Source organism: Amblyomma mixtum, chromosome 9 (assembly GCF_055824585.1).
Source record: "Amblyomma mixtum isolate Tamu chromosome 9, ASM5582458v1, whole genome shotgun sequence".
Lineage (NCBI taxonomy): Eukaryota > Metazoa > Arthropoda > Arachnida > Ixodida > Ixodidae > Amblyomma > Amblyomma mixtum.
In genome coordinates, this window is record NC_143020.1 from 2350921 (window position 1) to 2423009 (window position 72089).

At 46.5% G+C, this 72089-nt stretch overlaps 1 protein-coding gene across 1 annotated transcript; it reads left to right on the top strand.

The window, feature by feature from the left end:
- Positions 1-14828: 14828 nt before the first annotated feature.
- On the top strand, positions 14829-34277 carry LOC149328069 (uncharacterized). Its single transcript, XM_089561390.1, has 2 exons — positions 14829-15440; positions 34199-34277. Exons 1-2 carry the CDS (start codon positions 14938-14940, stop codon positions 34275-34277), a joined length of 582 nt encoding a protein of 193 aa, XP_089417516.1. The 5' UTR covers positions 14829-14937.
- Positions 34278-72089: the final 37812 nt, after the last annotated feature.

Below are 72089 nucleotides of genomic sequence, written 5' to 3' on the forward strand. Positions count from 1 at the left end.
CCAAAGAAGGAAAACAGCCTGGATAGTTATCTGCCAGCCTATGATTGTTTGTGGCTGACGCTTGACAGCAAACTTCCACGTTTTAATCCAGTGAAGTTGATCTGGAAAGCAGTGAACAAGTTCGTCATCACCTCTTTTAATCGCATAGCGATATCTTTGCGCTATTGTTTTAGGAGTTGAGCTGTTCAGTGCATCAAACAGTTTACCCATTCTTTTGCAAAACTTCGCTGTAGCCATTGCTGCTGCGGGCAGCTCCCCTGCATATATTAAAGCCATAATGGCCACACTCACTGAAGCACTCAGTACTTGTGCTGCTCTGCTTACTTTCATATTAGAAAACGATTTTTGAAAAATGTGCCGCTCGGTCAGCTTTGGGGCTAAACGCAAGCGCAACTCGTGGGACAAATTGCAGAGGCGCTCAATGTAAGCCCAGTCCACAACCTCTTCCCCAATTAGCAACTTGTGAGCTTGCATATTATTACGAGTAGTTTTAATGAGATGGGGCAAGTCAAAAGTAAAATATATCCGCTCACCCCTTCTTTCAAAGAAAGGCCTGTCAACAGACACGTCCAGCTGATAACACAAGCTGATGTTTGACGCCCCTTGGTCGCAAACAAGTGCTTTCATTGTCAGTTTCGCTATTTCTTTAAAGGGTCAGTCTACTCACCGAGATGAGTGTATAAATAATGGCATATTCTGGTAGTTGGCACCCTATAACATCAATACCGAGGGGTCTGCGCCCGGTTTAGGCAGGAATTTATATTTTATTTCGGCGTTAATAGTCGCGTAAAGAAGCATGGTGGCGACCCCAAACGTTAATTTTGTTCAAGAAAGTGGTAGTCTTTTTTTTTGTAGAAGCATAAGTGAATATACTACGTACCATTTGTATGCCCCAATGTCAGAGAAACGCACGTTTTGGTCTAGTAAACTGTAGAAGGCGTGCCGCTCGCTTTTTCTGTAAATCACATGAATATTTATAGTTACACGTACGCAAAACGCAGGCACATTCCCAATTTTAGTTCAGCGTATGGTAACAGAGACGCAAAAATAAACTCAGCCTATAGTGGCGCCATCTGGTCGTCAGGACGGGAACCATTGCTGTAAACAAACCGACTCTCCACTTAAGCCTAAAAGCGGCAGAATCGTCACTCTAATTATTAAAATAAAGCAAATTTATCTCTTACATGTTTTCTTATAGGCGAGATGAGACGAAGCGAAAGACAGGCGCCCCATTTATGGCCAGTGAACGCACTGAAAAAGGCAGCAACAACGAGAATTCAGTCCGAAGCGAGAGGTCCGGCTTCGACGGGCGCCGCCATGTTTGTCGCCGCGCGGCAGAAATCCAGATGGTTGCCGGATGAGACTACCATCTCATACAGATGTGTTCCCACATTAATAAATTCTATTTTAAAATGTTCTACCGCACTCCTTGGCACCACAGCTGGTTAAACGGTAATTTGAGTAAAGAGCTATCGGTTGCCGCAAAGAAAATATGGTCGATAAAATTCAGTAGACTGACCCTTTAAGTTTATGCATAAGAGACATGAGCAATTTACCCATAATAGGTGCTGGTGTTGACAATTGTAAATGCTATTGGCTGAACTAACCTCTTGGAGATTCCATCCATCAGAACAACCAAAGCCGTGTCTGCAATGGTCGATGTCCACAGATTACCATCATCCACAAAGCCATGAATAACATCCTGACTGGAATCGTAGCACAAGTTTTTTTTCTGTACTATTTCATCGAAGATCAAAGTGCATGCTTGATCTCTTTTATCCCAAGTCTCACTTGTCGCTGAAAGCTACTCAATGACCCCAGGAATCACACTTGGTTTCACGTTGACGTTAGCCAACCATCGTCTTCGAATGCTGGGTTGGCAAGGTGAAAATGGGTGCTAAAAATCTATACGCCCGTGGTCCACAAAAGTTTAGGTGCAACGCAAACTTCTTTAGCCACAAAGGAAATCGTTTGCCTTTGCCCCTTGGCTATGAACGCACGTGTGCAGTTAGAAGTTTGAACGCTTCGTCAGTGACAAATGGTCGGATGACACCTAGTGCCCTCGAAATATTTGGCGGCAAGCTGTGTTGTGTGCGCAACCTTGCGATGGTCTTGCGGCAGCTCTTCACCTTCGCCGGCAGCCTCCTTATAGTTGCTGTGGCCCTGGATTTGGAATACTGCAGCCAATTTGTGTATGCTGAGCCCATTGCAGGATCGCTGCCAAGAACTGTAATGGAAGAAAAAGAGATAGCCATAAAGTCAGTCTTGGCACAATGCTTTTTAATGGTTCCGTCACAGTAAACATTGCTTGCAGTAATTAGTGCAACGTATTGCATTACGGTTATTTTTCTATGCGCATAATGCACTCTGCGCGATTCATTCATACAACCCATGTGACTGTCCCGAATATAACTTGTCCCAGAGTAAGATTCCTGCATGTGAAGTAAACGCTTCGAGTGCCACATTATGCATTCAATGCTATTGTTAACACCCCTAGTTTCCTGTGAATGCACAAGAAGACGTCCACTTAAGCATTTGCCGCATATTTGTGTAAAGAGCCGCCTTTTCTTTTTGGATGATGCTGTTACCGACATCAGTAGGAACACGTCAGACAAATGACTTTTACCTTATCTGGATGAATACAATGATGGGAGCTTGACGGTTGAGGAGATAATTAAATTAATTGCATAATAAAAGGCATTGCTTCAGACGCATGTACCAAAACAGTGAGGGCAAACCTCCGACACTTTAATGCATGCAGCTCCCCACACAGCACCAGCAGCAGTCGCTACTGTTTCCAGACACCGAGTGCTTTGCTGTTCTTTGCTTCACTAAATCCTGCCTGCGTCTTCTCTTTCTGACCAAAAGGTGCTATGGGTATAAACTTTTTCTATGTACACAGCCGCCTTCCTTCCACTTGCGCACCAAGTCGCAAGCTCACTGAAAACATGGCCTCTCTTACCAGCTTATGAGGCTAATGGCAAAGGTTAGTTTGCCTACGGTGAATAGGTGGGGAAAAAAATGAAACTAATAGTTCTCATTATTACATGAGGGGCACTGAAGCGCATTTTGACGTTTTCTGCAGAATACTGCGGCTTTTTTGTTCTTACCGCATGAAATTTAAGATTTTCTACAGTGGAAAGTTATGTTTCTGAGGTCTAAAGGGAACACAAGAGCCGAAGACAACGTCATGGAATACACAAATTTGCATTGGCGCATGCAATTCAGGTAGTAACAGTGGTGCTGAGGCAAGCACACATTCCTCTCTGTTCTTGTTTGCCATGCCTCTGTAAGGCATTTCCTGTCATCTCTTGTCAATTGCAGTTAGTGTCCTCCATATTGCAGTTTCACTGAGTGATAGCTGTACTCAGCGTGCCAACCAGCTTGCGGGTCACGGGACCTTGTCCGGCGCATGCCAATTACCTACAGCCTAGGCAAGGTCAAACTCTGCTTAGTGACAGGTCAACCATGTTAGTACAGAATATTGATGACTTGTCGAAACTACGAAATAGTCGTCTAGCCTAATTTCAGCATGGGAAACACGATGGCGACAACCAAACTTTACCCAGGCCACCTGAAATATAAACTTTATACATAACAAATATACTATAAAATTTATTCGAACTGCATATACGAAACATTAAGGAGCATGTGCAAGTACAGAAGTGAGGAACTATGTTTATGTTTACAACAGTTCACAAATCTATCGAGTGAGCTGTACCAGCACTTAAACCACAACATGGAAACTTTACCATCAGCGGAAAAACGATGAACAGACCGACGTTCCGTGTGATGCAACAAGACACGCTAAACGTTTATGTTCAAAAGTCACACAATATCAACGCTTCCCTAACGAATATTAAACTGTCTGTTCTTACAATGGGCAAAAATGATACAGTGTACACTATCCGAAGAATATGCTGCATGTGCTTCTGAACACTACTACTCAAAATGCTACTAAGCAGCTTTAAAGGAACAAGCACTAACCAACGCAGCTGCTTTCTTGAGGGCTTGCACCGCTTTCAGCCAAGTCAGGAAAGCGGCTCCTGCTTGGGGGAAGAAAACGCCAACATTGAACTTCATATGTCATCGTGAAAAAATGTACCAATTTTTGATTAACCCACCCCTTATGTAATACCCCGAAAGGGGCCTTTAAGGTAAATAAATGAAAAAAAAAGGTCTGCTACGTCCGTTGTGGTATGGCCATGGTCCACGAGCAGATGCAGCGCTGCAGGCAATGGCAGAAAACATGAGCAAATGTCTCATTTGTACTGCTTTGTCTCAAAGCGAATCAGGCTACGAGAGACATGCTGGTGAATGACTCCGGAAATTTGGACCACCCGTGTGCATTCATGCGTGCTGACATCACACAGTACACAGGGCCTCAAGCATTTTGCTTGCATCGAAATCTGAATGGGATCGAACCCACTCCTTTCAGATCACCAGCCAGGCACCACCAGCCCTGAGCCACCACGGCAACTAATCAATGTTCAGAATGAGTACGGCAGTCATATGAGCGCACATCTGTGAATGCAGTGCCTCTAGCTTGAAAGCTTGAAAAACAGTGTGGAAAGGCTCAGCAGAAGAGTGAAATTATTGACCATAAAGCAAAATAAAAACTCTCAAGCCAAGTGAAGTGAACTGCAGCATAAGGAAAGATACGAACTAGGCACGTATACATTATCTGCTGTATAGTACGTCAGCTTAATTCTTGATTACCTGCTACAATATTTACTTCAGAAATATATATGCTGTGACCAGCTTGCCTTGCAAACCTGGACACAGAAGGCACAGCCAATTTAGTGAGTCGCGTGTGCCCGGGATCCATAAAGTCCTTTGCTGTGAAGTGGTCAGTGCACATCCGGTACCTGGTGTACACTAAACTGGGCGGTTTTTCCAAAAGGTCACTTCTTCCACTGTATGACACCCATGCTGTCGACCTGCGTACGTGTTTAAGGCACTCCATTACTTCATTGCTGAAACTCTGCTTTGCTTTTTATGGGGTTTAACGTCCCAAAACAACTGAGGCTATGAGGGACGCCGTAGCGGAAGTCTCCGGGTAATTTAAAGCACCTTGGGTTCTTTAACTTCACTGACATCGCACAGTACACGGGCCTGTAGCATTTCGTCTCCATTTAAATGTGACCGCCATGACCGGGATTGAACCCACGTGTTTCGGGTCAGTAGCCGAGCACCATAACCACTGAGCCACCGCGCTGGCGTCATTGTTGAATGTATAAGCATGAAGTGCTTCACTAGCATCCAAACAAGTCGCCGCAAGTGTTCTTCATAACAGACCATAAGACATTTGGGGAAATGGTACATTTCCCGATTCTAGAAAAGCGCGTCACGGTCATTTATTTTACGCTTATAAACACATTCACAGTTACATCGCTGTGGAAGTAGACGATTGTCTGTATATTAAACTATGACAAATGGCAAGCTGAAAACCCAAAGCACGACAGACCTGCTGTCCCGCGGGGTGCGGAAGAAGATGGTTCCTGGCCTCCTGCTCAAGGTGCTCCTGTTGCGGCACCACGGCGCTCAGCAGGTGTTGCCGACGGGTGGCATCACCTGAAAAATTCGCAAGTATGGCCATTCACAGTCTCCTTATATCCCAGGTGAATATTTCTTGTTAGGAATCTGCTGGTTTGTGTTGGTTTTAGTTGGCCCCAATAGAAACCTTGCTGGTTTTGTGCTGATCCTGTTGGTCCCAACAGCAACACTTGCTGGTTTCAGTTGATCCCGACTGGGAATCTGCTGGTTTTCTGCTGGTCATGTTGGTCCCAACAGCAACACTTGGTTTCAGTTGGTCCCAACTGGGAATCTGCTGGTTTTGTGCTGGGCTAGTTGGTCCCAACCGCAACACTTGCTGGTTTCAGTTGGTCCCAAATGGCAATCTGCTGGTTTGGTGCTCGGCCAGTTGGTACCAACACTTGTTGGTTTCTTTCCGGACCAACTGGGAATTCGATGGTTTCAGCTGGTCGCATAAGCATTACTGCATTTAGACTAACTCATCCCAGCAACATTTTGTAATGAGCCAAATGATACAAGCTTTTATATAACTGGCATGAAGCTAGCTAACCCTGTGGAACATGTGCCCAGTTACACTTACAATTTTTGCTATTGGCTTGCATGCATTCCCAAGCAACCACAGATATCCGTCGGACGTACGAGCTAGATCCGAACGTCCTTTGCCGAGATCGGACGTCCATCGGACCTACGAACACAATCCGATTTCGGATATCCATATTCGTACATCCGCCGGACGTACGGACAGTATCCGCTTTTGTATATCCGCATTAGAGACAAGGTGTACGTCCGAGGGATGTACGGTGGAGTATATTCTCAGGATATGAGTATAGAGTTTTTTTTCTAATTTTTTTCACACAGCAAATTCGCGCCGTTCGAGTATGTATACTGTACAGTTCGCTTTTTTAACCTAAAAAATTTTATTCGCGAAGGAAATTTTGTCAGTTTTATTGGTTAGTGTGCGCGAAATTGCGTTAATATCTGCATATCTGTTTTGGAGAAATTAATTCCATGAGCTGCAGGGTTTGACTTGAGGACTTTTGTAAATTAGCGCAATTGCCTAGTCATATACTTGCAGTGCAAGGGCCACTGCTGATCTACATTTATTTAATGGTAGGAACCAGTGCTGCACAATTTTACAGCAAATCAATTACTAATTTACATCTAGAAAAGATAAAAATCAGTAGCGGCATCGTGTCCGCCGTGGTCAAACGCGATTGAAACCACTTGTAAATTCAAAACTCCCGCCGAACTCCGCAATCATCATCATCATCATCATCATAAATGCAACTTGTAGTCAGCCCAATCCAATCCATCAGCCGGAGAGTGCAGCGGCGTAATCGAAATAGGTCGCGAAGCCGGAGCTCGAATGCGGTCCAGAACCAAGTGCTAGCGACAAAAAATAAGGGGTGGAACTAAAGCGCCAAAATGAAATGAGTGGACAAACACGACTAGAAGAGCAAAATAATTAGGACATATTTTGTGTTTCAAAAGCATTCAAAAACAATTGCAGTGATTCCTTTTTAAAATGTTTTAGTTGTGTGCATTTTGTTAGAAAGTATAGCGCTTCCTTTGTAAAAATTTTATGACAGCGTTCGCTCAGAGCAGCGGCAATGGCAGAGGGACGATGCCAAGGTTGACGGTGCTCTTATGTCATACTCTTGTCATATCTTTTGACCATTTTGCTTGCTTTTGTTTGAAACTCGATTCTGCTAGCCCTACTTTTTCCTCGCTGCTTGTTGCTCGAGTTCTTGGTGTGTATCGTTCGTGTACAGTTTCCGCTTTTCCCTTTTGCCAGCGCTTCAGTTTATTTTCGTTCCGTTGAGTGCGGTTCTGTCGCTTTTGCCCCAAAAGGGCATCGGCTGTGGCCATGTCGCCCCCGTACGCAAAAAAGTTTGGTTTTGTTTTTGTTTTGTGGGGTTTAACGTCCCAAAGCGACTAAGGCTATGAGAGACGCCGTAGTGAAGGGCTCCGGAAATTTCGACCACCTGGGGTTCTTTAACGTGCGCTGACATCGCACAGCACACGGGCCTCTAGAATTTCTTCTCCAAAGAACGCCGCGGCCGGGATCGAACCCGCGTCTTTTGGGCCAGCAGCCGAGCACCATAGCCACTGAGCCACCGCGGCGGCTCGTACGCAAAAAAGAGGTGTGCGGTTGCACGATGTGCGAGCGATAACCTGTCCGGCGGCGTCACATTTCAGCGCTTCAGCGCGACACCTGCGACATTCAGAGCGACACCTGAGGTGAGGACGAAAGAAAAAGGCACAACGAGAACTGACTGCCTAAAAATAGCGTTGGTGGTCGGCACTCGTCGTGTCTTCTTTCTTCGTTCTCGTGTCGGGTGTCGCGCTGAAGCTTCGCGGCGTTCAGCAGTTTATTTTTCCCACCAAGCAGCACGTGACGCTGACGTCACGAATATGACGTCACTAAAACACGTGACTGACGTCGCGTTGTTGTTTTAATCATGACGTCACTTTTCAGTTGTCCACGCATTTCAAAGACGGCGCTGGCTGCGCACCACAAGCCACCATGTTTTGAACGTATGGGCTTCTATGCAGCCTACGCTACCATAGTACATCTACCTTGGCGTAATGGCGGCGTTGTCAGTTTGCTGCGAAGCGTGGTGCCCTTTTTGAGCTCTGTTACTAGAATGTGTGGCTTTTTTTAGTCTCCGGACGAAAGTGGTGTGTAACTTGAACAATTCGAAGGATGCAGCAAGCGCCTGAAGCCCTCCTGGAACGCTGGAATATCGTACTACACCGACTTCGAATGAAAGAAGGCCTTGTGTGATTGCCTACGGCATGGTCTACGGAGGTAAGTACAGTACACTGCTTGGGAATTACTTTTATGACAATGGAGCAGGATCTGTAACATTCTCTCGCGGGAGAGTTGGAGTCATGTTATGGTTATACTGTGGTGTGGGCTACAGATAGGTTTAGCCTTGTGCTACGTCTCTTTCCTCTTTGTGCTGTTGTGGTCTTCATTAACGTGAATAGCATTGACAAAGTTGCCGAACATTCTTGAAGTTATCATGATCTCTTGCAACCTGGCGCCGGCATAATCTTTTTGTCAGCAGTCCTGACACTGGTTTTTGCTTGAGTCTAGGGAAAGGAGGGCAGAACTTCTCTGAAATTAGAGACTGCATGTAACAGGTGGATTGTAAAACGGGTGCCATCATGCAAAATGCTCGGTTTCCTAGCTCTTGGGTTCTTGCAAGCATAGAATACCTTCTGGTGTCAAGCATGATGACTATGTCGGTGCATCTTTCACCTCTGTGGTATTTTGGGCTTCATTAACGTGAATAATAACAATGTTGCCAAGCATTTTTGAATTTATCATGGTCTACTTAGATTTGGTGTGGGCTTGAGTACTAACCTTTTTCTTTTCATTTTTTCCAGAAAGCTGTTCGCTTCCGCTTTATCATGAAAGTAGGAAGATGGGTGTGCGCTCGAAGTTTTACGTCTTATTGAGGAGTTACGCACTTAACAGTAACTCAGGCCTGTGCTGATGTACAATCACAATAAAATATTCTCGCTGTACTTTCAGTTGCTTTTTCATTTTATTGTCCCGCGGACACGAAGAAAGTATGCATGTGCCATATATGCAAACATCCGAGAAAGATCCGGGAACGGACGTCCGAAATCGATGCCCGTTGGCCAGACAAACATGTCCGTTTGGACGCCTATAGGACGGCCGACGGACGTCCACCGGCTGTTCGCGCACGTCCGTCGGCCGTCCGGAACATCCGAAACGGACGGCCAACGGCCGGCTGATGGCTATCTCTGGTTGCTTGAACCATCCTGTAGGCTACGAGTTCTGAGCACTAGAACTACCGCTTCAAGCATTTCAAATAGCAACGCTTTTAACACATTGCACCCTTTCCCCTTACATGGCCAAACTAATATCTGTGTAGCTTTTTTCAACAGTTTTTAAAAATTTTACAGCCACTCTCAACCACTGGAGCCAGGAAAAGGGCGTGGATGTGCAACCAGTGGCAAAAAACATCAATCGAATATTGGCTGAGAAGATACAAGGCGATGTAAAATCAGCACAGAAATGTGGGCAAAGAGGCCACGAAGTATGAAGTGATCGCAATCATGAAAAACCACAAACGACGCAAGATGGAGGGAGGCAACAGCACCGGGCAGTCCTGTGTTGTTGCCGCGCTCCATCTTGTGCCTTTTACGGTTTTTTATGATTACAATATGCATTGCCGACTGGCCTACATGCAGCCTTACCCTCCACAGTCAAGACGTTGGTTGGTTTATGGGGTTTAACGTCCCAAAGTGACTAAGGCTATGAGAGACGCCGTAGTGGAGTGCTCCGGAAATTTCAACTACCTGGGGTTCTTTTACGTGCACTGACATCGCACAATACACGCCGCGGCGAGGAGCGAACCCGCGTCTTTCGGGCCAGAAGCCGAGCACTATAGCCACTGAGCCACCGCGGCGGCCACACAGAGTCAAGAAGTGATGAACCATGAGGCAAATAAACAGTCAAATCTGAAGAGTACCTATTCCTGCCCTGTCCTGCTCCTGAGGAACACGGAATGCATAAATATGCCTCAAAGCAGCAAGTGGCATTCAGTGAGCTGTGTTTGCTTGGCAAAATTCAAAATGGTCAGAGCTAACAAGTGTTTTTGGGACAGCCTATATTCCTCGAACTCTGCACAAAAAAAAAACTAGCACAGTGAATGAACAAAAATACCTGAGGCACAACACTGTCTTTGGAATTTTTGTACTGATCTTGTTTTTCATGCAGATTTGGAAATATATGAGCTGGTTCCATTGCCTGCTGCTGTGCCCAGCAGCAGCTGGTCCCCACTGCTCTTGGGACCAACTGTTCCTGGACCCAACTGTTCCTGGACCCAACTGTTCCTGGACCCAACTGTTCCTGGACCCAACTGTTCCTGGACCCAACTGTTCCTGGACCCAACTGTTCCTGGACCCAACTGTTCCTGGACCCAACTGTTCCTGGACCCAACTGTTCCTGGACCCAACTGTTCCTGGACCCAACTGTTCCTGGACCCAACTGTTCCTGGACCCAACTGTTCCTGGACCCAACTGTTCCTGGACCCAACTGTTCCTGGACCCAACTGTTCCTGGACCCAACTGTTCCTGGACCCAACTGTTCCTGGACCCAACTGTTCCTGGACCCAACTGTTGCTGGTCCCAGTTCTATTGGTTCCAAATGTGTTGGGATTCTGCTAAAAACCAGCAGTGTTGGGTCCAGCAGACTCCCAACCAGAAATTTTCACCCTGGATTGTAACTCTGTAAACAGTGAAAAAGTGCGAAAGTGGCGAGGGAATGAAATTACGTGCGGAGTCAACATGTTTTTGGGAACCTCGCGTGCTGAACACCGTTGCGCAAAGTACAATACACATACCCTACTACACGGCAGATACCAATCAACTTTTGTCAAGCATTTCTACATACCCAGACATTTTTTTTTACCTTCTAAAACCTAGTTGGACAGCAGAGTACGTGTTTTGTTCGAGAAAAATATTTCGTATACGAACGGCCACAACATGGACTACGAACCACAAGTACACAAAGTGTTAGGAGCACTGAGAAATACTCGGGTGAAACGTATGGTTTAAGAAGCATAGAAAATTAAACTATCGGCGCAACAGTTCTTGGTTTTCAAGCTCTTTAGAGTTTAGAAAGGCCGACGCGTTGCCTTTTTTTGCCGGTTTTCAAAAGCGCATTCCTGTGTTGTCAATGCACGGGTGAAATGTGCGTTTCCACGAGCACAGATAACGGAGTCTTTCACACGTATACATACATACGTACAAGAGTCAGGTTTTTGAGCTTTTCTTGTGTTATCTCTTTTTTTTCCACCAGTCTTGAAAACTACAGTCCCGTACTTGCTGCGCGGGAACAATCGTCTTCGCCGTTCGCCCACTTTCTAAAAAGTACATTTTAACCTTACACCGACAAATGGCACCCAAAAGAAGTCACATATTGTCGGGGGGCATACAAAAACGTCACGTCCCGAGAAACTCAGCACGAAACCAAGCAAAACTAACCGCTAGGCACAGCGCGTCGGGCCACAGGCCGTGGGCAGGTTTTTTTTTTTTTTTTCTACGCATTGACCGGCGAAGCTGCATCATGCACCATCATTCCTCCCGCCGCTCCCGCCCACGGTGTAGCATGACACAGCGTGCGCGCGCCCTTCACAACTGCGCCGGCGTACTAAGCTAGAGTGGTTGAAATGCAGCGTAATTTTGCATGAAGTGCTTGAAATGTAGCGTACTTTTGCAAAAACAAAACATTCCTTCCTTTACTTTGTCACAAACTGCAATGCCGTGAACAACAGCCGGCAGGCCACAGAGCGAGCGCGCCGCTTCACGAACTGCACCGGCGGCCGGCGCGGCCGCCTAAATTGCTTGCAATGCAGCGTACTTCCACAAATAAACATTACTCACCTTGCCGCCGTCATAAACAGGGGGAGTTCTGCGTCGAAGGGCAAGAGAGACGAAAAAAATTGCGGCCTGCCAGCACGAACGAATACGCCGCACGCTTTCACGCGCACAAAACTGCCCCCACGATGCTCCGTCGTCTGCTGCTCGGATGAGTCTGCCGCCGCGCCGGCCATCCCCTAAGCGGCAGAGTATCTATTGGAGGAGGAGGATTGCGCGTCATTTCCTGGGGCCAGATTTCGCCGAGTGTCCGCTCTTTACCAATATCTTTCTTTATGACTTACCTTGCAGCTGCTTAAGCGACAGTTCAAGTAGCCACGCAGATCATGTTGTTTGACATACTGACTGCATAGCCAAGGCCAAGGCCAAGCCCAGCCAAGCCTGTGGCCCGTCACGACTTTTACGCTCGTAGTTCCCGTCTCTCTTTCGCTTGCGTGGCCGCGGTTGTCGTCTGCTGCGGCGCCAGCGCGGCGGCGCGGGAGGCGCTGCCGCAATGCATCACGTACACAAAACTTTTCTCAAGTACCTTACTTTCTAATACTTCTTAGTATTTAAAATTCAATGCAAAAGGCGGGAGGGCTGTCAAAAATCTCAGTCTCGCAACCACGGTTTTTCTCCCGCACTTGCAACCGTGCTTGAAACTTGAATACAGTTCACAATATTGACCAAAGGTGGCAAGACATTCAGTAAAACCCGCAGTTTGGTTCACTTACACTGACATTTTTTTAAAACTGGAAAGCTTACAAATAGTTGGCGGAGGCGCTCGAGGCGCTGCACGGACATTTTTGGTTTTGGTTTTACAGGGTCGGCTACTAATTGGCTATGAGGCCGCCGCAGTGGATGGCTCCAGATGTTTTCGAACATCCGGCCGGAGATCATTAAGGTGCATGGACATCGCACAGTACACAGGCGAAAGCTTTAGTATACAAAAAAATTCAAGGTATAAAAGAACAAATTAACGAAAATTTTCTCAATGAAAACTTTAATTACAAAAACAACACAAACGCAAATGCAAAAGTAAAAGCATGACCAATAAAAAAACCTTAACTGAAACCAATTTAATAATTCTGAGCTTCGTGCATGCATGCATGCAGGGCGTTCCCCCTTTCCCCCTTCTGCGTGGACAGCGTAGTGCAATGTGCTCTTAGTGCTTTGTGCCTCCAAGGTTTCCGCAGACAGTGATATGATTTCTCCATTAAAAAAATGACTGTGGCTCAACTTGGTTAAGCCGCGAAATCGCGAAAGCAATACCCCTGGCTACGCCCTCGCTCACATGATAGTCGTGCTGTTGTGATGCTTGTGTGAAACTTGTATACCTTGGTGCTGCTGTGGTGATCACTTGGCTATTCTATGTACAACTAGTAGTGAAACTATAATCGCTGCGCTGTGAGGATATACTTGGTTGCTGGTGATGTTAATGCAGACTGTAGAACTGCTGTTCCTGCACTGGCTACAACGGCATGCTTGGCACTCATGGTAAGTGTCCTGGTAAATCCAATTTGAATGGCGAAAGCCTGAGTGCTGCATTCTGCTACACGATTGTTCACTGCACATTTTGTTGGTACATTAATTAACTGCCAATTAATGACGCTTAAGCTTCGCCTTTAGGAGTGGAACGCGACAGCGTGTTGTAGCGCTGCCATGGAGTCGAAAGAACGCCACCACCTGTTCGGCGCGGTGCGTTGCCCTTCGAACGTAACGCTTTTTGAGGAAAGGAAATGGTCGGTAATTCTCTGTCATCTCGGTGTACACCTGAGCCGCACCGTACAGGAAGGGAGGAAGTGTGAGTGAAAGAAGAAAGAGAGGCCGTAATGAACGAAATGAAAATTGTATTTGAGGAAAGGAAATTACTCATTAACTGTCTCACATATCTCAGTAGACACTAGTCGAAAATTGTATTTGAGGAAAGTTGCGCAGTGACTGTCTCACATATTTCGGTGGACACCCCTCAAATTTCGCGCGCGGTGACGTCACGACAACTTGGGTCAACTGAAACGCGGACAAATACGCCTTGCTCGTCGGTGAATTGGTTTTTGAGGAAAGGAAATGTATCTGTCTCTCAAATCTCGGTGGACACTAAACATCGCCGTAACGGGAAAGGAGGAAGATGGGAGTGAACGAACACACCGTATTCACTAGACGCACCTTTGTTCATTCCAAACCATCGAGCTAGCATGGCGGAGTATACTTCCAGACGCGATAGCAGACGGTCGCAGAATCATGGGCTCCCACGGAGCGGCGATAGCGGCCGTTGGCGGCCGCGGAAACAGGTTCGCCAGCGACGCTGATAAGGACTACGAGATCGTTCTGCCTACCCTGCCCACCGCACGTGTTGTTTTAAACACGGTTTTTCTGCACGGTGACGTGCGTGTGCGACCCTACCGGGTCGAAGACTTCAGGGACGCCTTCGCAAACGTTGGTGCGCTCTCCGACATCGTGGCGTTGGGAGCGTACCAGATAAACCACATGTGGGCGGTGACCTTCAGCAGCGCTGACGCCGCAAAGAAACTGGCCGCCATGAAGGAGCTGGACGTCAAGGGACGCCGCTGCATCGTCTTCGACCCAGAAGACCACCAGGTGAAGCTGCACCTGCACTGGGTGCTACACGGCGTCGCCGACGAGGACATCCGGACAGCTTTCGCGGCGTTCGGCAACGTGACCGAGGTCACCCGGGAGCGTTGGCGCGTCGCCGGCATGAAGGAGGAGGGGTCCACCACGAGGACCGTGCTGCTAAAGATGAAGCCTGGCACGAAGGTGGACGACCTGCCCCACCAGGTTCGTATCGCTGGCGAGTTGGCTCTAGTGGTGGTGCCCGGTCGGCCGATACAGTGCCTGCGCTGAGGCGGCACGGGGCACGTGCGCCGTGATTGCAAGGTGCCCAGGTGCTCGAAGTGCCGACGCTATGGACACTCCGAGGCTGACTGCGTGCGCACCTACGCGTCGGCTACCAGGCGTGTAGCGGCGAGCGACTCCGCAGAGCTCATGGACGTCGTCGAAGCGGAGGAAGCAGCCAGCGGCATCGACGACACGGGCAAAACGGCGGGGTTTGAGCCTGCTGTTTCGAGCAGGAACACATACGCTGCTGGCGCACAGGAGAGCGGGTCGCCAACTACAGACCCATCTTCGACGCCTGTGGAGACGCCCGAAGTTGGAGCAAGCCCGCCAGCGCACGTGGACGCGGAAACAAAGGCGGCCAGTGATTACCACGACGAGAAGGTTCACGCCCGCATGAACACCGGCGTGACTACCCCTGCTAAGCGTCCGCACGCCGAGACCAAGACCGACGGGGAAAAGGCAGCAGAGCCCAGCGTCGAGGAACCGCCTGCAAAGACGCCGCAAGCACTACGGGCCAGTCGGCGGCCGCGGCCAAAGGTTCCGGCTGAGAAGTGTGGCGGCGACAAGGCGCCTCCTGACCAGGAGCACGTGCTCGCGCCGGATGACACCGGCGGCGAGGGCATCGTCTCGCGACATGCTAGGCATGGGAGGTAAGCACCAGGCTTTCGGTCTCTTCTTCCTAAGTTAAAATGGATTCTGCGACTCAGTTTAAAGTCGCCACCCTAAACGTCAGAGGCCTGGCAGGTAAAAAAAAAACAAAGCCAGCTGTACCGACTTGTAACGGAGCAAGATATTGATATACTGGCAGTGCAGGAGACTAAAGTCGACGGTGAGGAAGAGACCGGGAGCATGGTGCGACGTTTCACGTCAAGATATTTTGCTGTTGTTAGCCATGCGGTGGGCACATCGGCTGGTTTTATTCTGTTTGTTAAGAAGTTGCCGGGTACACGGTCATCATTCGTGCTTGTCGGGTCGGTACGTGTCGATAGATTTTTCGCTGTACAACACTGACTGGCGCATTGTTTGCCTGTACGCACCTAATGCGGTTGATGGCCGAGCCGCGTTTTTTGAAAGTGTCGAAGAACGGCTTCGCACGGACAGAGAGCTCATTGTTATGGGCGACTACAACTGTGTCCTTAGTGCGCGCGACAGGTCAAGCGTCCGAAGTTTCCGAGATAAGAGCACTCAAGTGTTGTTACGAATGATTGTTAACTGCAACCTCGAGGATGTGACCGAGTGTCTTGAAGGAGCGCGTGCTGTAAAGTACACACGATTGGAGGGCTCAAGCCACGCACGGCTAGACTGCATTTATGCATCCGCGGATACTGTACCTAAATGCAATAGTTATATAGTACTGCCGGTTTCTTTCTCTGACCACTCTTTGGTTCAATGCTGCATAGGAATCGTTAAGAAGGGGAATGGTTTTTCGTGGGAAATGTGGAAGTTAAACGACAAGCTACTTCAGGACGAATTTTATAACCGAGATGTAAGGGAAGAAATAGCAAAAATAGAACCAAGTAGCAACATGGGAATTTGGCAGCAGTGGCAGCTCACTAAAGAAACTTTAAAATTTAAAGCAATAGAAAGAGCCACCTGTATACGTCATGAGGAAAAAAAACAGGAAATGAAGCTAAAGGCACTGCTTCAGAAGATGATAAAACATGAATGCCGAGCGCCTGGTAAATGGATAGAAGACATAAGAAAAACAAAACAAAAGCTAGAGCTTATCGAAGAAGAACGTTATCGGGGAGCATTGGTGAGGGCAAGGGCAGAAGACATGGCTGCAGGGGAAGCGCCAACGAAACGAGCGCTTGGTTTAGAAAAGGCCCGTGCCGAAAGAAATCACATTAACGAAATAGAATGGGGAGGTGTTTTAAAAACGGACATCGACCACATCAAAGCAGCTTTCTTCGAGCATTACCAGGCGCTCTTCGCATAGATACATCCGGTAGATGCTATCACATTTAAGGAGGCGTTTCTAGCCGAGATGCCGCGTCTGGACGACGAAACTAAAGAAAGATTAGAGCAGGAGATAACTAAAGGGGAAGTTGCGCAAGCAATAGACAGTTTGAACCCAGGTAAGTCGCCTGGACCCGACGGGTTCAGCGCGGTATTCTACAAAGAATTTAAACTTGTAATTTCCCCGATCATGAAGGTTATCTTTAATGAAGCCTTTAAAATAAAAGCACTGCCTCCATCCTATGGTTCGTCCCGTACTGTGCTGATTCCCAAAACGGACGAAATAGACAAATTACGATTGGTAACAGCATACCGACCGATAGCACTCACGAACGTCGAGTACAAAATTTACATGAAGGTTCTGGCGCGAAGGTTGCAGACCGTGATTCATTACTTAGTTGGTCCGCATCAGACCTGCGGGATTAAAGGGCTGTCTATTTTTACAAATATTCACGTTGCGCGCAGTGTCTTAGAATGCTGTTCTAGAATGCTGTGAAGGTGGCAATTCTCCAGATCGATTTAGAAAAGGCATTTGACTGCGTCGCCCACGAACTTTTGTTTGCAGTATTGGGCCATGTTAATGTTGGTTCTGTTATTCGCGAGGGTGGGGCCCTGGCCTACCGGCACTGCACAACGAGATTGATCGTTAACAAGAGTCTGGGGGCCCCCATTAGCGTGCAGCGTTCGGTGCACCAGGGCTGTCCCCTCAGCCCCCTTTTATTTTGTATTTATGTGGAGACCCTTCGTTCAAAGATACTGAAAAACAGAAGAATAAACGGATTCAGTTTGCAAGCAGCTGAAGTTAAGCACTTATCGTACGCTGATGACATTGCAGTGTTTGCCGTGGACGAGGGAGGCATAAGCGAGGCAGTTAAATGTGTACGCGATTTCAGCCAAGCTACGGGAAGCGGGGTTAACTGGTCGAAGTGCCTCGGGCTGTGGCATGGCGGGTGGGCGTCTACGCCTGAACGGTTCGCCAGTGTGCCTTGGACGACGACACCAGATAACCACTTGCGCGTTCCGCTCGATGCGTACCGTGACAGCGAACATTATTGGACAGGGCAGGTCAAAGAGATACGGGAGAGAGCGGATAAGTGGAAAGGGACGACCTTGTCAAATTTCGCCAGAGCCACTGTTTGCAACCTGTTCTTCATCAGCAGGCTCTGGTACGTCATGCAGGTGTTGCACTGTTCACGGTTAGGCATTCAAAAGCTGCACAGAATTTTCGCCGTCTTCATCTGGTCGTCTGACTGGGAGCGCTGCAGCCGGAGCAACCTGTTCAGACGGGTACAGGAAGGTGGGCTGGGACTGGGCCATTTGTTTCTTCGGCAGCTGGTGAATCGTTTCTTGTTTTTTCGGGACACAAGAGACCCGTTTTTGCGCACCGTATGCCAAGTTAGGCTGCGGCGCCTGCTGCCGGAGTACGTAGTCGGAACTGCTGAGGTTTACAGTAGGGTCAGCGGTTTTTATCGGGAAATCGTTGCCAATGTAAGGTTTCTTTCCGCGCGGTTTTCGAATGAATTTCTGTCCACTGTGAAACGAAAGAAACTGTACCGTGCTTTGTGCGCTGTAGTTTTCCCCGTGCCCTTGTACAGGGCCTTGTACAGTGGAGGCCCAGGCAAAGATGTTTTAAAGAGAGTGAAAAAAATGCGAGAGCCGCATGGAACAAATACCTTCTTTTTTAAGCTGCACACCGGAACCGTACCGGTTAAAAAGTTTTTAGAGGGAAAGGAGTTCTTTTTACCCTGGGGATCTCACTACTTGATTTGCAGGAAGCCGGAAACAATAGACCATGTTTTTTTTTACTGTTGGGAAGGGGTTTATTTTTGGGATGTGTTGCAGCCAACCTTAAAGAAAAAAATTCCGCTAGACCCGTACGGCATTCGGTACTTATCTGTTGAATATGAGGATGGGGTGCCTTTCGACTTAATAATGCTGGCAGGCCTCCACTGTATATGGCGCTCCAGAATGGCAGGCTACCATTGTGACCGAGACGAAATACCTGCCAGGATTTACTTTCGCGAAAATATGGACATGTTTCTGGCCACTCAGAGGGGAGCTGCGGACCCTCCGGAGTACATCTCAAAACTAGAGCCGCTCTGTACATTGCCTGAATTTTAATTAGACGAAGCCAGATTCATGCTGGCTGACCACGAGTCGTATGTACATAGCGTTTGTTGTGTTTTGTTGATTGTTTGTTTTGGCCAATTTTCTTTGCAAAATCCTGGCAATAAAGAAAAAAAAAGCCGGCATGGCGGAGTGGTAGCGTGCTCGACTCGCACTCTGGAGACCGGGGTTCGATTGTCAAGCTCGGCAAATTTCTTACTGGGTTTTATTTATTTATCTGGTCTGACTAGAAAGGTTTGACTAATTGGTTAAGTAGGCAATTAATTAAACTCAGTCAAACTTACTTGGAGCATCACTAAACGATCCCTTTAATTGGTTACATGGTTAGTAGCCAAAGTACAATTGGCCCCGTTGAAATTCGCGCACTGTGACGTCACGACCGTTTCGACCAATTGAAAAGCGTAACATTTCTGTCGACAGCTCCTGCTTACAACGATGAGTCATTAAAGGCTTCCGCCTTAAAAGCGCGCTTCGATCGCGGAGGCCACGCCGTGGTGGCACCGCCGCGGCTTGCGACGGCGCGAGCCTGTCGCCCTTCTCTTCGGCGTGACGTCACAAAGCACCTGTTGCGCTCCTAGCGGAGAGCGCAGGCGTTAGGCGCCGGTGGTGGTGGCACCGCCGCGCCACGCCAAAGGCTGAAAGTGCAAGTAGTAAAGCTTTCGCTTCAAGAGATTTTATTTTACATGTAGACATGGAATGACTCATACGATGGCGATCTGCGAAAAGTGCCTCGCAAGACGGTTCAAAAGCGCGTCTCTTGCCCAAACCCGATCAACCGCGAAGAAGGTATCCAAAAGCGTCGGCTTTGTAATCAATCTGTGGTTCCAGTCGGGTTCGGTTATTATCTGGATAATGCGTAGCGCTGAGCTGAGCAGAGATGTAGATATATGTGCGATATTGAGGCGGCATATATCATGCGTTGTGTGGCAAGTTTGGTCGGCCACGAGTAGCCAGACATTGCACATCTCATGCTCGTGGTTCGTGTATGTGCGGAAGATGTACAACATCATGGCATATGCTACATACAATGGATGTCTGCCATGAAGTGACACATACTGGTAACGCTCAGTGGACGTTATATTTAGACATAGACATTTGGATCTATATGGTACGAGGTTTGTGGTTAACTGGGATGTTGAAGTTGGGCGGAAGCTGGGAAAACGCTAGAAGACGGGAAAGCTGGTGACCGCTGCTGCCGGCGGCGCGATGAAAATGCAGACCGCCGCCGCCTGCCTGCAGCATGGAGCCGACGGCCCAAGTGCGAGAAACTCATGCGCCGAGAGAGATGCGGGGTTTACCGTTTCCTTCGGCTGTTCGAATGAAACTGCTGTTTCATCTCACAAAACGATGAGTGCAAGAGCAAAACCTTCTCCCCCCGCAGCTTGTGGCGCTAGGGAGAGAGAAAAGAGAGCGAGGAGTCGATTTTTATTTCTTGTTGAAAACCATTGGTCCCGAAAACGTTATACCCAGTTACCTTTCTGGGACCAAAATGTATAATTCGTCTTTGTTGCTGCTTAAAACTCTCGAAAAAACGTGTCTAGACCTTTAATGGGAGCACTGTCTTTTTCCTTGTGTTTCTATGTCTTGCCTCTATGGTCCAGAAACGTTTGATAAATGCTGTACTGATGCTGGGACATTTCATCCTTTTGGGCGCCCATGGGGAGGTCCGTTGCTTGTTGGGCACGGTTACGAAACCATAGGTTGGCAACGTCTGTGAGGTTAAAGAGTATGTTGCTCAACTTTACAGAATCGTCCCCCCGATTGTAAACGGTGACCCGCTCGTATGAGGCCAGCCAGTCGTCGACGTCGTGGTCGTCTGTACCACTGAATGGAGAAGAGTCGCGCTGGTGTTGCACCCCGGAACAGACGGTGGCTCTGATGGGCGGCGATGGCTGAGTTGGAGCGTCTGGCATTGTGGGTGGGGCGAATAAAGTTCTGCTCCGAAGTTCCAGGTTGAGGACCGGGACGGAGATAGAGGCACCTCCACCAAGTGTAAAGGTGCTTCTTCAAAGCGCAGGTCGGTGGTCGTTGACTGAAGAGCGTCACTAACAGCACACTCCCAGGCATCACTCAGGATCCAGCACTGCACTTAGTCGACCTCTTTGTTCCACCGCAACGCGATCCTTGCATAGGAAAAGTTTAGACCCTCTTGAACCTACTTTAGCAGCCGCTAGCTTTCACAGAATGAACTTCTATGGCTATGCAACTGCTGCAGGGAGAGTGAATGCAGCAAGAAATAATGAATAAAAGTATAATTTGTCATCACCTATATTCCAAACAGAAAAGCTGCAACTCTAAATCAGTTTTACAGGCATTTTGTGATGCTTGAAGACCTGACACGTGTAAGGACCTCACTCTGGCAAAACCAGAAAAGAAAAGAAAAAAAACAGTGTGAGACTAAGGCGAGTAAATCTGGAAAACTTTGCGTTGCCTTGGGCAACAAGGTAAAGAGCACAGCATCTATAGGTAAACACAGGACAGGGTCAACAGGGAAGTAGGAAGTACAGGGTCAACAGGTTCAATCGAGCAGAGAGCTATACAGAAACATTGGGCAGGCAAATTTTCTCAAATGTTTTCACATCATAATAAAAGAATTTCCTCCCCAAAGATTATTCAAGGCCGGTACAATGATCATGAATCAAAGTCCACGCATGATGAATTACAGATGTGCAGAACAGCATTTGGTATCAGAAAACTAAACTAAAACATTCCCACGATACACCCCATACAGCCAAATGTCGCCTGCTCTTAAAAGAGCCTCAAAACGGAATGGCAAATGCCCAAATGCAAGCGAAATGCACACAGCAACAAACATAGTTTCGACATAGTCAGGAATGCTTCGCATATGACGAAGTGAGGTCAGTCACGTCTGACCAACCACAATTAATCATTGCCCACTCTTCAGCAAAACCATAAAAATGCCCATTAACCATTGAACAGCGACAAATAAGATATCATGAATTCGCCACACAATACTGTCAGAACAGATTTCGCAGAGCCCCAAGAGTTCATAAAGCGCCAATTAGTGAACAAAGCAAGAATGTAACCTGGTGCAATCACATTGAATGACATAAGCAAGCATTTGAAAATATCTGCGGCTATACAGCGAAAGAATCAATATTAAGATTGATACGTGAATCACACACGCACCAAAAGACAAATTATTTTAATGCTTGCGAAATTCACCCTGGATGTTCCTGCGTTAAGAGAAAAAAAATCTCTGCCTCTCCCGTAACCGAGAGTAGAGTAAGCATGAAATGTTTACGGGCCTAATGTCATCTCGGTGGACACCCGAACCGCACCGTACAGGAAGGGAGGAACGGCACCACCCGTTCAGCGCGATGCCTTGCCATTTGAACGCAAGGTTTTTTGAGGAAAGGAAATGGCGCAGTAATTCTCTGCCATCTCGGTGGACACCCGGACCACACCGTAATGGAAGGGAGGAACGCCACCACCCGTTCGGCGCGATGCCTTGCCCTTTGAACGCAGCGCTTCTCCCCCGGGCCCCTGTGCGCCTGCGCGGCTTTGCTTCGATGCGCGAAGCCCCTAAGAGATCACGTATGACAACGAAGTGTATCGTGGCATTTATGTGCTTTTTGCACGCGTTATTAGAAATCGGAAATTATAATTCCGTGCATTATCAAACGCACAGCGACTGATATCTTGATAAACATTGAGAAGGCACTGGCAGCAGTTATTTTTTGTGACTCCTTTGGAGACCAGCCAGTGCTTGCATGCCGGTCGCGTAGGAGGGCTTACAGAGTCTCGTTAAATCTCGCTAAGTCTCGTACGGTGCCCGGATGTTCTCGTTTCAGAGCCCGGATGACTGGAATTCAGTGCCCGGATGACAGGATTTCAGTGCCCGGATGATGGCTCTCGGTCTCGGCGTGACGTCACCACAATGCCGACAACGGGGGCTAAAAGCATTTCATGCTTAAAACGAAAGATTATCACATAAATGAGATAATCTAATCGCACACTTATCAGAGCAACCACAAAATATCTAGCTTAATTACATATTATTCTCTTTCGTGGAATCTCGCACATCCTTTCGCAATGATCGTCTCGTCAGTTCCAGAGATCCTGCTTCGATTTCTGAATGTAGGATGCAGTCAGGTTCACCACATTTTGCATCAAAAATAAAGGCGTCATTTTCTGCCGTTTGTATTTTTAACCGAGCATAGTGGTTTCGAACCAATGCCTCTCCTTTATTTGAGGTGAGCACCAGCTGCTTATTTTTTTACAATTCTCTTAGTCACAAATTTATTTGACAAATTGACATGCAACGTCCTACAGGCACCGGCACAGACTTTGTTCCGAAAATATACAAAATTAACTTAATGTTATAACTGCTCTGAAACATATGCCAATTTCATTCATTGTCTTGTGGAATGCAGGACGACCATTCAGTATCCTCCCATCCCCTATCCACCCCTTTTTCGTGAAGTGCCTTGCTTGTCTAAGATAGCTGGAAAGACCACTGGCCCTTGCACGACAGGCATAATCTTTTCTTGGTGCTTGGTTTTGGGTGACCAACTGTCATGATTCTAATAATTTTACTACTCACTGCACACCGCAAAAGTACATAGGCCACAAGCTGCGTTCGACTGCTGTACGTGGTCATGTGTTAAGTTGGTACCACGACAGAAATGGGAATCTAACCAAGAGCTGATTTTAAACTGGTCAACCATCGCACACAAATGGTTTCTGCTCAATGACTATCAAGTCAAAACGAACAAAGAGAACCCAGTGCCTTCTCAGCCTCAGTAACAACTTTTAAGAGACCACTATGCAGCTAACCGTTATTCCCTCCTTCCTTTTCTTTTCGGCAAGCCTGTTGTCATTTCTGTGGAAAGAATTATATTGTTTACGAAACGAGTTCACCAAATGAAATTTTTATTTTTAAGGTTATGCCCATTTTCCTCACTATTAAGATCCCTCTAATTGAAGCAATTACATCAAAACTATTTCCAATCCACTTTGTGATAGACACAATGCACTTAGATCATTGCACATGCAATTTTTCCAGGTTATAAGCATGAAGCAATGGAATCAAGAAAGGATGGCAGGCGTGGAACCTTGTACGCATTGGTTTTTCTGTAATGGCCTGCAAAATAACAGAGAGCAAAGGAGTGTCACTTTGGAATGAACAAAAACTCAAAAGGAATCAGAACATGTGCGCTTTTGTGTAGACGGCAATGCACAAAAAGCACATCTAACAATAATTTCTGTAGCATGTCTTCTCTAGACACAAAATGTGAAAGGATATGGATAGGAAAAAAGAAGAGCAACTTGCAATGTGCTGTTAACTGTGAGTGAAAAAATTTGAAACTGATGTTTTCCACCAGTTAAAATGCAATGTCAGTTGCGGTATCTTTAACAATGCTTGTCATTTCAGCCTAGCTGCTCGGGCTAGTTCTCTTGGCAGATCCAGGTAGATTCTCATGAACATAACTTTGCACATGCAAATAAGTGAAAGTAAGGTTCTGCCCGTGTTCGCAGCAGTACATTGCTTTCGGAGGTTGTTCCTCAGGCACATTTTACCTTGTCCTTGTAATATTGGTCGTCATGTCTGCAAATCGAAACAGAGCACAGTAAACTAAGCAGGAATCTCCAAAACCACAACAGCATTGTTGGTATGCTTTGTATATAGAGCACGTATCATACAGCAGACCCTAGCCTGTTTTAAAAGCATCTGCTTGTGTTTCTGGCTTCATGCACGTGCAATACAGTAGAGCTCACTTATAACTGCCACAGACACACCAAACACTAGCTTGGTATGAACAAGTGCGGTGCCATCGTCAAAGTATGTCTTGAGCAATGGCAATATGTTTCAGATACAACAAGCACCTTTGGCCGCATCACTCGGTTATAGCACACCAGGAGGTGCCATTAATCAACCTGAATATGAAGAGGTCGTGCTTCCAGTAAGCGCGGAGTCGAAGCGCGTCTCAGCCCCCGTGAGACCGCCCGGAAAGAGCATGTCGACCTTGCAAAGAAATAAAAATGCAACTTTGTAACCGTAAGCTGACGGCCTAGAAGGGCCTGTGCGCTCACCGAAAGGGCAGCATCCAAAGTCGAAAAAGAAGCGTGACAAAGAGAAATTGTTGAAAGCGAACCTGCTCCCCATGCCTACAGCCTCCGTGAGGGATGCTCCCGAAGGAAGATAGGCCTGCAATGGGACGTTGCAGGCAACTATTGCAAGCGGACACAGGATAATCGTTTCATCGAGAACTTTTGCCACTTAAGCGAGGCTTGTTTACACTCTTTTTTTCTAATTTTCTCTACCTTTCTCATGATGCGGATAGCAAATGTTTAGAAATAAAATTAAAAAAGAAACAAAGAGCAGTGATTTTAGAAGTTTGAACACCTTGCTGTTCATGTTGGTCACGTGATACGCTTCACCTGCCCAGTCCTCCGGTCCATTTTTTGTGCTGCTACCACACACAGGCAGCGTCAGAGGGCGGACAGTGCAGCTGATACATTCTGTGCCACGCGTGCTACGCTACTTTAGTCGCTGCATGGGCATACGGACTACAGATCAAACTCTTGAAAACACACGTGATCAGATGCATGGAGACCTGTGGCAACGCGTCATTGATGCATTGCTGGCCAGATGTTTCCTCGCAGGACAACATTCCGGCGGAATACAACATAGCGTAGCTCGTGTGCACTGACGAAACTGTTGAACGCAAATTAAAAGTATTCCCCTACCGCTAGTAATCCAATTAATGCGGTCAGTCCGTCACCACATGCCGTGGATGCTTGAACTGTGATCTGTTAATGCGATACCGTTAAGGAGCCAGTGTCGCAGAAAAACCAGCATTGTTATTGGTGTCGTAGGCCAAGAGCGAAAAAGCTACGAATATTCTCCACAGATGCAACGTAGGTGGCAGATGAGCCAACTGAGTCACATGACTTTGCGATGTTATCACAGCCTCTCGACCAGATTGTGATCAAACTGGCCGCCGTGGCAGTAGGAATTTAAGTAAATGCTTGCTCGTGAGAGATTACTGGTCATGGGAGGTTACACACACACACATATATGGTGGCAGAAAAGTATGAACAGATTAACAGCCATGGAGATGATATGAAGGTGTGAAATAAACTTTGAATACTGATACACCGGTGCTACTGGCTTTGTAGAAATTTGAAATGATATCTCAGAATTTCGTTTATGATGTGTGATCAGAGGCTTACCATGTTTTGTGCAAACGTATGTGGCTGCAGAGATTTCAGCGGATAGCTGGGGCTTCCAACATTAAGGTTTTCAAAACATGCCACTGCAAGGCTTGCAGGTTACAATGTGACCCTGTGCTTTTCCACAAAAACATTTTCACTATTTGGACTTTAGTCGCCATCGTGACGTATGAAAACACCGTACGTAGGTCAGGAAGATGTTCTCCATTGTCACTTTGGAGGTATTCCTAAACATAAAAATATGGTAGTACTGATGAATGACAACCAACCAGCCAAACCAAATTCAAAGTGTTTTGTTCTGGTTTTAAAGGGTTTAATGCCCCTAAAACGGCTCAGGCTTTGATGGACGCCGCCGAGGATAGTTCTGGATAATTTGGACCACCTGGAGTTCTTTAACATGCACTGACATTGCACAGTACACAGGACTCTAGCATTTCGCCGCCATAGAAATGCGACAGCCGCGGCCGGGATTGAACCCGTGTATTTCGGGTCAGCAGCTGAGCGCCATAACCACTGCGCCACTGTGTTCACTAATAGATTATTTTCAATCTGGGAAGTAACAGACGTGCACGACAAACCATAAGATTTGCTCAACTAAAAAAAGATTTCCTCTGCTGCGATTTCAAGCTGAATATCTAACTGCAATGCAAAGACAGCTACTGTCTTACTTTTATACAATCTTTTCACCTGATACTTCCAAGCACAAATGTTATGCCAACTAACTGACAAAAAAGCAGATATGAAATAAATACAATGATAGTTAGAATTAGAAGGGGCATAATGACAATTAAGGAAGGGAATTTGTAAACAAAGAGGAGATATTGCGCAACTTGCTAGGAACTCTTACAAAAGAACACATTGGCTAACGAGCCATCAGACTCCAACAAACATAATAATAAAAAAACTGCACAGCACATCACAGAAATTGGAGGAATACAGCGTAGGATACCAAAAAAAAGCCTTGAATGTTAAAAAAAAAAACAGACACGAATTCAAAGCTTACAAATAAGGAAGGGACAGTAGAAAAATAAAACTAGGTGCGGTGGCACTTGCCACAGGCTTGATACAATGGGGATGCCAACAGTTATTTATTTATCTAGAGGGGATATCTTGGTGTGTGGTACAAAGACATGTCCCTCAATACATTGTTTTACAGGACAGGAGCATCAAGCTGTGGGTCGACATGAGTTGGCAGCAGTTCCTCTGGCATGTTCTTCCCCTGGCTACTGGTGCTCCTCCAATGCCTGCAAAACGAGAGAACACACACACACACACACACACGCACACACACACACACACACACACACACGCGCACGCACACGCACACGCACACGCACACGCGCACACACACACACACACACACGCACGCACGCACGCACGCACACACACACACACACACACACACACACACAAACGAGAAACGACACCAGCATTGCTCTACAATGCAGGCAGTGCTGTATTTTAAATCAGACCATTTAGTGCAATGCTAGGGTAACATGCACTTTTCATTCTTGGGTGGCGGCGATTAGGACCCGAAAAAAGGTTTTTATACTTGCATGCCATACCAGCATTCAGAAGGGTAGAAAATTGGGCGAGTCGGTAACTTTGATTCTTGGTATGTGAGGTAGCGCAAAACGGGACAAGGGGCAGAGAAAGGCGCACATAACACAGGCGCTATGTTGTGCTGTGTTCGTCTTTCTCTGTCCCTTTCCCGTTTTGCACTCACTACCTCATATACCATGAACCATACCAGCATGCAGAGGGTGACCACCTGTATATACAAAAAAAAGCCTGGTGAGATGCAGAAACTTGTGGCTGTTTGCACCAGTTTTTGGCGTAAACTGCTGGCTACAGGAACCGCGTTTTTGGATATGGTCTGGCAGCTTGCACAAGTCACCACAGTGCACCGTGAACGCTATTCATAAATACCACCGAATAAACTAATCGTAGCAATTTCCACGTGATTACGGACAGAGGAGAACGCATACATCGATCGCCGCAAACTTTCTGTGTTTGCTAAAGCCCGCTACAAGAGAAATAAGGCGTGGAACGCTCACTGGCGACCGAGTGAGTGACACGGACACGTAATGAATTTGGACAGGTTAACGTCAGTTACAATCCTGTAACCTGTTGCGTTTACTTGCCTGCAGATGCAAGTGTTGAAATAGCAGGTTTAAAGGAATAACTCCGGCAGGTTTCTCTGAAGAAAGTTTGTCCGGTATTGCGGTTATACATTTCTGCGGCTTTAATGTTACGTAAGGCGTTAACAAGGAATCCTGAATCTTTCGTGACTGCGCGGTGTCATTTTGGGACACGCCCGCAAAGACGGACCATGTCTTCACACGCGCACGCTGCAAAAGTGCCGTTCACCGGGTTGCACGAGGTAATCCTTGTTCTGTAGGCACATAGATTTCCTTCTGCAAAGCTGCTGCTTCTCACAGACTGACAACACACAAACACGAAAATGTAAAGCATTGACGAACTTGAACAACTGGCAAAACACGAAAAGTACGAAAAGTGTGCGATTGTTGATGCCACCTGCGATGCAGCTATCGCCATCATACATCTTACTGCATGGTTGGCGTGGGCACATTTTGTATACGATTGAACATTTGAGGACCATGTAGACAACCTAAATTAACTATATCTTATGGCGCTGCAAAGTTTCATTCGTTCACAAGGTATAGTTGATTGAAAACTGGTCGTCCATGATGACAGTTGTGACCTTCTAGCGCAAGCGAAGAAAAACCGAAACTACACTGTTTCGATGGAGGCGGAACGCAAGGCGCCTGTTGTTGTTGTTGCGATTGAGCGGACTACTAGGAGATACTCAGTTTCAGTCGGGCCGTAGTTTTTCTTTTAGTGGGCTCCGTCACGTAAGCAAAACGATGAGTCCGGGCGGAGGCTGAGCAGTTCCTTCGAGGTACTCAATGAGAGACAACAGTCGGCAGTCGACCGTCTGCTGTTGGGCAGCGTGGATGTGTTGACAGCGCCGAAGAAAGCAGATTTGTCTTCGGACTCATTCGGTGGGCACGGAAGAGGACTCGGAAGAGATACTCAGCACCCTATGATTCTGACCTGAATTACCCACGATTGTGACGACGAACTCCTTGAACGGAAGGCTCCAGCAAGCAACCCGCGCTGATGGATCTGCCAACACAAGGAGTGATCATAGCTCACGACTCGAAACGGGCGGCCGTACAGGTACGAACGAAATTTCGTGACTGCCCACACAATAGTCGGACACTCCTTTTCCGTGGTGCAATATTTCTCTTCGGAACGGGACAATGTGGGACTTGCATATCCGATCACGCGTTCTACATAGTCTTGCCCCTACACAATCAGCGCACCGAGGCCAACATTGCTGGCCTACGTGTGCAGTTTAGTGTCGGCCTCCTTGTCGAAATATCCAAGGATAGGCGTAGATTGGAGGCGGGCCTGAAATTCTGTGAAGGCTTTTTCCTGAGCCGGGCCCCAGAAGAAGGGTTTCGGCGTCTTTTGTCAGGCTAGCTGGCGGCTCTGCGATCTTGGAAAAGTTTTGAACGAACCTCCGATAATAAGCGCAGAGCCCCAGAAAACGACTCAAGCTTCGTTTATCTATTGGCTGAGGGAATTCATCAAACGGTGGCCGTCTTTGCTAGGTTGGGGATAACGCCTTGAACGCTCACGATCTGGCCAAGACACTTGAGCTCCCTAAATGCGAATTGGCACTTTCTAGGCATGAGAGACCGAACTGAGAAAAGAATGGCCTGGAACACAGCGCGCAAACGCTTCAGGTGCTCCACGAACGTGTCGGAGAAAATCACATCGTCGAGATACACAAGGCAAGACTGCCACTACAGGTCAGATGGCACAGTGTCTATCATGCATTGAAACGTTCCAGGGGCTGAAGACAAGCCCAAAGGAAGCACCTTAAACTCATACAATCCATTACTAGTAACGAAGGCAGTCTTTTCTTGGTTACATTCGTCGAACTCGATTTGCTCATAAGCGCTACGCAAGTCGAATGCCGAAATATAGGTGGCGTGGCGTAGGCGGTCTAAAGAGTCATCAGTGCGCGGCACCGGAAAGACATCCTTTTTGGTGACGTTGTTGATACGTCTGTAATCGACGCAGAATTATAAGCTGCCGTCTTTCTTTGCGAAGAGAACAAGAGGTGATGCCCAGGGGCTCGTCGATGGTTGTATGGCGCTGTCGTCGAGGATTTCGGCAACTTGGCGGCGGATGGCATCAAGTTCTTTTCACGAAGCAGCTAAGGAGGCTGACAGAGCGGTCTTTGGTCACTAACGACGATAATGTGATGCTGTGTGGTATGCGTCCGGCGAACCTAGGAGGCTGACGCAAAACAGTCGCGGAAAGAGTCCATAAGGCTGTCCTCGCGGCGTTTCTCATTTGCCAGAAGGTACGGGATCATGTCGGGCTTCATGGCTGTTGCCGTGCCCTGTTCCACGGTTCCGGGATTCGTTGTGGTGGGTAAGGCACCTTGGCCGGCATGCACGCCAAGTTCTTCAAAATGAGCAATCACCCATTTTAATGCGAAGCATATTACTAGAGCTACACTACAGCCCGTCGAGCGCGGCGGTGGAGCTACCATTGACCTTTAGCGTGACCACGTGACACCGCGTGACAACATGACGTCACAGCAGACGAGAGATGAGCTGCCGGCTCGTGCGGTCGGCCGCGGCGGTGGAGGCTCCACATCAGAGGCGCTGCCTGCTGCTGCTGGGGGTACATCAATACAGTCTATAAGGAATGGTGGCGGTGGTGTAATAACTAAGGGTGTTTCCAATGTACTTTCCATGGGTGCCAAGAATGCTGTTGTAGCCGGTGCTGGGGCAGCGGTTGTACACTCTGCATTGAATTCACCGATGATCCCGTATATAGCTGCCACGGCAATCCTTGCTACACTTCTAGTGGTTGTATTAAAATGACCAAGTATTCAACCAATGAAAGCCGTGTATTACCAAGCCTAGCCATCAATATGCTTCGCATCTGACTAGGCTTAACCTTAGCTAAGCCTCAGCCATTTTTTCGTTAAATGTTGGGGTTCGCAACTAAAGTTGCTCACTAAAAGCTCTGTACGCAATGAACAAGGTCGACAAGGGTGCGAGCAACGCCAGCTTGCAGACACAATAGCAGCGACATCGGCAACGTCAATGAATTTCTCCCGAACCGAACAGTTAGGCTCAATGTCGGAGAACTAAATTCGAAATGAACGCGACTGGGAAGTAGAGCCAAACCGCAAGGGCGAGTGGGGTACTCTCCCCATTGCTCTTCAGCATTGCCCTAGTGGGACTATCGACTAGGCTGGACAGCATACGGGGTGCCAAGCACGCGCTGTATGCTGACGAAATTACGATTTGGACCTCCGGAGGGTCAACTGGGAGCATGACGGAAGGACCAGAATGTCCTGCCTTTACCGTGCAACGATACGCTTATGGCTATGGACTCCAATGCGCACCGAACAAATCGGAATTACTAATGTTTAGGAAGAAAGGAAACTCTGACCGTGTAGTAGTATTTTTAGAGGGGGAGCGCAAGTTAAAGAGAGGCCACTTGCGAAAATTTTAGGTCTGTTAATAGACGCCAAGGACAACAACCTGGAATTGATAAGGCGATTGCTGGCAACCGAGAATAATTAGTAGGGCATCAAACCATAAGCATGGACTCAAAAAAAGGAGCCAAAATGTTAATGAACGCTTTTATTGTCAGCAGGATCGCTTACAGAGCCCCTTATCAGAAATGAAACAAAAGTGAAAAGAGGATGGACGTCATAATACGCAAAGTATATAAAAGAGCACTTGGTATCCCGGTCAACGCAGGAACAGAAAGATTACTACAACTGGGCATTCACAATATTGTAGGTGAAATTTCTGAAGCGCATTCGATATCGCACAGTATACGGCTATCAGCAAACAGAGCAGGAAGGGAGGTACTCGATAGGCTAGGGCTGCCATGCATTCGGTCTACGGAGGACAAAGAGGACTTGGGAGATTAGCTCAGAAGCAAGATCGAGCTGCAGCCCATTTCGAGAAATATGCACACCGAATATGACAAGAAAAGAAGAAACGCTAGGGCGAACTCCATGAGGAGAAAATGGGGTGCGATGGAAGAGCCAATTTACGTGGACGCACCGGGTCATCAGTTCCTCCCTGTTCTCATAAGTAATGCGCTGCGGAATGTGGCTCACAGAGCTGAACGAAAAACAGCGTCGACTATCACTCATCCTGCAGCACTTCGGGACATAGCAGGGCGATAAGCCACACTCAAGTCGAGGTACACTTGCAGGGAAGGCAATGCGGCAGGCAGAAAAAAAAAGGACTCTAAAGCAATACTTTTATTTGCATAACTTGTTCTGTTCAGAGATCTTGGCACCAGCCATAGAGGCAAGTGCTATAATAAATGGTCAGCTTTTCTCGAAGGTGTCGAAGAACATACTGTACAGTCGCGGGTAAAAAGATTAGCTCACATGACGGAACACAAGAGCGCCGGAATGAAAACGCGTGGCGCTGCGGGTGGCGAAGAGGCTGATAACGAGAGTGCCGGGCCGTTCCCATTCTACAGTATTAGGGGGGTTCAGCGGACTGCCACGGGCAGCAAAATTACTGGATAAAAGCAGCGCTATCATCTATTGTTCCCGCGAGTTCCTTTTGACCAACCATCGCGGACATACAGTAATAAAAAGTAATAAAACAGTAATAAAAAGAATCCATCTTTGCTCATTTTAACCGAGCCAAAATAAATGCTGCAAGCACAGTCACGTAGGGTCGGCACTTGGACGCTCGGGCGGTGCACGCTTGATAAAGCTTACATCCTGCCGTCCCCCCCCCCCTCCATCTTAGGCTGCAAACATGGAAACGGCCCGTTAGGTAGGTCTGCGTACCGCAGCGCCGCGTGGTGGGATATACGAATTCTAATCCCCAGTGATCTGAGATAATATTTTTTGCTCGCGACTGTACAACAAATATCCATCCCTGCTGTCTGCTGGTATATTCCAAAATTCAGTGGTGTGACGTTTTAAACGTTAGCTTGAGATTATTTGAGGAGGTTAAAAATTTACGGATGATTTACCCATGTGTTGCGGCGAAAAATAAAACAAGACATTAGAGCACCGGTGATGCATAAAGCTAGACTAAACAAAAAAATTTGGAAAAGCCAGTACATGACTTACACAATGTGAATGGTCCCAGGTTCTCTACATTCCATGCCGCTGCTTTACACAAAGAAGGATGGGTAAGATATTCTGTAATTGCGCTCGCACGTATGTAACCGTACCACTTCCTAGGCAGACTGCGTTTCTCACTAAGAATTGTTAGGTTTGTTTGATTGAGAAGCCTTGTATGGAATTTGAAATTTCATCATCATCGTAGGCATCTATTTTTCTTAATGGCCCTTAGGTTGGGGCATTACTTAAAGGGGGGGGGCAAGGAAGATCCATAACATTAGAATAGTTGTTCACAGGCAAGCATTGTAAGCGTCATCGACGCTAATAAACGAGCATACTAATATCATGGTACGAACAGCAACGAGTGCTGCACGACCTGAGGCAACAAATCCAATTATCCTTCACTCTATTAGCTCCACTTCTTCGGATATGACGCCGGAAGTCCGTATAAGTTTCTTGAGAAACAGGCTAGATAAATATAGCGGGTATTTATCAAGGACAAGGCAGATTGTGGGCCACGTGCTGCATGTAAGATGACATATTGCTCAAACCTTGAAAGCCCTTTGCGCGCCATGACTCTAAGTTTTCTGGGAAATCAGATAGTCTTTTGTATAATAAGCAATCACTTCGACGTTATGTAACCGTGCTTTTTGCGCCGCTCTTTAAGGATTTACAGCCTATCGTGCATCACGCAACTTCTGCTTCGCGTCATTGCCTACTAGCGTTTTATGACGAAGCTGGGGACAGATATCATCTGCATCAAGAAACCATTTTGCAATTAGTCTTGGCTCGACATTTAATTTTTTGTCAATTTGCTGCGGGCCGTTCTAAGTATATTAGCATGCTTCCGTTATATAATAGCGCCTTTGGAGTCTTGGCGCTCACTCTTGCGAGCCACCTTTAAAGTAAATGCACCACAAAATGCTTTCTATATCTATGTGCATCATTATCTTACAGGAAGCTGGCGGTGTGGCGGCTTTCCCATTCTACGAAGATAATCCTCGCCATTTCAGAGTGCAATTCGCCCAAGACGTGAGTTAAGCGCTGTTCTCAATAGATTGGTTACAAAGTCTTCCACAGTGCGCACCGCTATTTGCTCGACTAGAAATCTCGTCACAGCACCAGTACGAATCGGGCCACAGCCGTTTTCCCAGTGTAGGTTACCTGAAGCTCTTTGCATTAAATACTCCCGTACATCCGCTACAAATTGGAGATAGCATAGTAAAATTTGTAAATAAATATAAGTACCTTGGCATAATCATGCCAAAGGACATGATGGAAATGGTACAAGCATGAAAATGGGACAAGCATATAGGATACGTAACATCGAAAGCATTTTCCGCGCTTTGCTCATTAAGGCACTCCATCAATTTAGCCTCACCCGATGAAAATTGCTTGCTTATACATCCCTCGTGCGACCAGTCTTAGAATACAGCATAATATGCTGGTTTCCACACACAAATAATTTAATTACCAAATTAGAAAAGATACAACGCAAGGCAATTAGATTCGTCTATAACAAGTATCGCCGCCACGAGTCACCATGCGAAATTCGTACCCAGGCTGGTCTCAGCACTATTAGTAATCGCGCCAAGCATTGACTCCGCAAATATATTTATCTTCTCTTGTCTGGAGCCTTTAAAATCCACAGTGAGAGTTAAATCTCCCGCTCAGCTCACCGCAGCACTAGAACACAAGACTCCAAGCATTTAATCAAATACCGGGCACACAGCAACACTTTATGTATTCGTTTTTCCCCCAAGCAGTCCGCGAATGGAATGCCTTACATGATGACGTGGTCAAGCGCCCGTCCCTGGAAAGTTTTCTTTCCCAGCTATCAACTGTGCCCTGACTGCAGAATGTTCTCGATTTGTTACTTTTGCCCTCCTGCAACTTTTTTCGGACTTATGATCTCTGTCTGTAGTTTTGTTTCCTCTGTTCCACTGTGCCAACTAGAACTGTATAACAATCAATGAAGTGTACTTTGTCTTACTGTCGTTTTCTCCCCTTGTATAATATGCCCCAATCCTGCAAAAGCATCGGCATGAGGCTAGCAGTAAGTACTAAATAAATAAAATAAAATAAATACTGCTTTACCAAGCGTACAGGAACCTACATGAAGTAGAAAAAACAAAATGATCTTGAAAACAACTAGTCTCCTCAAAAACATACAACAGGAAAAGTGAAATGAACATTGATATGATTCGTCTCGAAACTTTTCACAAGATTGGAAAAAAAAAACAGATGAGCTTTAGTGACTTACTTTGCCGCGTTCTTATTCCTGAACAGCAAGCGCACCAGATATTCTTATACACCACTACTTTGGGTAGTTTACACTCTACTCCACTGGATTCACAACTTCACATCCCAAAAAATCGTAGAGATGGAGTGTAGCTGGGGATCCGGAACCTTAAACACGGTCTCTCTTTTAGGCTGCGGTACTAGGATCACAAGACTAAATTCTTTTATTGTACAATTCTTGCTTTAAAAATGCAGAAGTTATGAGAATACACATGCAACATGCGCTTTATTAATTTTTCATCCTTATATATACTGAAGATGCATGTGTTAGTTAAGTGCCTATTGTGCGCATTGTGTTTGGGTTCTATTCACCCGTAATCTTCCATTTGGACAGTTTAAACTTTCGAAAGAATTTTTAAGGCGTTTCGAGCGTCGTTTGGAACCGAAATGATCTTGCTTTCCCAAAAATCACGTTCTCCTCCAACTACTCCAGGTAATAATCGCCTGAAATAATTCTGCAACGGGCTGCAACGTACTGTGTAAATAATGCTTAACACGATTAGTTGTTCCCATGTCTCCTTAGACCCTTTACTCAAGCCATGCTAATTGTTGGCGAGTAGTCGCATTCTGTACCTGTCCTCGCTTCGGCGAGCGCGGCTTCGGCCGCTTATCTGTTTTTTCAGCAGCGTCCGTTCCGCCGGACGCAGTTGTTGCTGCGACGAGCGTCTTTTCTTTCCTTTTTCTCTTTCCTGTGATCTTTTAACTCTTCTCTGTCTGCACGTGGTAGCTCGAGCCAGTACGCAGGCCCGTGCAATTTCCTTTTCATCCTTGTCTCACTCACAACAACAACAACAGCGCGTAGCGCCTGAAGGCACTTTCTGAAAACAATGTCTCCTGCTTCTCCATAACTTCCAAACTGTCCTTCAACTGCCCGTATTTGGACTATCTACCTACTGCCCAGTTCCTGCCTGTGGCATTGAGCCTAAGCATCAAAGCTGGATACTGATTATTTAACAGGAAGTTGCTAATTGAATTTTCTTATTAGGGAACACCTGTTGCTCTAAACAGATGGAAAAACGTTTTATGTAGTCAATTTACAAGCACAAGTGGCAGACCGCAAGAAGAGTGTCGTATTTACTTCGGAACACGTTACGGTCCTAGCGTAGACGAATTCCGCCCGTCTACTCCGCTCAAAACAAAGAAAACTGCACCGACGTCAATGAAGTAGGGGTCCAATGAATTGGGGAGATGGTTTTGGTTTTGGTTTTTGAGGAAAGGGAATGGCGCAGTATCGGTATCAGCCGCCGCGGTGGCTCAGTGGTTATGGTGCTCGGCTGCTGACCCAAAAGACGCGGGTTCGATCCCGGCCACGACGGTTGAAATTTCTAACAAAGAGAAATTCTAGAGGCCCGTGTACTGTGCGATCAGTGCTCGTAAAAGAACGCCAGGTGGTCGAAATTTCCGGAGGCCTTCACTACGGCGTCTCTCATAGCCCCAGTCGCTTTGGGACGTTAAACCCTATAAACCAGAACAAACATAAATCGGCGGAGACCTGGGCGGACACCTGAACCGCGCCTTTAGGAAAGGGAGAAAGGTGGGAGTGAAAGAAGAAAGAGAGAAAGTGGTGCCGTAGTGGAGGTCTTCGGAATAATTTCGACCACCTGGGGACCTTTAACGTGCACTGACATCGCACAGCACACGGGCGCCTCTTGCGTTTCGCCTCCATCAAAACGCGGCCGCCGCGGTCGGGTTCGAACCCAGGTACTCCGGCTCGGTAGACGAGCATCTTACCACTGAGTCACCGCGGTGATTGTTAGGCCAATATCATGTTATTTAGAATGATTCATAAGGTAAAACTGGAAGAGCGATCCTTGGTTGTTCGTTTATGGATAAATATAATTTACGGGGATGTATTTCCCCCTTCTGCTCCCGTAAGTCAGAAATGGAATTGAAGGTTGAGAGATTGCAATAGGTCTAACGCATAGATTTCTTATGAAATGTTTCTTTTTATGCTAATTTTGGAATGCCTTCAGCATAACATGCAGGCAGACTTGTCCATCAGCCTATTTAGTGTCTGCTGGCGAAGTTGGCCTATAGGAGTAGTGCCTTGCAAAGTTAATTGCTTAAGAAGCCTTGCTTTCAACATGCAGATGAAAAAGTTAAAAGAGCACCTTATCAGCGAGCATTGACCCTAAACAACAGCATCTTGCGATTTCGTCTAATATTCGTGCTGACATTTGGTCAAAACACAATCTGAACAACTTTGTCGCTGTTTTGGAGGGTATAGAAGCTACCGCAAAATAAAAGTACAGTACTAGGCAATTTCTGCGCTCGCCACCAGTTTAGTGTCCGGATATTCGGTGCCAGGTGACGGACGCAAATCAGCGCGAAATGGAGTTTTAACAAAGGACTCGCTAAGGTAGTGTTTCCAAGTCTTTTCTTACGACACTTCTTCCCCATATTCTCTCAGTGTGTCCAGATTCACATGCCTTTGTATTTACAGGCAAAACAAAGTAGCAGTACCCTTTCTGTAGTGCCGACGCAATCTGTCGTGCGCAAAAGGGTGGAACATATTCCTGATATTAGTAGGAAACGTTTCCATTTTTGCATGCCTTGCAAGATTTCTGTGTGAGTTTTTACATAACTTGTCGAGACTGTGCGTAATTTAATTTAACCTAAATATATTGTGTTTCTTCGTCATTTCGGAGCGCCATATTGTTATGATGCGGACAAAATTTACACGATATGTTAGCGACTGTGATGGCTCAGTGGTTATAGTGGTCGGCTGCTGATTCTAATGGCGCATGTTTCAACTCGGGCGTGGCGGTCGCATTTCGGTGCGTGCGAAATGCTTAAGGCCCGTGTATTCTAGCCTGAGTCTTAGTAGCTTTGGGGCGCTAAGCCCACAAACCACTATCTAACCATATTATATCATATCAGACACTGAAAAAATAATTCTATAAGAATGCTCAAACGGGCAACATGCTTTCCATTACATACACTGTCCTCGAATCCAGCTCACAGGAGTTGCAGAAGTCCTATTCGTCAGGAGGCAGACCAAAAGTGACATACTGGTCCCAGGCACAATGTGCCAGGCGATAAAAGTTATACGGAACATTCAGGGCAACAAATTTGAAGTCTTAGTTGCCTACACTCCGGTCCCAAATGCTTTAAAAGCGCTGTAAGTACTCAGCTCATTTATAACACCTTAGTGTTCTTTCTAAAACATATACTCTAAGACTCTTTCCGTGCACTATTATTTTGTCTCTTCCTCATAGTGAAGTGTTTTACAATGTGATGACTATCTCAACAGTCCCGCGGCATCCACAGCCGAACGTCTTGAGCTATCAGACAGTGAAAGGTAAGGCATTAGTTCCCACTGTAAGAACAATAAACGACCACACATGAGGTGTATACGTGTTTTATTATACGAATATAAATCTTATAAAGCGGCAAATAAAAGGGGCGTTTATAGTCGCCTTTGAAATATACAGCTACCATGTGCCGCGAAAAACAGACTGCTTGCTACGGAACATCTGGTCTCGATTCTTCTCGACATTCACAATCTGCATTTATAGTTTCAAAACACTGTAGCGCGACCGAAGACCAGGACAAAAATAAACAGAAGCAACACCACGAGCGCTCCCTTTCTAGTATGGCGACTAAGAGGCCTATTTGAGCAGAGTATTAGGCTGAGTGAATTTCTTCACAGTGAAAGCGCTCAAAAGGACAAGGACAACAGAAGAGGAAAAACATACAAAGCGCTTACTTTCAATTGATTTTATTTCATGCGAAAAACAATTTTATACTCATCGTAATCACCTGCGCATGCTTACAAGAACATTGCCAACGAGTGATAGCTGGAACGTTCTTTCAGACAACCGGCACAAAATTGATGGAGCGCTTGCGCAATCATCGCCCGCTCGTGCTATCTCAAGAGCGTCCACAATCTTTCTCGTTATTTGACATCTAATGAGTGAAGAAAGTTGGGCGAGTTGGCACTTGTTCATTATTCACAACAGCGCACGAAACACGGACAAAAGAGGGGGGAATCGACAACACAAGCGCTTGTGTTGTCGATTCTCCCCTCTTTTGTCCGTGTTTCGTGCGCTGTTGTGAAAAATTTGTCATCTAATTTTAAAAAGTATCTTACAACTGTGAAAAACGGGACGGCAGCCTTCCTTGCTTTTCTTGCTTTTCCCTTTGCACTTCAGACAAGGGATACTCAAGTGCCAACCTCTTTTGTTTTCCACCTTGTAATTATGCTCTCCTAACCTCTCATTTATGCATCTTCCCGTCTGCCCTATATAATATTTGCCACATGTCAAGGGCACCCTGTACACGACGCCTTCTACGCATGTTCCAAATGTGTGAATTGAGTGAATTTCATTGGTTAAAGATGTTATTCCACTAAATAAATGGTTCTTCAACTGTAAGTAGCGAGTGCATTGCGACTCGAATTTTTCTGCACTCACTTGATTTTGAACGAAACAAGTTTCGCGTCTTATAGGAGAACGGGCGAACGCAACTGCGGCGCCGACGGGGGGCGCCTCTCGCGGCGAGGAGCGCGCATGCTGGAAGATAAGCTCGCCCCCACGCGGGCTCCAACGGCGGCGGCGGGTGATGCTGCGTTCTGATTTACTAAAGCCGAAGCCGCATGGAGCGTTTTTCGCGAGCGAAGAACGCGACGCTCGGCGAACGACCGCGTTGCCGTAGACGCGCGAGCACCTGCACGAGAAAAATGTTGCGGCGCTGTCGCGCTATAGTGTACTAGAATAAATTCTAGTACACTATAGTTACAGTGGTCTAGAATATTGGGCAAAAAGGTTGTGCCCAGATGCGCGGAGAGCAGAGCCATCTGTTGGCAAACCAAAAAAGCAAAACGACACGTGACTGCGCGTCAGAATGACGCGCGCGTCCCACCATCCGCGCGTACATTGGAAGTTTGAGCGCCGTTTTGTACACCAACCGAAAAACTAATGGCCGTGGGAGTATCGAACACCTTCGACGAACTACGAGAAGCGCAACGTAGTGCGCAATTAGATAGACTCACTCAAACCAGAACGGGAAGACACCTACTAAAGAAATTACGGCTGCCTCTAGGTACAGTACTCACGGATTGAAATAGGACACTCGGAGCGCGTGGCCAAGCGCTCCGAGTGTCCTATTTCAATCCGTGAGTACTGTACACAAAGAGACAAGGAACAGATTAATAATGAAGACAAAAACAACATCCGGGTAAGACCAATACCCCGACACATGGATCCGAATTTACATCATGAAAGACGACAAGCCAGAGTCCGAGCACTCACCAGGGAACTCAGCGACAATCCCAACGTAGTCTACACGGACGCATCAAAGTACCGATACTAACGCAAAACGATCGCCGTTGTAACAGACGAAGGAGGGCAAGAAATAACCAGCGCAACGATAAACAATCCAGACATAGAAGCAGCTGAAGAAGCCGCCATTGCTCTGGCAATACCGCACGGCAACGCAACAGGACACAACCTCACTAGAGTGACGGACTCCAAACAAGCATGTAGAAACTACACAAGAGGCAGGATCGACAGCATCGCCAATCATATTCTGCACACGACGAGAAGACACAAAAACACTAAACATAGTATAGTGTGGGTTCCCGGACATGAGGGGATGAGGGGCAACGTGGCAGCAGACGAGTTAGCTTGAGGGTATGTCAACCGAGCAGACTCAGCACTTTGCACCACAGGTACCTTTGACCCAGTTACCCCCACGTACTCAGATATACTCGATCATTACAGGAGCCAGCGGAAACGCTACCCAGCCCCACACAAAAGGCTCACCAAAGAGGAGTCGGTAGACTGGCGCAGACTACAAACCGGTACCTACCCACACCTGCACAAACTACACAAGATTTTCCCTACACAATATGCAGACGAATGTCCGTGGTGCCAGGGTAAACCTACACTAGAACATATCACATGGACCTGCCCCAAGGCAGACTTAGAGCCCAGAATAGACCACCCGAGTGCGATGCAGTGGGAGCACTTGCTGGCCAGCGAGGACGAGGAAGCGCAACGATTCCTTGTGCGCCGAGCCACGATGGCAGCAGTCAAGTGCGGCATCCTGGACCAAGGATCGACACGGCGCCCAGTTACCCGTAAGGGTCACGAACACCAATTTATTTACAATAAAGGTTTTTCCATCCATCCATCCGCGCGGCAATCGCGCCCGAAATCGCGCCATGAGGTTCCAGCTTAAGAGTGCCGATTTTAAGCGCAAGTCATGGGGTTGTCGATTGCATAGGCATGCACTTGTGATACTTCACCATGAACTTGGTTTCGCCGCTCCACCTGCTTGATCGCACATATCAGGCAGCAAACGTTGCATCGCGCGCACTAGTGTCTGTCAATTAGTGGAAAATTATTGCTATGAAAAAAAACTGAATGCATCAAAAATGCATATTGGTTTAGCACACGCCACTCGAGAATATAGAGCAAGTACTTACGGTGCGAAAGGAAATGAAGAGATCAACCTAGCGTACTACCGCTCAGCTGTGTTCTATGTGCTACACTGTCTGCTCTGACGTCTGACTAGTGCATCGCTAAATTTTTGCGGAAGAAAAAAAGTTTTTAGAAGTACATTGCTCTGAGTCCACCTGCCGCAATTATTGCGCAATTCCAAAACTGATATTCGCTGATCTGCGAACAAGGCACACATGACGGGCATTGCTACTGCCGAACCTGTTTCTACATAAAGCTTTCTGGTTTGGTTTGGTTTGAGTTATTGGGGTTTAACGTCACAAAGCGACTGAGGCTATGAGAGACGCCGTAGTGGAGGGCTCCGGAAATTTCGACCACCTGGGGTTCTTTAGCGTTCACTGACGTCGCAGAGTACATGGGCCTCTAGGAACGATGATTTTAGCGGGGTGGTGAAAGCTTGATTTAAATGATTTCATGTACCGAAAAATTGCACTGAACACTAATTATACAATAGAAAGCCCTATAAACACACAAGGCACAGCTGGGCTCGACATGAACAAATAAATAAGACGACAAATTATCACGCACAAGGTGCAGAAACACAAAATAATACAGGAAATAGTAAACTTGATAAAAACGCATGTAATGTATGCGTGTCCTGCTTATATAAGGGCGCATCGATTTCAAATATCTTTGTGCGAAAAGAATTAAAGAATTACATCTGAGAATTCGACCGCTTTCTGTGCAAAGTTGTAAAAACTATGATTTGCTCGATTTCTCTCGCGTTCAGTTTCGGGCTGCGCTAGCTTGTCTACTGCACGGGCTGTATTGCCGAAGCGATCCGGCAATACTTTCTTCGCTTGTCGCTGGGTGGCGATGGCTTCTAAGCGATTGCGGAGGCTCCTATCGAATGCTCATTGCCGAACAGTGTTTGTTTAAGGCGGTATAATGAGCCTCCAGTTTATGTCATGGGCTGGTTTGCTTCACTTTTCGGCCACTGCGATGTCAATACGTGATTAGAGATGATCCCAATGTTAAATTCCAAAGAAGACCACAAAGAAGACCACAACATATTCCTTCGCACTGTTCTGTTGTTAACCACGTTGTAGCATAATGCGGGGAGCGTTGCACTCTTGTTATTCGTGGGTTAGAGCCACCGGAACAGAATGCATCTGTCAGAGTTAAGCCGGGAAGCATGACGCAGGACTTACTTATTGATTCGCGCCGGAACATAATGCGGAGAGAACAAGCTTTCGGCGCAAGTTACTCGGCTTGCAAAAGAAAGAATGTGAGAAAGAACAGGGTTTATGGAAAATGAACCAGCCGTGACAGGCTGGAGAAACGCTGGAGTACAATTCACATCAAATGTTGTCAGTAAGGTATAAATTGGGGGTTCTACGTTTGGAAGTGAGTAATGAGCTGTGAGTCACGGTGTAGTCATTGCAGACCATCGGGGTTCTTTAACGTTCGGTAACATCCGGCGGATGTTTCTGTGTTGCGCCTTCATTTGATATACGGCCGCCGCTGCCGGGATCACACCCGTGACCTCGGGATATGTAACCGAACGCCAAAGCCACTGATTAAGCGCAGCGGGTCGAGCTTTTGTACTCGTGCGAGAAAGTAACAGCAGTCTGTCCTTCATTTTGTACTCAATTACTGCAACCCTGTTCGATATTAAGCAGACGCAAGCGGTAACAAATCCGGGTAAATGCTCTATATAAACAGACCTGTCACAGAGAAATCGCGAAAACGCACCGCTGCGTTTGGTTCTGGATTTCTTTACAGCACGCCCCCTGCTCATGAATGAACTGAAGGTGAATTTTAAGGCAAAGTCCTTGAAAGATTGGAGGTGGCTTCTGCCACGTAGTCGCTTGACTTCATGTTAACTGCTTTTACTTTTTTGGCGTCATTCACTTATTGCCGTGTACACACAGAAAACGAGCAGTGTGAATTATAAATGAAACAGTTCGCAGCCCAACCAGCTTTTTTAAGCGAGAAAGATATATATGTAAGTAGATTATTATAGCAGAATATTCATGGTTGAGGAATATGATAGAGCCAGAGTACCATCTTATTGGTACCATCTGGTACCATGGTACCCTTAATAAGATGGTACCATGGTACCATCTTATTAAGGGTATCATAAGAGTACCATACTGCTACCAAAAATGTGTGTATCCGAAAGCTTATTTGCTTATTTTTCTCAAGGAGCATTAATGAAAGGTTCGCTTACAACAAATGTGCTTGTGACAGCACGGGCTTTAGATGAAAACAGATTCGAAGCTGATTTTAATTAGCATGTTTTCAACAGAACAACGCATTTGAAATGTCGCTCTCTCAAAGCGATGCTTTTTATTGCGCGTCTTTCTGAGAAAATCAAATATCGCAAGCGCTTTCAAGAGAACAGTACCATGTGCATGAACGCCCGGCCTAAGCATTTTGTTTGTCCAACAGCTCACCTATTTGTCTCGGAGACGTAACAATGACATTTCGATCGCACGCTTCAACACTCACACGTACGCCTGATAGTCGGGATAGGGTTCCCAGGTGGCTAAGGTATTCGTTCATTATATTCTCCTTGGTTAGACAGTAATCAGTAAAGTACTCTTGGACAAAATGTACAACACCAACCAAATAGTAACCTCGGAACAAATTCCGCATGGAAATATCACTTTGAAATATCCCGTAATATGCCATGTCTGTAAAATAAACAAAATTAACGACTTTTGTTATTGCTTAATATGCTCCGTTGTCTGGCCTGTTTGAAGCAATTTTTTACGCAGTTTATAAAAATGACACGCTTGATAATTACGTTTAGTTTGGAGGTTTTGATCTCCTAAGGACTTATTCTTTATTTAGTAGTAAACCTTAAAGAATAATTATTCACCTTGATGTTTTTGAAACCTCACGAAGAGAGCACATACGACGTTTCGTGAAAAGCGCGGAGTGTTCAGTGATTTTTTTTCGTTATGGACAACATAGGTGGAGCAATATATTCTTTCAAGGTCTTGTATGCTGACCACTTCAACGGTTGCTTTATCCTGGTTTCTTACAACAAGCGTCACATAAGAGGTGAGTTTAAGCGACAGCATTTTAACACCGGCCGGTAAAAGTCGCCCGATTCGCTCCCGATTCGTTCATTCGCTTTTCATGGACCGTAAAAATTTCCAAATATTTACAAACTGCTTTCTTGAATACTTATATGCGAATTGGTGCAGTGCGTCTTAATTAGATTACGCCAGGAGCCGTACCTTTGATAGAGCCGAAAACAAAGTAAAAAAGTTCTCTCAATTCTTTCATTGAAACTTTTGCCAAAGTGATCAATTCATTTTATCCACTTCGCATTCGTGGTCGTGTTTTTCAGCTTCGAGTGTAACTGTCAGTTCAAAAACGGCGCTAGCCTTGTAAAACGTCTCTTGTTTGTTCCTTCTAGGTGTGGTACCATAGTTTTCTAGGCGAACGCAACGTGTATGATAAATACATACCTGCAATAGGATGCAACAAGAAAAGCTCTTCAACGTGACAAAGTACACGACAATGCCCTGCGGACATTTTAACACCTGCGACTTTGTTCACAATGTAGCAAGCTGGATCATTTTATTATACACATGCTACACCGCCCACTGTTTCATTCAAGAAACTAGTGGAACGCAGATGGAGGCACATCGTCGTGCGGTGCTTGTTATACAAGTGTACCTGCTGAAATCTGCCTAAGTACCGACCGATGCGATCAGGTGACAGGTCTTGTACATGTAGACGCAATATGAGATGGAACAAGTGAGCGCTTAGCCTCTGCGCTTCGCGAAGCACTGCCGCCGACAGCCGACGTGAATGGGAGGCACCAGGGGCATGCCTGGAAGGAGCAGCCGGCTTTGCTTTCTGGACATGAGCCTTTGCTATTGATTCCTGCCGTATCTCGGCGACTGCGGTCTATGTATTTTGGAGGCCACGCATTCCAGTGTTCTAAGATTGCTTCTAGCTGTACATATCAATGAAGTACAAATGATGACTCCGTAGAACAAAGTGGCTGAAGTGTGAAAACGTGTGCAAAAAAACCTTCGCAACATTACCCCAGGCGCTGATATTTACCTTACTATTGCGCAGTTTGCAATGTTTTCTCCTCAGTAGCAGTTGGGTCGTCGCTTGCTGCCACTGCAGCCGCATGTAAACCGCTGTAACTACGGGGTACGGATCAAGCCGAGCACAATGTTGCTTAAACAGAAACGAATTTAGTATACATATCAAGTATACGAACACAAGTGACGACAGCGATTCAAAACTATAAGAATTTAAGATTTTTGCGGGGTTTAACGTCCCAAAGCGATTCAGATTATGGAGGGTGCCGCGTTTGAGCACAGCGGGTAATTCCGTCCACCTGGGGTTCCTGAACGTGCACAGACATCGCACAGCACACGGGCCCCTAGCATTTTATCTCTATCGAAATGCGACGCGCTGGCGGTAAAAAAGTCGCATCTTTAGGGTCAGCAGCCGAGCGCCATAACCACTGATCTACCGCGGCGGCCCAGTAGCCAGTTAAGAAACAATAAAGCAGAAGGAGCGAAGTCGCTTATCACTATAGAGCGATAATCAATAAGTTAAAGGCGATACGGTTATAAAGATGGAATATATCCTAATTCAAGTTGAGACAAAAAATGCAGGTTAAGTGCTCTGAATCCACATTAGGCAAGATGAAAGGATGGTAATAGCTAAACTGTAAAATAGCTAGATAAATTGTTGTGACTCAAGAGTTGTGGCGTGGGGTTAACAGGGAACATGACACCTTCTGGTGCCGCGTTTCATATTGAGAGGCGAAATGCTAAAACTGTGGTGCACTTTACGACGACAGTGTGCATCAAGTAACAGCGTGAGATAATACTTATTACGACGTCAGCGGTATGACGTCTCTCATAGCAGACGAGCGGCTTCATGATGGTAAATTCAGCACAATAAACTATGCCTGGGTATCTTGAATTCCTGGATATAGCAAAAGAATCCCTTTTACATGATGAACACATTTCAGATTGAAATATTTCACCGCCAATAACTTCTTTAAACACTTACAAAAGCTGAACATTTCATTAAATGAAGTCCGTGTTTGAAGAAACATCCCAGAATGAAAAATATCTAGCAAAGATATATCACAATTTAAATTAAAGCCCAAGCTTGGGCAGCGCACAAAGCTGAATGTTCGCAGTGCCGTAGTTTTGGCTCGATATCTGAAGCCAGAAATTTGGACTTTCAAATACCCATGATCGTGTCGCGCAGTCTGCTAGCTTGGCTTTTCGAGTGCGTGTGTACTATTTTTAACTCGCCGCACAATTGCACTAATTGCTTTAAACTGACGTGCAGTATTCCAAGCATGACGCCCCATTTTGGCATGTTCCATGGCCTAGTAGCGTTCATATTTGCCCATGCAAACATTAAACCTAATGGGTCCCCAAACATCATTGCAGGCTAATTTATCAAAATTCAGTGGAACTCTATTAATGTTATTTAAGCAATGTGTAATTCTCCTTCAAGCACAGCTCAATTCGAAATTCGTGCGTTTCAAGCACCTGCTGCACAGCCATCCACGCAGCTCAATGGATAACATGGTTCCGCCTCACCGGTGGCTGTGGAAGGTCTGTCTACGACGTATATCAAGCAACTGCTAATCCATAAGCGGTGGCACTTTGGTTACGGGGAGTCCGGCCCGGACCCTTTCTCGCCACCTGTCTTCTGACCCTGTGATCACAATCCCTGCAGCTCTTGTCAATATGGTGCTAACAGGCGTCCATGAAAGAATTACGCACTGCTTGTGTAGTTAGTGAAACAGTATCCGTTCCAGCCCATAGAGCATGCATGTTTCTTAATCTGTGCTTGATTTTCAGTAATGTGGGTTCCACGGCCGTAACTAAACATTTACATTTTTTCCCAGGAAACTATATTCAGGAATTGTTTTTCAGCATCACATGTTGTGTCAAAATCTGGCAAATAAAACAATTCATTTAGTTAGAACGGCTCAGGCATTGCAGACTCTAAGGGCTTAGTGAAGGGAAGCTGGTATCGTTCCGAGCTATGCAGGGTTTTCTGGATTGGTTTATGGGGGTTAAACGTCCCAAAGCGTCTCAGGTTATGAGGGACGCCGTAGTGAAGGACTCCGGAAATTTCGACCACCTGGTGTCCTTTAACGTGCACTGACAGCACACAGTACACGGGACTCTACAATTTCGCCTCCATCCAAATTCGGCCGCTATGGCCGGGATTGGACCCTCGTCTTTCGGGTCAGAAGCCAAGAGCCATAACCACTGATCCACCACTTGGACGCTGTGTTTGATAATATCAAACATAACCAGCAGGTGTCCATTGGTCAGCGCGGCATTCTGCGATTTTGACTACCCTTTTTTCTTTTTTGGCACGTCAACTGACTCAATATCTGTTAGTGTTCATTTATTGCACCGAGTGTTAGTTCTCTCAGCCTAAAATGATCTTATATTGGGTTTTTACACTAGGTCTCTTGTGTTGCCAACTATCCTCGTGAATAGCTTAGTAGCTCTAGTTCCTGATATCATGTAGCGGATTCTTGTCAAAAGTTTTGATGGAGGTGAAAACTACATTTCAAGTGCGCCGATATTTCGGTGCTGGTTTAAAAATCTCAGGGGGTTCAAAACTAATCCAAAGCGCTCTAAAACATTACATATTACCATTCAGAGTCTTGCTTCACTTCCTAACAGCACTAAAATAATCAAATTAAATTTTTCCACAGCTTGCCGGCTTCTCCAGACAAGCAGCAGGGTGGATAAACGCATTCCGTTCATGTGCCTGAGAGTCTACAATGAAAACTGCCCTCAGCCTAGTGCTGAAATTTACATGCCAGTTTGTCGGCAGGTGTTCGCGTATAATAAAGGGCCGAGAAGATGACTGAGCCTGTAATTGATATGGCGTGCTGCTTCACGTGATGTCAGAGAATAAAACCTGTGGAAAAAATGCCTCAATATTTCTCGACTCCACCTACAAAAACCTTATATTTGGACAATTGGGGCAATAGAAGTCGGCGGTATTTCCGCAGACTAAGCCGATATTTGTAGCAATGGCACTACTCTAGACCAGATGAATCAGAACTTTTCGGCCAACAGGCCAGATTGTAGTTCGTTAAGGCGAGAGTGCGTGACAATGGAAGGAAAATAAATGCAATATTACCAAAGAACAGTCATATAGACCCCATATGTCATCAACATTAGCCTGACTACACCCACTGCAGTGCAAAGGCCTCTTCCACGGCTCTGCAATTAACCCTGTCCTTTGCCAGCTGCCCTGTCCCTTAAAGCATCTTAATCACATCCACCCAACAAACTTTCTGCCGCCCCCTGCTACGTTTGCCTTCAGTTGGAATCCACTCCGTTACCCTTAACTAAGCACCAGCGGTTATCTTGCCTTCGCACTGCATGCCCTGCCCAAGCCCATTTCTTCATCTTGATGTCGACTAGGATGTCTTTAACCCGTGTTTGTTCCCTCACCCACTGCGCCCACTTCCAATCTCCTAACGTTAAACCTATCATTTTTCTTTCCATAGCTCGCTGCGTTGTGCTCAACCTAAGCTGAACCCTCTTTGTTAGCCTCCATGTTTCTGCCCCATAGGTGAGTACCGGTAAGACATAGATGTTATGTACTTTTCTCTTGAGGGATATAGGTCAACTGCCATTCATGATCTGAGAGAACCTGTAATATGCGCTCCACCCGATTCTTATTCTTCTAGTTATTTCCCTCTAATGATCGGGATCAGCGGTCAATAGCTTCCGTGAGTAGCGTTAACACGTTTTGGCGGGCTAGTTGGTTAAGCATCTTGAATAAACAGCTTGAACGAAGACGAGCACAAAAGACAAGAAAATAGACGACACAGCGCTGATTAACAACTGAGGGTTTATCGCTGATCACACAAGTATAAATACATAGATGTCGGCAGAGAGGGAAAGGTATACAAAGGTATACTTTGTATACCTTTCCCTCTTTGCCGACATCTATGTATTTATACTTGTGTGATCAGCAATAAACCCTCAGTTGTTAGTCAGCGCTGTGTCGTCCATTTTCTTGTCTTTTGTGCTCGTCTTCGTTCGCGCTGTTTATTCAAGATTCCGTGAGTAGACATACTCGTATTACTTTACTACTTCCAGCCCCTCGCTACCAATTGTGAACTGCGGTTCCCTTGCTAGACTGTCGAACATTATTTTGGTTTTCTGCCTGGTAATTTTTAGAACCACCTTTCTCCTCTGCCTGTCCAACTCATTATTCATGATCTGCACTTCATGTCCTAAGTGACTTCGCAACGCTGTGCGAATCGTAGATTACTTAAGTATTCTCCATGAACTGTTATCCTCGACTGTTCCCAATTGAGGTGTTGACATGCCTCCTGTGAAAAGGCGGTGAATAGCGTAGGCGAGATCGTGTCTGCCCTGCGTGACACCCTTCTTTATGGGAATTTTATAGCTGACTTCATGGGGGGCTATGGTAGCTTTGGAGTCGTTATAAATATCTTCCAATATTTTCACATAACACTCTTCTAATAAGGGAGTAATTACTCATTGACGTCCACCCGAGCGCAGCCATACGACTACACTCGGCGGTGGTCCCGGGTTCGAACCCCGGACCAGGACGAATTTTTCTTTAACTATGAAGTTTCTGAGAAAGCTGTATAGCTTTCCTTTGTAGCCGTATGGCTGCGCTCGGGTGGACGTCAATGAGTAATTACTCCCTTATAAGAAATCTACTCCACTTTGGGGGATTCCCCTAAACATTTGGTCAACACTCTTCTGCACCCTGATTCCGCAATGCCTGCATGACAGCTGAGGTTTCCACTGAGTCAAGTGCTTTCTCGAAATCAATGAAAGAAATATATAGGAGCCGGTTACCTCCTGCGCATTTCTCTATCACCTGATTGATAGTGTGAACATGGTCTATTGTCAAGTATCCTTTACAAGAGCCTGCCTGATCGCTTGGTTGATTCAAGTGTAAGGTTGTCCTGAGTCTTTTAGCGATTACCTTAGTAAATACTTTTTCGGCAACCGATAGTAAGCTGATCAGTCTGTATTTTTTGAAGTCCTTGGCCTCTCCTTTCGCATGAATTAAGATGATGTTAGCATTTTTTCAAGCTTTTGGTGCCCTCGAGGTCACAAGGCATTGCGTATACACGGTGGCAAATTTTTTATAGCACCATCTTCCCTCCGTCCTTCAGAAGTCTGGTGTCACCTGATCCTCACCAGCTGCTTTCCTCCGTTCCATTGCTCCTAAGGCTTCCTTTACTTCCTGTTTCGCTACTGGCAGGATGTGCCATTGCTGTGCGCTGCTGTCTTTTTCATTAACGTTCGGATTGTATAGGCTGCTGTATAGATCTGTGTAGAACTCTTCGGCTTTCCGAACTATCTTATCCATATTGCTAAGGACATTGCCCTTTTTGTCTCTTAACTCATACATCTGATTTTTACCTATGCCTAATTTCTTCTTCACCTCTTTTAGGCTTCCTCCGTTCTTTAGAGCATGCTCGATTCTCTCTATATTAAACTTCCTTATGTAGGCTACCTTACGCTTATTTGTTGACATTGATAGCTTTGTAGTGCTATACTTTGTGTCGAGTTAGACGCCCTCATATTTTGGCGTTTTTTAGTTAGATTGTTCGTCTCCTCAGATAGCTTGCCGGTATCATGTGAAACCATCCTACCGCCTTCTAGGGGGCATTCCGTAACGATAGCTGCGAGATTATTGTTCATTGTTGCGACATTACGGTTGTCTTCCTCAGTTTAAGCGGAATATCTGTTCGGCTGCGAAATTCTGAATTCCTCATCTTTCCCTCTTACCGCTTACCCGTTGAGGGGCTTCCACTTCACTCCCTTCGTGCGTTCTATCTTCAAATCTCAGCTTATACGAGACCTTACCATTTCGTGGTCGCTACAACTGACCTTTCCGAGGACCTCCACATACTGTATGATTCCACGCTGATTCCGCGCTTCAAGCTGCGAAAACAATGGAATGGGAGGGAGCTTGGATATCAGTGGGTAAAATTGGTAAATTGGTTGAGGAAGCAAAATGGCACAGTATCTATCTCACACATCTCGTTGGACACCTGAGCCAGAGGGAAGGCGCATGACTGCCCTCTTGGAGCAGTTGACACCTCAATAGTGCTTTAAGCTACGTGGGGGTAGTGACAGACGTGCGCTGCATGTGTTGGCATTGACAGCTTTGTGCTAGAAACGCGGCACTGAAGCCATAGGCCGTCGGCGTTCGTTGTGCTTATTGACGTTGGCGTTGACAACGTTTTACACACCGATCATTTTAAGGAAAGGAAGTGCACGTAATGGCTCCCTGGGTCAGTGGGGGGGGGGGGGGGCAGAAAGCTAGGTGAGCGGAATATAGTAAGTAGGCTGCGGGGACAGGGTAGGCGCAGCTGGCAAAGGACAGGGTTGATCGTAGAGACATGGGGGGGGGGGGGGGGGGGTTTGCCCAGCAGTCAGTGTAGTGAGGCTGAAAGTGATGATGACGGTGGTACTGATAGTTGTTCTTCAAACTCTTCTTAAATTTATTGCCAGGGTGTTCTCATGACAGCAATACCATATTTTCGCTGACCAATAACGTGTGCAGGTAGCATCATTTTTTGCAGGAACATGCCAGGCAGTAAGCATCGCCAAACGTTCCAACATGTTAAAACACTTTTACTGGCTCTTGTTAAGTAAGCTCCCAAAGAACCTTCGCTCACAGGGCTGAAAACGACAAATTATGAAGGCTGAAGGCCTTTCGTGGATCCTATGGAAGCACCATAGGGCGTCGTGGATGGTGACAACAAGGCTGGCAAGGAGCAAGAGCAGTTTCAGGTAAACTATTTTGGCGGAACATTTCCCCTGAAAGAAGACAGGCAGTGGCACATGCATTTCTGAATCTCCCTCAAATGGGACTGCATTTGCACGTGAAGAGTTTCCTTTGCGATCTCTTGACAGCATAGGGAGCTTAGGGGGCAATCGAAGTCATTTAGGAGTAGTGTAGTCGCGCCTGAATAGTGTATGAAGAGACTGTAGTCTGCGTATCCAAAATAATTGTTAATGCCGTTCACCGGTGGTGGTCTACACTGAACGCCTTTAGAGAGCAAAACAAAAAAGGGTATAGCGTCCAACCATCTTTAGTTTTCCCTGTTTTAAGCCTATGCACACAAAATGTTGAAGCAGATGTTATGCGTCAAGTTCAACTTCGTGGCCTGCGAATACTTCCGGGCATGTTAAGCTTTTCTTGTGGGTAAAGGGTTCCAGCTCACACCACGCCCTTAAGACTAAGAGTCTCTAAGCACCAACTTGTATTCAACTTCGAAGCTAGTGGTGCAAATTCCCCAGGAAAGAAATAACGTAACAAAGACCTAAAGATGCATTTTAATCTTATATTCTGGTTGTATTTAAACACCCCGCGCACAAACACAGGCACTAAGGTGGGTAAGTTGGTACTTCTAGATAGCTTAAAATATGAGGACATGACAGTGATGAGAACACGCTCATCGAAGACCTGCAGTGTCAGGAGGGATTTTAAATCATGTGCATGAGACAAGAATGGCAAACAGCGACATTCAGGTACTTTCACAAAAAACTCTTAATGGCATGTTATTTTTGTATCATATCTCGGGAAGGATAAATCACGGCTTCAATACTTCCTTATAAGGCGCGCATCCAACAGTATTAAATTAAGACACCCGTGTGACACACGACGAACAGTGCAATCCATACGCATTCCGGTAGTAAGGTTTCCATTTTATTTCTGTGAGTTTCCGCCATGGTGTGATTGACGTGATATCTCGTCCCTATGGATTGGGAGATTCCCATATTTCTTATCCAGATCGTCCTGCGTAGCCCTTCATCATTTCCCGTAGTTAAGGGCTGCGGAGATCATTTCCGGAGCCCTTCACTATGGGTTCTCTCGTAACCTGAGCCGCTTTTAGACGTTAGACTCCACCGAAACCATGAACCATAAAACCATATCATCCTTTTAAATTTCTTTGGCTGCGCCTGACTTCCTCAGAAACCTAACAGGAAGGTTCAGAATGTTTGCAATACTCATATTGAAAGTTTCAACACGAATACCACTACAAGCATTTTAATGTATATATTCACGACTTCCCTTCTTACGATACCGTGCTTAGTTGTTTTCTAGAGAAGAACCCATTGTGGAAGAAGCTGATAGCATTAACTTTATATCAGAGAAGAAAGATGAACATGGTACGAAAGATATGCACACGAGAGCTGTCTCGCGATAAATAGTTTTACTAAATGCAGCCAACATTTACAATTAGTAAATAAAAAAACAAGAATTAAGCGAGCAAAAGCACAAACCCCATGTTTATGGCAGAGCAATGCTTACGAAGGTAAGAAAACATCAAAGCGGAGGTGATAAAGTCACAAAAATTGATTGAATCATTCCGTGTTTGCTTAAAAGGTGCAATGACAACACCTGACGCCTGTGTTGTCCCAATGTAAAACGTTCCGCCATATTTTTCTATGGCTCTTTTTACAGCTCAGCGCAGCACCTAATTCTTCAAATCCGTGTTAAAAGGTGCAAGCGCCGCTGTTGAGAGGAATTAGTGACATTGTTTGCTATTTTGATGGGAATTGGTGCTCATGACAGCGATGGTGACTGAATAATTTTTCTGATTTTCATGAGTGAAGCGTACAACACGTCTGCGTTTGCTTTTGTTAAAAAGTGTGTTTTCATCTAAAACGAATTTAAGGGTATATTAGTTTGGCAGAGCCGGTATTAAAAAAACAACAGTGTCGAAAAAAGATGCTTCTTGAATAATTTGCCGAAGCTTGTTCCCTGAGCACAGACAAAACAATGAAGTATTTCTCGATTTAATGATACCGTTTGCATACGCAGTACAGAAATGTACAATAATGTTTGCCTTCATTACCATATAATGTTCTTAAAGGGGCACACGAGTTTTGGACTAGAGCCCCAACGGCTGTAGAGCAAAACGAAAGGAAGCACATGGTGCAGGAGCCATAAAGATAGTCCAACGAGACGTTTTACATTACATTAGGGTAGCACGCGGATTGGGTGTGCCTTGACCGCAAAATTAAGAAGACAAATTGTGTACTTACGTTGAAAGTATTCTCCAGCATGCTGGCGTTTCCTTGCAGCGATGTATTTTTTTTTCTGTCATAAAATATGCACATGCTTTTAGCCTTCTTTGAATATGACTGTTCCGAACTTCGTAAGGCATTTTATTTTATGCAGCATCAGACTCTGCAGAACTATATTAAACATTTTTTCGTTTTCAATCGCTCTTTTGCTCCTCTCCACACCTTGCTCTCTTGTCCTCTCTTTCCCGCTGAGACCACTGTGTAGCGTCGCGGTCCACCTGCTAGCTACTATAGTAACTATACCATTCTAGCTCTTTCCAGGTCCTTTGCTGTCAGTGGTCCGGGTGGTCGAAATTATTTTCAAGCGCTCCACAAGGGCAATTATTTCCACCTGCCATCTTGCTCAGCCTTTTTGACCACTTCCACCACAGCGCCGTTGGCGTGTGCATCGACAGTGACATATATACAGTGCTTTTCATTTCCTGAGAAGGAATCTATGCGTTGTTTATATTAGAGAAGACACTGATAATTGGAGGCATATGGCACACGCACTTGTCTTGCAGAGTACAAGGTTAGGTTGATGATGCTGATTACAGCCCTACTAATACATTGTTCTAAAAAAATCTGTTGTTTGATTTTTTTCGGATCTTTGTTGTATATACAGCGCGAAAACAACGTTATATGAAAGTTATCTGAAGTATAAACAAAATCACTTTTCTTGCAACACGAATCGAGCTCGCTACGTCAATGATGACGTCGTGAGATCCGTGAATTTTTGATCAATGACTTAAAGCGGATGGCTGCGTGGTGTTGATTTTGAGATGCGCATGCAAGATGTTTCTGACACCAAGGAAGTTTTCTTCAGATAATGCCTCAGGCGGTGATATCTCCATGTCAATTGATGACCTGCCACAGCTAAAAAAAAGCGAAATATGGTTCATACAGCGCGACATACATTTGTCCTCTGTGGCTTTAAATTTTGAATTCTTGTGCGTCGACTCTCATTAGGAACAAATTTTATTTAGCGTCGCAAAGTGACATAGTGAAAGTCGCTTTACGACTCTCACCATGAAAGACGCCAATAGCGCAATGCACAGAAAACGAAAGGCCGCGCCAGTGGCAATATAAAAGCATTGCAGAACAAAATAAAGCTTTGCGCCAGAATAAGATCCCACGTTCTAAAAAATGTTCATATTTCGGATACCATTAATTTTTTCTTCTATTTATGATAAGGATGTATAATATGGATTCGCTAATTACATGACGATGCTCTTATAATTTCGAAACAATCGTCACCCATAACATTTACCGTTATATTGTCGAATGAACTATTCAACTGCTCGGTGTTTGGTGATGTCCACGTAGTCTCCAAGACAGGAACAGAAAAAGGAGCCGAGGAATCTCGGAGAGAAGGAAGAAAGGCTACAGCAAGCGGCCTCTTGTGTAGAGCAATACCTCGCAGGAAGAGGTCTCTCATGCTCGACCGAGAAATCGGAACTGCTGAGAGTCTGGAGAGGCAAGCAAAACCGGACCGTCCCAACCAACGAGGACCTAAAACTCAATGTCTACATAGAAGGGACGCCCATACCCGAAAAGACAACAATAAGAATTTTGGGCATGTGGGTTCAATCCAACCAGTGCAGTACTCACACTTTTACCCTACTGAAAGCAACAACGCTACTAGTCGCACGCATGATCACCCGCATCACCAACAGGCGACATGGCATGCGTGAAGAAGACACACTAAAACTAGTCAGAAGCCTAGTAGTTAGTCGAATCACGTACAGCCTACCCTACCAGTGCCTCAACAAAAATGAAATACAACAAGCGGATGCCCTGCTACGCAAAGCGTATAAGACAGCGCTCCGACTACCACGCAACACGTCTACAGAAAAACTCATGGCCCTGGATTACACAACACCTTTGAGGAGCTACGAGAGGCGCAGCTTGAGTCGCAAAAACTCAGGCTATTGCAAACAACGACAGGAAGAGCGCTCCTGCAGAGGCTCGGATACCGCGAGCAGATGCGAGAAATGTCGAGGACGGCAACGATCCCCGACGAGCTTCGCAAGACCCTCAAGGTAGCGCCAATACCAAAAAACATGGATCCCAACCTCCATCGAGGCAGAAGAGAAGCGAGGGCCGAATTCATCGAGAAAACATACGCTCCTCAAGCCACGACCGTGTATACAGACGCGTCTTGGAGAGGAGGAGATACCAAAATCGCGGTAGCGGCGGTGGTCGATTCGTCTTTACGCGAAATGACCAGTGCGTCTCTTCGAGGCTGCACAGCTGCAGAGTCTGAGGAAGTAGCCGTTGCTCTAGCGGTAGCGGAGGGCTATAGAACCGGGCGGTCACTAACAATACTTACGGACTCTCAAACAGCCTGCCGAAATTACATGAATGGCAGGATAGGTCGTCACGCGCTCCGTATACTCCTCGCAGCGAGTGCCAGAATTAAAAACCGGGAAGAACAAAACGACCAGATCCGACACAAAATTGTGTGGGTACCGGGGTACACGGGGGTGTTAGGGAACCGAGAGGCCGACAGGATAGCTCGAGGATACATTACTTTCCGAGCTTCCGACGAGACCGCGGAACTCGCGCCAGCACCCAGGGAATACTCGGCCATACTACAAAACTATAGAGGCAGAAGAATGCGATATCCCCCACCGCACAAATCTCTCAGCAGAGGGGAAGCTGTCACTTGGAGACAATTACAAACAGGCTATTTCCCAAACCTACATATACTAAACAAAATGCACCCTACGATATACACGAACAAATGTCCCTGGTGCGACGAAAAACCTACACTATACCACATCACATGGGCCTGTCAAAACATAGACGTGGTCCCCAAAATACAAAACCCGAGTGCGGAGCAGTGGGAAACTCTGCTGTCCAGGGACCGCTGCGAAGACCAACAAGGTCTAGTACAGCGAGCTCAACGGGCGGCAGTGGCCAGCGGAGTCCTGGACTGAGGGCAACCGATCACTGATTAGAGGCGGACGACTTCGACAGAGAAGGCTCCTGGGGGTAGAACCAAGACGTCTCTGAAGATGCCCCCAAACCGCAGGAAAAACCATTAGTGTAAATAAAGTTTTCGCTTCCTTCCTTCCTTCCTTCCGAGGAATCTGGAACCGAATGAAAAAAAAAGTTCGGGAATCGAACCCCGGTCTCCGGAGTGCGAGACAAGCACGCTACCACTCCGCCATGCCAGCTTTTTTTTTCTTTATTGACTCCGCCATGCCAGCTGGTTTCGAATGAACAAAGGCGCGTCTTGTGAATGAGGTGTCTTGGTTCACTCCCATCTTCCTCCCTTCTCTTACGGCGAGGTTCAGGTGTCCACCGAGATATGTGAGACAAACACATTTCCCTTCCTCAAAAACAAATTTACCGACGAGCAAGGCGTACAGCCGAACGGGCGGTGGCGGTCTGTGGACTCCCTGGCAGCGTTGCAAGACGCTGTCGCGTTCCGCTCTAGCTTAACATCTTAACCACACATCAGTGACACAAGCAGCAACGCCGTGCTTAAGGCTTTCGCCTCATAGCACTTTAGGTCTACAAAGTGCCGCACTGAATTTTTGATCGTAGTGTTTTAGACCGCAGCTCTCTGGCGCCCATTTCGCGGCGTCGCCGTCGCTGTTGATCCTTCGGCGTTCATTGTGCTCATTGACGTGTGCGTTGACGTTTTACACTCGATCATTTTAAGGAAACGAAGCGCTCATAACTGGCTCCCGGGGACAGTGGACGCCAGAATCGCGCTTTTGTGTTGTTGTTGTTGCGGATGCAAGGGCCGTTGCCTAGCAACCGTCGCGGTGGGCACCCGACCCGCACCGCAGAGGAAGGGAGGCAGTGGGAGTGAAAGAAGAAAGTGAAGCCGTAGTGAAGAAAATGAAAATTGTATTTGAGGAAAGGAAATTACGCAGTAACTGTCTCTTGTATCTCGGTGGACACCCGTCGCCCGTTTGCAGAGGAAGGGAGGAAGTGGGAGTAAAAGAATAAACAGAAAGAGGGGCCGTAATGAAGAAAATGAATTTGAGGGCAGGAAATTAAGGAGGAGGTTGCGCCGCTGCGCGGAGGAGAGGCCACAGTTGGCACGATTACAGCGCACGGACGGACACCGCGGGTGATGTTTGCAAAAACAAAAGCCATCGCATGTGATAGCCATAAGTATTACTAGTGCATTTATATCACTATTTTGCTGCAGCAGACTAGGCGTTTTTTTGCGCACTATTAGCTCTTTATTTATTGAAAACTTCATTTTTGGACTCGGTCATGTTGATTCCTGAGTTTGTGCTAACGGTTTTCGTATGCAAACTTCTCGCTCTGCCTGTTTCCCCGCAAAAGTCCAGAAAGCCACTGTTGCGTTCATGAGAAAAGTTTTATATGGACTGCGGACTCTCACTGCAGAAAAAAGTCCGTAATTACTTCTAATCTTATATTATGTGCCATTGCGAGTAAAAACTGCCTGCGCCCTATGGAGACCACAATATGGCTGGGCTGACGATCTACCACCTCGCGTTCAGGAGGTCCTATTAGAGAGGTGGAGGAGCTCCGTATTCTGGGCCTTTTCATTCACCACAGACTCAGACCGGACTCCACCATTCTGAAACTCAAGAGAGTAGGCGAACAGGTAGGGCGCATGATCCGCCGCGTTTCCAACAAGCGGGGCGGTCTGCGGGGCAGGGACGCGCTTCGGCTCGTCTATGCCTTCGTGACTAGCCGGATCCTCTACGCCGTGCCATATCTCCGCACTACTAAGCAAGACGAGGCGCGAATAGACGCCGTCATCCGCAAGGCAACTAAGCGAGCCCTGGATCTCCCGGTGGCTACCTCTAATGCCAAACTCAAGGCATTGGGGGTGCTAAACTCCTACCAGGAGCTGCGGGAGGCCCACCTCGTGAACCAATACACGCGGCTCATGCAGACGGCCCCTGGGCGCCGCCTGCTAAACCGCTTACACATCCAACACGACTGCACTCCAGAGGAGGCGGAGCGTATCCCAGTACTGTGGCGCCATATGCTCTCGGTCTCCCCGCTCCCCCGTAACATGGAGACCGACATGCACGTAAACAGGCGACAAGCGCGGGCTCGGGCTCTTGAGAGACAACACGGCTCCCGACCCGGTGTATATTATGTAGACGTAGCAGGCCCATCGCCCACGGGATTTTACACGGCCGCTGTCGTTCACCAGGAAATGCACGTTGATGGACTCTCTTTTCGAGCCCCGAATTCAATGCGAGCCGAGGAAGTAGCGATAGCGCTTGCTGCCGCCCACGCCAATTCGAGAATCATCATTACGGACTCCCGAAAAGCATGTGATCATTACTTGGCAGGGTAGATCTCCCCCTTAGCTGCTTGCATTCTAAGACGGACTGCCACTGATCCAACACCCAAAAGAATCATTTGGGCTCCTGGCCACCAGGGCTTACGAGGTAATGAGGCCGCTGACGCGGCTGCCCGAGCGCTTACTCACCGGGCTCCTCATCCCAGCTCTTCTGGCTCGGAGACTAACCAGCCGCTGCTGCGATTCAAGGAAATTATAACGCATTATAGCGACATCCACCGCCTTTTCCCGGCCCCTGCAAAGGGGCTGAGTAAGACGGAGGAGCGAACTTTAAGGCGCCTGCAGACAGGTACTCTACTCTGTCCTGCAATCTTAAAGCATTACGATCCTAACACGGATGGGCGATGCCCACACTGTGGGGAGACCTGTGATATCTTCTACATGGTGTGGGCATGTACTCAAAATCCCCACCTCCCCCCTTCCCCTACCCCTTCCAGAGAGGCATGGGAGACTGCCCTTCTCAACTGCTCCTCGCTTGAGTCCCAAAGGGCTCTGGTGAAACGGGCTAGAGACGGGGCATTCTCATGCGGTGTCCCGGACTAGGGACGCCGACCATGTAGCGTGGCCACTCTGTGGCTCCCAAACTCTATTTCAGTAATTAAAAGTTTTCACCACCACCACCAGTGATGGAAACTTGCATAACCGAGGAGAAGGCTTATTTAGCCGAGATTAAGTCCTTTGGCAATGGGTGTACCGTCAAAAGGTGAGCGCACTGCGGCCGCACGGCGGGTAGGTAAAAAACAGTGCCATCGTGCCCTGAGCGAAGCTCTTAAATCTCAACTGCCCTGCCTCCGACGACGACGTAGAACACTGTCCCTTCTCTTGCCCAGTCGCGCTCACCTCTGCCCTCTTTCTCAATCACCCTCGCTCTGCCTAGACACCTGGTTGGCGGACCCTAACGAGAACCTACACCAAGCCCTGGCCGGGTCGTTATCGATATTCTCGACGCTAGACTTTTAGATACTAACGGAATAAGACAGTATTCCTCCACCTCCGCGAATGCCTGTCCTCTGAAATTTCCCGGAGTTTTCTTGCGCTGTTTTCACAACGAGAAAAAGCTGTTTGCTGGCCCCATTATGCTTTTCAGTTTGCCCTCATGTTTCGTCACAAAACGTACAAGTTTTTGAATATGGAACTTTAATGCCATACTGCCTCGTACTTTCACCAAGAAGTCTATCAGCCGCAACTGAACAAATGAGCGTATGAGTTTTCTGCGACGTCAAGCGATATCTGAATATTGACATTTGCATTGGAAACACGTGCTTTCTTATGCAACTCCTAAGGACGTTTACTTGCGTTTTCGCTGCTATAAGGAAGATGTTGTACACAGTGTGTTCGGTTTGTCGAACATTTTAATGAGTCAATTACGCGGTATTGTGAACTAAACGCACGAAGAATGATGAGCAGCTTTTTAATTTTGTGAGTGGCAAAGAAAACAAAATAAAGGTCACCCTTCTCATCCCACTAGGCCAAATGATTTAGGCATTAGAAAGTGGCAATACAATGTGGAAAAAAAAATACTTTTTACCAAACGAAAACAGTAAAACCAAGAGCTCTATCTGCAGTTGCAACTACAGCTCCCTTTTATCGCACTTGTGAAGACAATGATACAACTGGGAACTTTTTCTTTGAAAAAGAAAAACAAGGTACATTCTTTCTTGTTGTATAAACCATGAAATGACGCATAACCTATCTGTTGTATCCTTCTTTCTTGTTTCAGTTTCGTTTCTTTCAGTGTACATATCGTCATCGTCATTCAATATGATTTCCAATATAAGTGGCTTCACTGTGACGAATGTCTGTCCTCGTTTCGGCGAGCGCGGCTTCGGCCGCTGATCTGATTTTTTCAGCAGCGTCCGCTCCGGCGGACGCAGTTGTTGCTGCGACGCGCGTCTTTTCTTTCCTTTTTCTCTTTCCTCTGATCTCTTAACTCTCCTCTATCTGCACGTGGCAGCGGTGGTGGCTTGGCTCGAGCCAATAGCAGGCCCGTGCAATTTCCTTTTCATCCTTCTCTCAGTCACAACAACAACAACAATAAAGGAGAGTGTGTTTGCATACTGCGCTTGCGTGGTTCCGTGTCATGCGTCTGGTCTGAACCAGACACCACATATTGGCGACGAGGATCAGTATCGGAGCCATGTCACTCGGGTGTTTCCCAGCACCGCCCCCTTTCTTGCCTGCACCCGGTGACTCGGCTGTGCCTTGGCAGCAGTGGAAACGCGTATTCCTGAATTTCCTGGAGGCCATTGGCGGCGATGAACTGAAGCCGAAGCGTTGCAAGGCAATTCTGCTAAACTCGCTCGGGGTTGAAGGCCAGCGAATATTCCACAGCATCCTTGCACAAGGGGCAGACGTGACTGCGGACGCCAAGGCCGAGGACAAGGTGGACCAGTTCAAGGACGCGCTTGCTGCACTGGATACGCATTTCGCGAGCGCTACGAATGATTTGGTGGAGCGGCGCCGGTTTCGCCAAAGACGACAACTGCCTGGTGAGACATTTCAAGCATTTGCAAACAGTCTTCGGGACCTTGCGACTACTTGCAATTTTGGCAGTGCTACCGATAGCATGATTCGAGACCAATTACTGGAAGGCACTTCGTCACGAACAACGCGTGAACGCATGCTTTATGAAGGGTCTTCGCTTACATTGCAGCGTGCTGTTGACATCGGGAAGCAAATTGAGCAAACACAACAAGAGCTCGGGGAATTCGCGCATAGCACTGTGAACAAGATTCAAGATGTGCGAAAAAGGTCAGACTCTGAGCAAGGAAGTTGCTACAGGTGCGGCTCGTCATCGCATATGGCTAACTCGACTGCATGTCCGGCGAGGAAGAAGCGTTGCCACTCTTGTGGAAAAAGTGGTCACTTTTCAAGCATGTGCAAATCGAAGAAAAAGAAATATGCCGTTCGAAAGCCCGAGAAGGCCAACGCCGTCACGGTACTTGAAATCAGTGACCGTAATGCGTCGGCGAAAGATATTCGAGCCAACATTTCTATGTCGTTGATTGTCGACACAGGCGCTACGGTTTCTTTGCTCAGTGAAGAGCACTACCACAAATATCTAGCCGACACGTACTCACTACGACCGCCGACTGCCAATTTGTGTAACTATTCCGGAGAACAAATTATTTTATTTATCTTATTTATCTTTTACCCACAGCGCCTATTTGGCATTACAGTGGGGGAGGGGGGGGGGGGGGTTGATACAGTAACACAGCGCATAAATGCAGGTAAATACAAAAAAAAAGAGAAACAGCAGCCCAAGCATTCACAAAGTAAGCAAAGAATAACAACATTGACGCAATGCGCATCTATGTACAGAATTTGGGGTACAAGAAAGTCAACTGTGTTGTTCAACCAATAAACGTGTATTTTAGGAGAAAGCACCAACGCAGTAGACATGCATATATATAAACAAACAAACAAACAAACGTGTATTTCACGCAGGTATACTGCGCATTGACAGGAAGACACAGGTATACACAGTGGAACGCACGAAACAAGGAAGCAGCGCACAGATAACGACGCACCGTCTAGCGATGAAATGACGTGACACTGTTCAAAGCAGAATAAAAGGATTCATTTGATGAGATGGAAGTAACAACGCCCGGCAAACGGTTCCATTGACGAATGGTCTTCGGAAAAAAAGAGTCGCTGTATGCTGCCGTCCTGCACTTGTATTCACGTACTTTTTGATCATGGCCAAGGCGTGCGGATACGTAATGTGGTTTGAAGATGTATGTTTCGCGTGGAATGCCAATGTGGGAGTAGTATATGTTATGGAAGAGTATGAGCCTCAGCTTAGTTCTCCGCTGTTCTAGCGTTTCCCAAACGAGGACTTTTTTTGCTATTGTTGCACTGAAGTTGCGTTTACATGACTTGCCAAGTACGTATCGAGCCGCCTAGGACTGAACTTCCTCAACTTTAAGCGGTTGCTTTCTTGCTGACGTATCTTACAAGGGAAACAGAGCCAGTTTGCTTTTTCATGTCACAACCAAGGGTACTTTGCTGCTGGGGCTTGACGCCGTTCGGAGCCTGGGAATCACTATCAACGGCTCAACCTTGAATTGCTGCCAGGTGACATGCCCTGATTCACTGCCTTCAGAATTTACGCACCAGTTTGCGCACTTGTTCACGGAACAGTTAGGGCATGTGAAAGGCTTTGTTCACCATGTTAACTGCCGTTCATATGTGAAACCAGTCGTTGCGAAACTCCGACGCCTGCCGCTCACGCTAAGGCAACAGGTATCGGTAGAGATACGCCTGCTGGCCGAAGATATAATTGAACCTGTCGACGCATCGGAGTGGATTTCACCGATCGTCGTCATGAGGAAGGACGGTTCAATTAGGTTGTGTGTGGACCTACGTGAAGTGAACAAGGCAGTAATTGCCGATGCTTTTCCTCTTCCGCATACAGAGGAATTACTTCATGAACTAGCTGGAGGAACGTGCTTCTCAAAGGTCGACTTAGCTCCAGCATACCGCCAGCTAGAACTGACTCCGGAAAGTCGGGGACTAACCACCTTTATCACACACGAAGGATTGTTTCGTTTTAAGAGAGTGTGTTTTGGCCTTGCATCTGCCCCTTCAGCCTTTCAGAGAATGATGCAGCATATTATGAAAGATTGTAAAGGCATACTTTGTTACATTGATGATGTGACTGTGTGGGATAAGACACGTGAGGAACACCACAAGAATCTACACCAGGTGCTAAAACGCATTGGTGATTCAGGTTTGAAGCTCAACCAGAAATGCACATTTGCTGTTTCAGAACTATCCTTTTTAGGGCATACGGTGAGCTCAAAAGGGCTCACACCATTGCAGTCTAAGGTTGACGCAATTGTCAAAGTGCCTGCTCCTCACGATGTTGCCACTTTGAGGTCATTTTTTGGTCTCGCTGGTTACTATGCTCGGTTTGTGCCGCGATTTGCTGATCTCTTCGAGCCGCTTAGAAGGCTCCTGCGGTCTGGTCAACAGTTCACGTGGGATGATGAGGCTGAGCGTAGCTTCCAGCTTGTTAAGACAGCTTTGTCTTCAAGCCCAGTCATACAAATGTTTAACCCAGACCTTGATGTAATTGTTACGACAGATGCTTCTGATAAGGGTCTGGGAGCCTTTCTTCAGCAACGCGATGGTGACAGCGTACGCACGGTGGCCTTCGCATCACGTGCCCTGACTCCTGCTGAGCGGAAGTACTCCGCTGGGGAAGTAATGCCGTACTTTTACGTGCGGGAAGAGCTTTCTTTCGTTGATGGCCTTTTGATGCGCGGCGAGCAGGTAGTTGTTCCGAGTGAATTCACCTCGCTCCTGGTTGGTTTTGCGCACGATGGTCACCCAGGAATTGTGAGGACGAAGCAGCGACTACGTGATCTTTACTGGTGGCCGATTTTGAATAAACAAGTAGAAGAAGCAATTCATTTTTGTCATATCTGCCAGGCCGCGGAGAAGTCCGCTAAACCGTCGTTTGCACCGCTGCAGCCGGTGACGTTTACAGCGCTACCATGGCAGAAGTTAGCAATGGATATAGTGGGATCGATTGACTGTGCCCCTTCAAACTGTAGGTACATGATATCGCTGATCGATTATCATTCCAAGTGGCCTGAGGTTGCCTTTTCATCTACAGCGACATCAGAGTGTGGTAGATTTTTTCCAGACTGTGTTAAGCCGAGAAGGCTATCCGGAAGAAATTGTCACAGATAATGGGCCTCAGTTTAGATCGCAAATGTTTGAAACATTCTTGAGAGAGAGGGGTATTGCGCATCGTTGTTCTTCTCTGTACTATGCACAGGGACACGGCGCGATTGAACGTTTTAATCGCGTGCTGAAAGATTTCATGCAGGTTGCCCGATTGGAACAACGGCCTCTCCAGGCTGCTGTGGTAGACTATCTCGGCATATATAGGTCCACGCCGCATGCGACAACGGGTGTGTCGCCAGCTAAGTTGCTCCACGGGCGCCAGCCAAGGACAAGACTCAATACAGTGGGTTTGCCGACAAGAGAGTGTCCATGCCGGTTCGAATAAAAAAGTTCCTGCTAGGGTTAAGGCGAAGCAGATGTATGCAAAACAGTATACGGACAGGAGGCGAGGTGCGAAAAGACCAGCCTTTAGAGTAGGGGACTTCGTTCGTGTACGCAAGCCAGCAGGCGGTGGGAAAGCGTCGGTAAATTACATAGGACCTTTCAAGATTGTGGGCAGAAAAGGCAAAAATAGCTTTTTGATGAGCGACGGTCGTTGCTGGAACGCGTCTAAACTACTTCGGGTTCCCTGCAACCAATCGCAGTCAATAGAACAATGGGCATGGGAATTGCCTCATGACTACTAGGGTACCGCTGGGCCTGAAAGCCGCGCAGACGCTGAACAGGGTGAATTGTTGCGATTGCCGGAAACAAGGGCTGAAGTTAATGAAGAAGTGGTTGCTCCTTTAGAAGATTCGGTGGAGCAACCTTTGCGTCGAAGCGCTAGGGTACGCCGACCTGTAGAAAGATTTGGATTTTCTTTACCTGAACAATGAGTGTTTAGTTCGTGTTATTTTGGTTGTTGCAAATTACTATGTTGTATTTTCAAGCGGGAGGCGATGCTGTATCCTTCTTTCTTGTTTCAGTTTCGTTTCTTTCAGTGTACATATCGTCATCTTCATTCAATATGATATCCTATATAAGTGGCTTCACTGTGACGAATAAAGCAGTGTTTTTGCATACTGCGCTTGCGTGGTCCCGTGTCATGCGTCTGGTCTGAACCAGACACCACACTATCGTTCTGTTTTGCTACCTATATCATTATAAATATTTTTGAAATAAATAGTTATGAACAATAACTATGGTACAGCGTTCGGTGCTATCTCCGAACTTTGTCAAATTTGCCATGCCTAGCTTCCGGTGCGATAAATTTATACTTCCGCAGTAGTACTGTAGAGGCACCTCAGTGCGACCTCCGCTGAGAGGCGTAAACAATGCACAAGCGACGACGAACGTGTCGGGGGCGCTCGGCTATGAATACTGGCTGCGTGAAGCGCCTCCATACTTGGCTTCTTGCAGCTGCAGTCGCTTTGGGAGCAACACGAATGCGGAAACCATATCAGCTGTGCGTTCTTGCTCTAGATGTCTATTGTAGACTAGTAGAGATCCTCATGTCTGCGTCTTAAGTTCATTGCGCTGAAGACTTTCTCTGCAAACTGCAATTAAAAGTGTTCGATCCATTATCTGTGAAAAATATAGCGAGCGATTTTGAAGACGTACTTGCTACCCTACATGGAAACAGCGCTTTGAGTTGTACTTGTCTCTACATTGTGCCCCAGATAAAGCAGCCGCAAGGGTTGCCGCTCCTCGCACTCCTGAAGAAAAAATTGCGCACTGTCTTAAAGGAGTTAAGCTATTCGGATTCCAGTTGCGGTGGTGTTGCGGTAGTGTTATCATTATGTTGCTGCTCATTTGTGTTTATAAGGCAGGCGGAAAGCAAATGAAACGATAGTGAAACTTTTGGAGGACAGAGATTTTTTTTTATCTTCGCCAGTTTAGCTTTGAATGTTATTTGCATGTTCAAGAGAAAGTAAACCTCCCAATTGTTTCAAGGAAGCCCGCCATAATCTATAACGTATGCTTCATGAGGCAAAAAGATGGCTTTTGCTGATAAAGCAAAACTAGTGTTCACCGATGTCACAGCACAGGTGAATCATATTTGCTAGTAATCTCATTAACATAATTATGGTAGTTGACTTTTAATTACTACTTAAGTGCCTGGTTGCAATTTCAGATTTGTTACTGACCATATTAAAGAGCAGAAGTGTTTGTATAATTTCGACAACGCGCTTCATATTGGCGCTGTTGCTCAATAGTTTTCGGTGATCACACGCCCAGGCAGAAAATCGCATGCAGGTTCAATGCGCACAACGACCTCCATCAAATCGCGATACTTCTTGACGCTCTTCCCACGCGACCTTCTCAGTCCCTCTATTGTGCATCTATGTGCTTCTCTACAAGAGTTAAAATTTTAGGAATTAAATTTTCATTACAGGCTGGTTTGTTAACATGATTCAGCTGTTTTCTGACTTCAGCCGTCAATAGTACAGTTTGCTCGAAAAAGCGCTTCGGGTTATCTCAAAAGGCTATATTTAAAAATTACTGGCGGGCTTCCTGGAACGAAATGGTATCTGCAGCGCCTATGTACATTTGAAAGCCGCGTTCGTCTCTCTGCTTGTGACTGTCGTGTGCCTTCTACCAAAAATACGATGCGTCATTTTGCATTCACAAGTGCTCTTTTACAGCTATACCTGCACTATGAGTTTTATGTTATGTTCCATTTTTTTTTGTGTTGGCTATACTCCTCAGTGCCATTCACTACACATCGCCGGGTGCAGTGCCCAGTACCAGTGTGCTGGCGAGCAGTTCTGCTCTCTTAGCTTAGCCACATCACTCTATGTCATCATCACGATCATCAGCCTTACTACGCTAGCTAGAGGACAATTGCCACTCCCACTGACCTCGAGTTAGATCTGTCATTCGGACTTAGGGTTCACGTGTTTGAAGCTTGCCTGGAAAAAAATGCCTGCCAAAGAGAATGTCAAGTGTGGCGCTGATACTATGAGTTACTGCTTACTGGTTGTTATCGTTGTCGGTCCCGTCTCCTGACGCCCTCTGAGGACGGACTTATAGCCTTGGCGGTGCTAACTGGTGGCATATTTTAGGCTTCCGCTACTTCTACTTACCCGCGCAGTATGTGGCCACTAGGAGGCAAATAAAAGGTATGCTTGGGTGCAGGGTGGATGGGGTGCCCCTCTTCCGTCCATAGTGGTCATTGACGCTTGTCTGTGCCTGCGCGAATAATGCGAATATTGTAAGCCTACGAGGGTCCGTTAACTAATTTTTACGAGTCAGAAGCTCCGAAAACAGCTCCAACTTGGCTATTGCAAATGAGTCAGAACTGGAAGAATCAGCCTCTTATCTCGAAGAGGGCTCTAATTTGTAAAGAGCATGTTTATGTCTAAAACACATTGCACTTCATTAGTGAAACCGTACTATGCGGCGAGGCTCCTCCGCTTACTGCCAGAGAGGCCGCTTCTGTCACTAAGCTGCAGCGCAGACCTAGAGATTTTAGAATTAAGTAGCGTCTGCTCATTGCTTGCCTCATTTACACGAATGAAGAATAAAAAAAAATCCGCCTACATATGGGTGAATAGCGCATAAATTAACTTTAATTTCGGTAATCTGTCAGAAGGCACTATGAAGCAAGATTCTTCAAGTATAAAAAGGCGACAACTCTATGCTAAGGATTACACCGCCTTGTAAATTGGACAGCACAATGCTGGTCTTCTCTTTCGGCATCTATATGCTCGCTGCCGGCGGTGGCGTGACGGCGTTTGTATATTTTGAAGATAATCCAAGGCATCACCGGTTACAAATCGCCACTGCTGTGAGTGAATTCAGGGTTTATTCTATTGTTGTCTACGCGCTCTTCAGTGTGTGCAGTTTCTAAATAGAACAGGAATAGGTTATAAGGTGTTATCCAAAACGTCATTGCGAGTTTTTAAAACACAGGGTATTTTTTTTTTTGGCAATATCAAGTCTACGAATAAGGCGTGAAAGAACACAAGGAATATTGCAAAAGAGATGCGGTGAAAACCCTGAGCATTCCGCGGTTGCTAGTATTGTGAAGGGGGTCTATTTACAGAACGGAATGCCAGAGGAACATAGATGGTGCATGAGTATACAGCATCAAAGCCAACTCTCGAACTTTCGTCTCGCTCCTCGTGGTTTCGTACTAGGGCTACTGGCATGGCTGTATGGTCATCTTTGTGACTACTGGAATGCTCTGCGAAAAGAGGAAGTCGTCCTCGCGACTCAAGCGGGGAACATATGCCTCGGCGTCGCAAGGCTTCAGAGGCTGAACGTCCGCAGTCTCGACGCTCTTGGGGTAGAGGTTGGCATAAGGAGTGACAGTGACGATGACTTGATAAATCGAAGATGTTTCCTCGATCGTATATTAGGGGCTTGATACTTGGTGAGTGAATTTTGGAAGAGGTGTTAAAGCGCTAGAGGCACCTAAAGGCAAACATGAGATTTATGCGCGAACAAATGGACATGATCTTCCCTGTCCCTGCTACCTTGATGGTGACGTTGGTGTTTCGACGTGAGCGATCGGGCGAAGCGTTGGCATTGCCGAGGGTGTTGTTGTGGGCTAGTTGGTTTAACATTGCTTAAAAGGGAACAGCACAAACACACGATAATTCCACATTCGCTTTCGTTGCCTGACGTACGTTATTACAATCCGGGGTCCAAAGAGGAATTAAAATTTCGTCTCAAAAGTCGACAAATCTTCAGGTTAACGCACAAGAAAAAAGGCCAAAAATTCTGTTGTAGTATTCGTAAATAATTTAGATTACTTATTATTTAGATTAACTTCGATTACCAGTTAGGGTGGTCTGACGCGACATACAAGGAGGTCATGCCTGGAAATCTGGGTTGAAGTGCTGAGTGAGCTTGCAAGTATGCAAGTGGTAAAGAAGAGTGGCAGTGTGTACAATAGGACATTACCTGAAAAACGCTACCAACTTGTGACATAAAGCATCGCCATGTGCCACTCGAAAGTTCGAGAGGTGTGTAGTGATGTAATACCAGGGGATGTAAAGATACCAGATCGAGCGCGACGGCCGGCATTGCCGCAGGTTTGGCACAGGGGTCAATCAGGTAAGCCCCTTTAAGTTTTCTTAATTGACTCAGAACATGTTACTGCATGGAGGGCATGTGAAACAGAATATAATTTAAATTTCTGCGTCATCAGGAGAGTAGTATTCCTGATCAAAAAACTGCTTTTAGCTCCCGTACGCATTCGGCACATTTCGCCAGAAAATGCGTGCGTACAATTTGGTTATCATCTTGCATTCAGTTATCCTCGGAGTACAATAGAGTGAAACATCATGTGCAAACTTCATTGACAATAATCATGAGACTTTAAATTTTTATTGCTGACCTGGATACATTGTTGTTTGGTTTATGGTTTATGGGGGTTTGGCATCCCAAAGCCACTAAGGCTATGAGGGACGCCGTAGTGAAGGTCTCTGGAAGTTTAGACCACCTTGGGTTCTCTAACGTGCACTGATATCACATAGTACACGGGCCTCTGCAATTTCGCCTCCAACGAAATTCAGCCGCCGCGGCCGGGATCGAACCCGCGTCTTTCAGGCCAGCAGCCGAGCGCCGTAACCACTGAGCCACTGCGGCGGGGTGATACATCACCGTGCAACCGTGCTTTTATGATGAAAGAGGTATATATCTAAGAGCTAGCATATATCTAAGAGCTAGTATATTGCGCTCTTTCAGTCTCTCTCGTGTGTTTTCCTGTGTGTGTCTTTTGTGCGCAATTCGTACCTACAACAGTATATATCTCAAGCGTATATCTTGAAATATGCAACATACGACTCTATGTGCTGAATTAACTATGTGACACATGTGTAACTTGTAGACTTTTGTACGGTAAATATTAGAAGGCGCTACAGCTTTCATGTTGGTCTCCCGGCATGCTTCATTTTTCTACTGGGCTGCACCAATTTTTCTGCAGTTTTTTCATGCAGGGATTAGCCATTTCCTTTGACAGCAAAATGATTGACATCGTTCATCGTAAATGTAGCTCCGTTCAATATCGACGGCTCTAATAAGAGACCATTTCTTTTGGGATTGAACTTTGCAATGTATTTTCTTTGATTATTAGGAAACTCGAA

Bases quoted from the DNA above. Each gene is read 5' to 3' on its own strand.
- LOC149328069 (XM_089561390.1), top strand. From the start codon at position 14,938: ATGGACGTCGTCGAAGCGGAGGAAGCAGCCAGCGGCATCGACGACACG. The intron at 15,441-34,198 runs GTAAGCACCAGG...ATTATCTTACAG, and splicing joins CGACATGCTAGGCATGGGAG to GAAGCTGGCGGTGTGGCGGC.